The sequence below is a fragment of the Leguminivora glycinivorella genome, chromosome 8, assembly GCF_023078275.1.
Source record: "Leguminivora glycinivorella isolate SPB_JAAS2020 chromosome 8, LegGlyc_1.1, whole genome shotgun sequence".
NCBI lineage: Eukaryota > Metazoa > Arthropoda > Insecta > Lepidoptera > Tortricidae > Leguminivora > Leguminivora glycinivorella.
Window position 1 is genome coordinate 1576204 of NC_062978.1, and position 72089 is coordinate 1648292.

The 72089-nt window shown below is 40.0% G+C and overlaps 4 protein-coding genes across 4 annotated transcripts; 2 read left to right on the forward strand and 2 right to left on the reverse strand.

Moving 5' to 3' along the window:
* The first annotated feature begins 14733 nt into the window (after nt 1-14733).
* LOC125228641 lies at nt 14734-16513 on the forward strand. The gene is made up of 3 exons (XM_048133298.1): nt 14734-14876; nt 16176-16387; nt 16497-16513. The coding sequence occupies exons 1-3, from the start codon at nt 14734-14736 to the stop codon at nt 16511-16513; spliced, it is 372 nt and encodes a 123-aa protein (XP_047989255.1).
* Nucleotides 16514-16585: 72 nt separating this feature from the next.
* On the forward strand, nt 16586-33563 carry LOC125228521. The gene is made up of 9 exons (XM_048133113.1): nt 16586-16697; nt 20203-20394; nt 21392-21459; nt 25257-25437; nt 29505-29682; nt 30430-30624; nt 31608-31734; nt 32591-32771; nt 33507-33563. The coding sequence occupies exons 1-7, from the start codon at nt 16595-16597 to the stop codon at nt 31654-31656; spliced, it is 966 nt and encodes a 321-aa protein (XP_047989070.1). The 5' UTR covers nt 16586-16594; the 3' UTR covers nt 31657-31734; nt 32591-32771; nt 33507-33563.
* An 89-nt stretch (nt 33564-33652) lies between these two features.
* Nucleotides 33653-42840, reverse strand: LOC125228520 (cytochrome P450 4g15-like). The gene is given in 9 exon segments (XM_048133112.1): nt 33653-34154; nt 34571-34756; nt 35078-35315; nt 35513-35800; nt 35978-36174; nt 40365-40544; nt 41296-41499; nt 42631-42780; nt 42783-42840. Coding segments are annotated over 9 exon segments (1680 nt in total). The 3' UTR covers nt 33653-33975.
* Nucleotides 42841-65075: 22235 nt separating this feature from the next.
* Nucleotides 65076-70909, reverse strand: LOC125228642. The gene is made up of 3 exons (XM_048133299.1): nt 70289-70909; nt 68952-69389; nt 65076-67961 (listed from the first exon to the last, which is right to left on the reverse strand). Exons 1-3 carry the CDS (start codon nt 70907-70909, stop codon nt 65076-65078), a joined length of 3945 nt encoding a protein of 1314 aa, XP_047989256.1.
* Between the last annotated feature and the right edge of the window lie 1180 nt (nt 70910-72089).

A 72089-nucleotide genomic window follows, 5' to 3' on the forward strand; every position in this document is an offset into this window, starting at 1 on the left:
CTGTTCTTTTTCATATTTTCGTCTTACTTTTTTTATTAAGTCATTGCAAAAATTACGGTAGCGTTTATAGGTTATTTTAAGTACTTCATTAAAAATCAAAATCAAATCAAAATAATTTATTCAGCAAATAGGCCACAGGGGCACTTTTACACGTCACATGTACATAGGTATTTAAAAAAATATTTAAAATTGAGTTGAAATTACAATTGATACTATTATATACTAATTCTAAGTTCTAACTAAAGTTAACTCTATACAATTAATTAGAGATGTAGAAGGTCTCTAAATGTCGAATTACAACCAAGAACTACACTAAATTTTAATATAAAAAGTACAAATACAAAAAAAAAAGTCTAAAATTACTTTAGAGGTGCAAATGACTCTAAATGTCACAACTAAAAATAAAATGTATATCTACTTAATCTAATTCTCCTTAGAGATGTATATGGTCTCCATGAGTCAAAATCATATATTTAAAATATTCACTAAAAGAAAGGAAACAAACGACAACCGAACAAAGTGTCCTAATTTAATAAAAATTAGAATTAAAGTTACTAAGTTATAACAGCCCCAGTAAGCTTAAACAGACCGGTCTTCACAGACGGCACCCGTTCACGAGTATGACGCGTATCTCAGCCATCGCCTCCCTCAACCTTTATTCGGGAAGGTGGCGACCCGATCAACGACGCCACCGCAGCAAAGACTTTTAAGTGTGCATGACATGTTCAAGCTGCCAGGCTAAATTAAATATTCAAATAATAAAACATAGCTGTAAGACACTATATTCTGTGCTCGTATGTTACAAAGGAAGGAAATATAGATTTATACAATAAAATTAAAGTAAGATAAACATTAAACATTAAACACATAATCTTGGAGATGTATAAGGTCTCCAAGTGTCCACAACTAAACTTAAATAAAAACAATATAATCAGACGAGAATATGTTCTCATACGTCAATTGAACACTAGTATGCTTAATTACACAATGCAGAGAAAATGAAAAAATATATACGACTTCATTCATCTATTGACAAGCAACCACCTTAAAGGCATCCCTATCATCTATAAAATCCTTCACAGTGTAGTACGCCTTACATAACAACAAACGCTTAATGCGTGCCTTAAATTTGTCAAATGGCAAATCCACTATATCGGTTGGTACTTTGTTATAAAAACGTGTACAGTTCCCGACGAAAGACGTACCAACCTTACGGAGACGGTGGGCGGTCACAGCAAGTTTATGTTTGTTCCTTGTGTTATAGTTATGGATGTCACTGTTAAGCTTGAATTCGTGGATATTTTTCCGAACATACATAATATTTTCGTATATGTATTGAGAGGCAACGGTGGTTCCCGTATGTGGTTCCCGTCGTGATTTGAGTTGTAGGCTGTTGCGATTTCTAATGCAACGCAACATGCCCAGGGTCATCCAGGGCTTTATAATTCGTTGGCTACTGGGTATGGGTCTAGTACTTTTACTCTCGTCAATAGATTGTTTTATCTTATTTATTAGTTGATTAGTGACAAGGTATGGATCATTGGATAAGAGAAGAATATCTATGTTTTTATCTTTAAGTTTTTTTAATGCATTATCATAATTAACGGTTATTGTTGTTCGAGGAGTTTGTTCGTGATATTTATTATAAGTTAACGTTAGGTGAAGAGTTAAGTGGTCTGTGACAGATGTGTTAAGAATAGTGGCATATGCGGTGATTTTTTGTAATTCTATTTTTAACATTAAGTGGTCCAGACAGCTAGCTTGTCTAGTGGGTAGGGTGTGCCCAGGCAGAATTCCATGGGATGACAACATGTTTAGGTATTTAGATCTGTTAGCTATCTCATAACTTGATTCATGTTGTCTGGGAATGAGGTTAATATTTATGTCGCCTGTGATGATAATGTTTTTAAATGTGGTCAATTTCTCAAGGTGAGTATTCAATGAGTTGATAAAGTCTATTGCGTTACAATTTGAAGGACTGCGATATATACCTAATATAACAATATCTTTAAGTTTTACCTGAATGCAAGTAGCCTGTTCCATTTTTATTTCTATTGTTTGAGCATTAAGTTGAGTTTTCACATAAGCCACTACTCCATCACATTGGTTAGAATTATGAATTGTTGATATAGAAGAGTAGGACTCGATTTGGGGAGTTGGTTTAGATTTATTTAAGTGACACTCGGAGGGAATAATAATATCAATCGTATGATTAAGTTCAGATAAGTTTAACATGAGGTCATCAAGGTTACTATAAATACTCCTAATATTTTGTGAGCAAATTGTTAAGTTGGAAATTGTATTTGGTACGTGTGCATCTAAGTCCTGGATATCACATTGCATTGAAATCGCAACTTCCACTTCGTCAATTTCATTTAAAATATTTGTGTTACAAATCATTATTTAATAGAATTAGAGATATAGGTCACCATAATAAGTGTAACGAGTCGTACTACATGACTTTTATAGCTTGAATTAGTTGGTTGAGAGAACAGCATGGCTTTATAAAGGAGTATATATGTATATGTTATTTTTATGTGTGTATATATGTATATGTGTATATATGTATATGTCATTTTTAGGTACTTAAGATGTGTGTGAGTGTTTTGTATATAAGTGTTGGTGTGTGATATTATATGTGAGTCGGAACGGATAGTTATTAATGTATAGCAGTGAAAGATAACAATACTTAATCTACTTCTTATAACTATAACACAACAAAAGAAAAACAGTATTTCTCCTGTAATTAAATAATCAAGTGGTAGTCATTTTTAGGGTTCCGTAGTCAACTAGGAACCCTTATAGTTTCGCCATGTCTGTCTGTCCGTCCGTCCGTCCGTCCGTCCGTCCGTCCGTCCGTCCGTCCGTCCGTCCGTCCGTCCGTCCGTCCGTCCGCGGATAATCTCAGTAACCGTTAGCACTAGAAAGCTGAAATTTGGTGCCAATATGTACATCAATCACGCCAACAAAGTGCAAAAATAAAAAATGGAAAAAAATGTTTTATTAGGGTACCCCCCCTACATGTAAAGTGGGGGCTGATATTTTTTTTCATTCCAACCCCAACGTGTGATATATTGTTGGATAGGTATTTAAAAATGAATAAGGGTTTACTAAGATCGTGTTTTGATAATATTAATATTTTCGGAAATAATTGCTCCTAAAGGAAAAAAAAGTGCGTCCTCCCCCCTCTAACTTTTGAACCATATGTTTAAAAAATATGAAAAAAATCACAAAAGTAGAACTTTATAAATACTTTCTAGGAAAATTGTTTTGAACTTGATAGGTTCAGTAGTTTTTGAGAAAAATAGGGAAAACTACGGAACCCTACACTGAGCGTGGCCCGACACGCTCTTGGCCGGTTTTGTTTAGATAAATGGGTGATTTGAGCCTCACTTGTTACATGTACGCTGTTCGAGTTGTCGTCCTTTTTAAGGTAAATGTTGCCATACGCCGTCCAGCAGTATTTGTACTGTTGTTGCCGCTTGAGCTCGCGGGCCAAGAAGTACAGCCGGGCCGCCTTAGGCGTCAGCTGCTCTGCCACGAACACTGGGGTCTCCTCCGAGTTGCGCAGGCCAAGGTGTTTGGCACGAAGTTTGTCTTTATTTTTGGCGTTGAATAATTTACAGGCTTTCAGGACATCGTTTTTCAAAATAGTAGACGAGGTTTCCACTATTATGGCGGTTGCTTGAGGGCCTCCTGGTTTCGCGCGCACCCTGAAGACATCTTTTATGTCTGATTTAGTTAAAGGGCAGTCTATTGTTTGAGATAAATGTATGACAATATTGGTGAGTTCATGTTTGGTCTCGTTGCCCAGTTTTGGTACGTTTTTTATCTCAAAGCTCGTCCGCCGGCTGTGCTTTGATACTTCCTCGACTTTATTCTCCAATAATGCTATTTGCTTTTTATCCTCAGCAGATTGTTTTTCGAGGCACTCAACCTTTTTTTTTGTGATTTCACTCTCCGCGGTTAAAAACTCAATTTTATTTTCAATATTTTTATTTGATTCTTTAATTTCCGAAAGTATTTGTGTATTTTTCTGTATTTCTAGAGTTTGTGGCTGTATTAAACCCGTCATTAGAGCCATCATCTCTTTTTTAAACTGCTCCAGCCGGCGTATCATGCTGCCAATTTTATCACTTATCCACGTGGATAAGACATCTGTCACTCTCACACTGACATACTTGCAAAAGCGTGACGGATGCTTTATCCACGTGGATAAGTGATAAAATTGGAAGCATGATACGCCGGCTGGTCGCCTAAAAAGTCTTCATTATGTTTACGTTTAAAGCGCGTAGTGACATAGTTCAACGGATCATTGCTGTTGTCATGCATTCCTGGTCTCAAATCGGACTCCGATTGTGACTTGTTCAACGCTCCAGAGTCAGACATTGTACTAGGCGATAATAAGCTTGCAGAGGTTTCCGTCTGTTTCTCCATTACTATTGTACCGCGTTATCTTATGTGGTCGGAACTAGTCTTATCGCGCGCCGGTAAGAGTGGTCAGCCGGGCCAATAGGGATCGTGCGCGGGCGCTGATTGGACGGCGCTTACGCGCAGCCAAAGTAACAATACAAAACGTTGTAACTCACGGTCCGGGGTACCAGGCGCGCAGAGAACGCAGGCGGTGTATAGTTGACTTATCTTCTAAGCTCCTTTATATTTATGCACTCCTATTTTTGTAGCGGATTTATAACTTCTTAATTTGATTTATTTATTTTAAATACCAAACGACACGGATTATATTAGATGCGTGCGCCAACGGGGGCGGTCCGAGGGGAAGAGGAAATCTCATCTTTGGAACAAGCTTTTATCGCCGACTGTACCTTTCTTTCAACAACAGTCATCTGCTGCTTTCCAAGGCGTTTCTAATGTAGAAACGCCTTGGAAAGCAGCAGACAAAAACCCCTACTCGATGGGGATACGACGTTTCATAACAGAGTTCCTATGACCACCTTTCTGCTCCATCATCAGATCAGCTCCATGATACCATAATATTGCATTGTCACGTGATTTACATATGTGTGCAAAATTTCAGATCAATCAAAAACCGGGAAGTGGGTCAAATTTAGCTTCTACGTTTTGACCCAAACTAACATACTAACAAGGCAAATAAAACACTGATTTAAACTTTCACGATTATTACACATCATTATTTTTAAAATCGGGACTTAATCGCTTGTAAAAAACATGTAATATATTATGAAATTGGTCATGTTACATATACGATACACTAGCGTGCGTCCATGCGTAAGAGTAAATGAAGATAAAGTGTCTTCTGTGTATCATTATTTATGTATCCTATTGGTTAAGAGCGCTTCGGGCGATTGATTATACCCAATACCACCAACCCATGCGTTCTAATCAATAGCCCAACTATTAAATACTAGCTTTTGCCCGCGGCTTCGCTCGCGTTAGAAAGAGACAAAACGTAGCCTATGTCACTCTCCGTCCCTTCAACTACCTCCACCTAAAAAATCACGTAAATTCGCCGCTCCGCTTTGCCGTGAAAGACGGACAAACAAACAGACACACACACACTTTCGCATTTTATAATACTAGCTTTTGCCCGCGGCTTCTCGCGTTAGAAAGAGACAAGAAGTAGCCTATGTCACTCTCCGTCCCTTCAACTATCTCCACCTAAAAAATCACGTAAATTCGCCGCTCCGTTTTGCCGTGAAAGACGGACAAACAAACAGACACACACACACTTTCGCATTTTATAATACAAGCTTTTGCCCGCGGCTTCTCTCGCGTTAGAAAGAGACAAGAAGTAGCCTATGTCACTCTCCGTCCCTTCAACTATCTCCACCTAAAAATCACGTCGATTCGTCGTTCCGTTTTGCCGTGAAAGACGGACAAACAAACAGACACACACACTTTCCCATTTATAATAATTATTATAATATATCATTTATTTATCTTTTCTCTTAAGCTAGGTTTTTTACAATATGAGTATAAAAGTAAAATAAATAAACACTTACAAAACAATATAAAACATTATATTATTATTAGTATTAGTATATTAGTATGGAAGTATAGATAAAGTCTGACCCAAAATATATGACTACGCGCCACGTAGCGGGATTTTATTGGAACTATTTTCTTCATACAATACTGAACTGTCTACCCATACATCAGAATAACAGCGCCCTCTAGACAATTGTCATACATTTGTGACCAAGCTTTATACTAAGCAACAATAGTTATTTGTTTTACAAGGGGGCAAAGTTGTTGTTTAACCGCACGTGCTAATATTGATACCCGAGCAAACGAAAGATTCCAATATTGAACCGCAAGCGTTGCGAGTGGTTCAAAAAGTGGAATCTTGAGCGTTGCAAGGGTTTCAAGTCACGTAGGTTAAACAAACTTTGCCACCAAGTGAAACGCAATTTTTTTCCCCACACCAACACAACAAAATACTGACTATAAAACACGAAACTGAATCAAATACAGCAATCGTATTCAACATTTATGATACAAAATAATTATTTGTAGGTAAATTCTGCCAGCCAGCTCAAGCCATCAAGTTAAAATTTGTATGAAATTACTTTGCACTCTTGTGGATAAAATGAAATTTTGCTATCCGTTTTCGAATAGCAAAATTGATCTTTACCAGTTGGTGTAGTCAAAATATTGTAACTTGTACAAAATGTAATTTTGATATCGACGATGCCGTTGTTTGATGCCAAGTAAATTGATTAGATAAATTATGTACAAGAAACATGATGATTCTCTTAAGCCCACAAAAGATCATATTTCATGATACCATCTTATTCAGTCACCTGTAATAGACTCGTAGCGCCCACCATACAACATTTTTGCTAGGGAATTTTGATTTTTATTGTATTTGAGATTGAATTCAATTTCATTTATTCAAAAAATTTTAGAAATAAAGGCAATTATATTTTATTTGTTTAGATGAAAGTTAAAATTCCATTGAAACCAAATGTACTTCAGTACATTGGGCGTCAACAGGATAGCGAAATGATTTGCGAGTCACGAATTCCTCAGATAGAGAAATTGTTACTGACTTGTTACTGGGGTGAATTTGATTCGTGGGGTAATATTGGTCATCAATCTCGTTGCGCTCGCGGTTCAATGTTGGAATCTTTCGCTTGCTCGGGTATCAATATTGGCACGAGTTAAATAACAACTTTGCCCTCTTGTAAAATTAATAACTATTGTTAGGTACCCACATTGTAGTATTTATTCGAGCGGCTTATGAAGTTGTTAGCAATATATCGACGACCGGCCTTGCTCAGTCGGTAGTGACCCTGCCTGCTGAGCCGCGGTCCTGGGTTCGAATCCCGGTAAGACATTTATTTGTGTGCAGAACCCAGATATTTGCTCATCACACAAATAAATGCCCTTACCGGGATTTCAACCCAGGACCGCGGCTTAGCAGTCAGGGTCTATTTAAGTATCTACAACGTGTTTCCGGTAACACTCAAAACCTTTTCTCCCCAACTGATTTTTATTTTTTTAAACTCATCTAGAGTATTCATCTTTTAATCTGATGGTTACTTTTTTTAAATTGAATTTTTAATTTTCTGTACACCTCTACTTGACTTTTAGCTCTACACTCAATAAAATAATTGCTAACTTCCACCATAAACCATAAAACTATTTATTTGTGTACGTTACTGCAACGACATAAGGTTTAACGACATACGAGTTCAATTTGTTATGACTTTATGATAAACATTAAGATTAAACTGATAAACAACGTCAAACTCGTAGCGGAAAAAATAATCGTCCAAGTAACCAGCCAGTATTAATACCCCTAAATACTGAAAAAGGTAAACAACCTCTAGCAATGCGATATACACAATTTTGTCTTACGAGTACAATAGAATAGGCACATAAAAAATAACTAATAATACAAATTTAAATAAAAATATTACCCCCATCAAGTTATAGCTCAATCGATTCTACTCTCGATTCTGAACAAACTGTTTTCAGGTTTTTAGTGTTAAGTGAAACACGGTGTATACTTAGCACCCATAGTGCAAGCTTTGCTTAGTTTGGGGCTAGGTTGATCTGTGTAAGGTGTCCCCAATATTTATTTATTTATATCGAATGCTTCGAAGTTCTTTAGCCAAAAACAAGTCTGAACTCAAACTCTGAGCTGGCTTAAGTCGCAGTAAAATTTACGATTTCGTACGTGTCCTTTTTTTTATATTATTACTTTTACAAATGAGCGTCATTTCGTTTTATTACTGAAGTTGGGCGAACATTTTACCTCAAATATATTTCCTTGATAACTTTGCAGTAAAACTTTTAGCACGTCATTATTTTTCGAAAGGGTTACTAACCTAGCAAATTAAACATTTCTATTTCTCATATTATTAAATTAAAACGGGACTTAATCACGTAAAACTTACGTTTTATATTTAACCCGACGTATGAGTGAAGATTGTGTTAGTTTAAATCAATATATTTCTATTTCTAGCTTTTATAATAGTTACTCTCTTTTTAAAGTTGATATGTTGCTACCTTCGGGTTGGAAGGTCAGATGGCAGTCGCTTTCGTAAAAACTAGTCCCTACGCCAAATCTTGAGATTAGTTGTCAAAGCGGACCCCAGGCTCCCATGAGCCGTGGCAAATGCCGGGATAACGTAAGGAGGATGATGATGATGATGTTGCTACCTTACCTGTTGGAACTTTTTTTTATATCTATAAGAGTTCAAAACTGGATTTAATTTGAACTTAGGAGGAGATATGAGGTTAAACGAATATAAATAACCTAACCACAAAATTAAAATTTTGAAAAAAAAAAAACCCGACATAGTGGACCGATTTTCATGAAACATGGCTAAGAACACTCCCGACTAATTCAGCTTTCAAACAAAAAAACTAAATCTAAATCGGATCATCCGGTCGGGAGCTACGATGCCACAGACAAACACACACACAGACAGACAAACAGACAGACACATCAAACTTATAACTAAATAAAATAGGGTTTATGTTGAGAAATGCAGAAAGCGCCTGTAACATTTTTGCCGCAAATCCGCCTGCAATTCTTCGAATATCAGCTTATACTATGGAATTTGCTTTAGTTTTATGCACTTATATACACGTAAGCTTATTATACTTTTTAACCCCCGACGCAAAAACGACGGGGTGTTATAAGTCTGACTGTCTGTTTGTGTGTGTCTGTGGCATCGTAGCTCCTGAACGGATAAACCGATTTAGATATCTGACTAAGGCACTGGTCCCACCGCGAGCTAGTAAGCTATGAGTTATCGGCTATAAAAACGAACAAAAGATAAGCCCTTCCGTGCAAATAAAAGAGACACAGCGATATTGATATGATAGCTCACCGCTGGGCGAGTAGCTATAAACATCGCCGTGTCTCTTTTATTTACGCGGGAGTGATTATCTTTTGTTCGTTTTTATAGCCGATAGCTCATAGTTTACTAGCTCGCGGTGGGACCAGTGCTAAGCTGTCTATCAATACTTTAGACAACTCAACAATACCAAACGCAACAGTCAAATAAATGACCCACTTAATGTAAATAATGACTTCCAATGGTACCTATTATCTTAGCAATCTAATTTGTATACGCGTCTAAATGTAGATTGAAGCCTTCGTCTGGGCCCCGGGAGAATATCGGGATCGCGGCAATTACGACCAACGATTTGGATGTTGTTTCTACTAACTACTGGTGCCGTAGGGCGTAGCCGAATGGCATTTCTGCGACGCGAAACGAAAACTAAACGCCGCGAAAGGTAGTCTTGCTCTGTCCCGCCAATATGCACGAGCGATAGAGATAGATATCTACGAGCGTTCCGTTTCGTGAGCGTTTGTGCCATTCAGCTACGCACCCTGAGCCTTTACCATGATAGCGTAAACTTCGCGGAAAAGGCATGAAAAGGTATTTTCACCACACCAACTGGTAAAGTTGTATTTTAACGAAAACAGATGCAAAATTGAATCCAAAGGGGGCAAAGTAGCATTTTAGAACAAAAGGATTCTATAGTTGAACCACGAGCATTTATAGCCCAAAAATGTGGAACGCTTCACGATTTTCCTGAATCCTTGCGCAGGGGCCATTTTTTAACACCTAATAGTAAATGTACATTTGCACGCGAGTTAACCCGTTTTGTTCAAAACTTTTGAGTGCAAATCGTGTTAGTCTAAATCAATATAAAGTAATTTCATACAAAAACTCGATGTTTATCATGGCTGCTTTTTACCTATAAATGATGATTTTGAATCCACATATTGTAAATTGATGGATTTGATTTATTTTGATGATTCAGTACTTTGGTGTGATGAATTTTGAAGCAGTTTATTTGACTTTATTCAAGGTCAAATTACTTTACCCACTAGTGGATAAAATGCGTTTTTACCCGCTGATATTAAAGGACAAAACACGTGTTTCCGACGTGCGGTTAAACAACTACTTTGCCCCCTTGTAAAACAAATAACTATTGTTTGTTTGTTTTTTTTTATTATAAATGGGCTTACTCTTGACCACAGACTAGCCAAAGGCAAAGACGTGGCTTACGATGGAGTGAGCTCGCCCAGAAGATGCCTGTTCACTCTTGATTTGAAGGTTGCCGGGTTATATGAGCTCGGAAATATAGCCGCCGGCAAGGAATTCCACTCATATTCCACTCTATAAAAATATTTGTTACTGTAAAAACCCGACGAAGTACGATAAAACCTAGGTTTTACTGGTAAATTCTAAGTTTTACCAATACCGATTGGTAAAAGCCCGAGGTGAGAAATATTTGTTGTTACTTCGGGCTTTTACTACATACATAAATAACATAAAACATACATAAGGTGCCAATTTCAATAGGCGGGTATATTCAACTACCCGAGTATTCCAAAACTCGTGGTAATTGCTCAGAACGCCGTCCGACAGAAAGGCCTCGAGAAGATTTATTCCCTCTTAGTCTCTAGTTTTACCAGTTGAACCACTGGGAATTTTCTTCCCAATAGACTTACCGGTAGTAAGGGCTAGGCAATAGGTAGGTTAGGTTTGTTAGGTACGTATAAATGCCCGAAGGGCAAACAATTTAGAAATAAGAGCCCCGCGCAGCGGAGAGGGGCTCCGTCGAAACAGTTGTCACGTCTGGTTTCGTACAAAAAAGCAAAGTTTTACAATCAGTAAGTCTATTGGGAAGAAAATTCCCAATGGTTCAACTGGTAAAACTACGCGGTAAGGCTACAGGGAATAGGTCCGACAGAATACGAATGGCTCGACACGCCCGTCTAATACAGCTAACAATACATTCAGAACCTAGCCAAATCTCCCGTTCGTGTTGGCATCTCTTTATTATGTTAAAGAAACCGATGACCGAAGCGTAACCCCCAAGAATATTTCCACAACTCACAGACTTTTGTAGCGTTGTTAGGTCAAAAGTTCGGTTTGCTTTATATGAGCACACCCGTATAACAGAAATAACAAAATATTAAATAGACTGAAGGTATTAGGCAGGATCTAAATAAACGTATGTGAACTGAAGCATACCATCTTGATGCCATATAAGGTAACGTAGGGTATGATTGACAAGTTTTTGTTAGGAGAAAAGATCTAAAATAAATAAATTCTTACACAGATTGACTGAGGCCCACGGCAAGCTCAAGAAGGCTTGTGTTGTGGGTACTCAGACATGGATGTTTTCTATGTATATAAATACTTATATACATAGAAAACATCCATGACTCAGGAACCAATATCTGTGTCAAAACGGACTCCAGTCCAGGTTCCCATGAGCCGTAGCGAACGCCGGAATAACGCAAGAAGGATGACTGAAAGTGGTGCCATAATGACGTCACATACTAGTACCCGTCATCTACGGGTTTCTACAATCTACGACCACGCCCGTAATACGACAGCTTTGTTACCCGAAACTGGAAACTAAGCCCCTCGGGACATAATTTCCTAACATTCCCGGAGCCAGTAAAATTTAACAAGGCCCATATAAGGGTAATAAGATGTGGTTTTGTCACAATTTTCTTTATGAGGGTTTTCTCGACAGTCGATAGATCTTGGTAATAAGCGCCTGTGAAAAATATGATATTAATGCGGCAGGAGGAAAATATGGTTTAAAATTTTTCCTCTCACTACCTTGGAAACACGTGTTTTATCCTTTAATGTCAGCGGGTTAAAACGCATTTTATCTACTCGTGGATAAAGTAATTTGACCTTGAATATATTCAAATTAACATCTTTAAAATGTATACAAGTAGGTGAATCTATTAATGAAGATGATTTACTACCTGTGGAACTACTGGAAGCAGTGATAAACGCATTTATTGAGTTGTACTAACAGCAACACTCTTAACTAGTCATCTTTAGGCTTTATGCCCTTGTAATAAGGATTACAAATGTACAACTAACACAGTGCTGCCGATGGTAGTTTCCTCGCTAGATAAAAGGGAAAAGTTTTGTGTTACACACGGGTGCAAATGTATTTTCCTTCTCGTGTATTGAAAAAAAAATCCTGCGTATTCTTACTGAAACGTACGAACGTGTCATGTTATTTCAGTCAGTCTCAGTCACAGAACTTAATTTAGATAGAAGAAACAAATTCATATATTTGTATAGGGGCCGAGCGTGTCAAATTTTGTACTAAAGTTGATTCTTGCCTGTAATTTTAAATATGTCCCAGGCTCTTGATTGTTCATAATTTTTGTGTTGTTGCAATTGAATATCACGTAACGAGGCATTTTTTATGTTTTGGTTGACTTCAACTTACAAACTATAAAAAAAACTAAGTAGATACGTTTGCTTGATCTATGGTATATATGACATCTGTGGTCTCAGTACAAGACGTACTGAGACTGTCTGAACTAACATGACAAATACGAACGTTTCCGGAAAAATACGAAGGAAAACTTTTTTGCACCACATCTGTATTGTAGCAAGCTTGACAGCGATCAAGACAGTCTCGCCGGAGCAAAATGAAATGTAAAACTTCTATGAAATTGTGACGTTTGCTTATTAATAACCCCTGCATGCAGGCGTGGCTATCAAAAATGCTGCCAACTTAGCTTGGTCGGACTATGACCTAGACTTTTACGTAACATTTAAACCGCTTTGAATTTTTCACCGAGCCGTGCTCGTGTCGCCGGCGGCGTATGAAGTTATACGATTTTTTTCTTATCAAACCTATAGGCGAAATGACCAGGCAGGCAATTATGGTCGCGCGATAAATGATAAAACATCTTGGTGGGACTATTTTGTTCCAATATCGCACTTACTAATAGTGCGATAGGGACATAAGCCTGATATTTTTCGTCTATCGCGCGACCATAAATACCATAGTACCGTGCAGGATATTGTTTTGATTTTGTGTGTCTTATATTATCGGTTATCGGGTTATAGCGTTTAAAGGGTTAATTGTCAATACTCGTTGTTACATCATTGGAAGATATACTGGTGCAAATCAAACTTTACATTTAAAATTAATTTAGTTAAAAAGATGTTTCTTGTACAAAGATCGATATGGAAGTGAGCGATGACAATTAAAATTGTTCATTCCATGTTCATTCACTGGTTTAGCTAGCGCCTGACTATTGTTGAGGAGCAATTCTTATAGCACTAACACAAATCACTATTCATAGCATAGAGGAAATAAGTAAGGGAAGAGTTGTAACTCCATACATCAGTAAATGCGAGTTATTTGTAGTGACATCTATCGTCATTCACTCGTCAATCACGCGCCAACTAGCGTAAATTATCAGTACTGCTACTTGTCAATAGACGTCACGACGAACAAAAAGTCTATTGCTCAACAATTTTTAGCTAATATTACAATAGTATTAATCAGTACTTTGCTTTCAATTACTTCAGCTTATAATATAAGGTGTAAACTGTTTTAATATTACATTTTTGGCAAACGCAACACTGTCGGCACCTAGTGTCGAGTAGCAGTACTGATAATTTACGCTAGTTGGCGCGTGATTAACGAGTGAATGACGATAGATGTCACTACAAATAACTCGCATTTACTGATGTATGGAGTTACAACTCTTCCCTTCGTATTCCTCTATGATTCATAGTATATCTTTCTCACTTGATGGTCTCATCGGAAGATCAGCGCTGGAACGGAAGTCACCAGCAACACGCTGAGATGAGGCCATTTCGTGGCACTTCATTACTTTCTGTCTTGTTGTTATTATGTGTTCTTTGTCTTGTCTGTGTTCACGAATAAATGTTTATTCTATTCTATTCTATTCTATTCATAGTAGGTATTCACATAGGCATCAAAGCCTGTACAGATGTAGTGCGGAAAGGCTTTCCTTCGGAAACGTTCGTATTTGTCATGCTAGTTCAGTTAATGTCAGTAAGGTGCATTAGGGTAATTCCGAATGACAGAAATGCTCTGGAAATTCCGAAAGGGGAATCTTGCTATGATGGAAGTAATGGTGATTTTGGTGCGACTTTCAAAATTAGACGACTTTCGGAATTACCCTAATGCACCCTACATCTTGTACTGAGACTGACTGAAATAGCATGACACGTTCGTACGTTTCCATAACAATACGAAGGCAAATCCATTCGCAATACATCTGTAAACTCGTACCAAAGAGAATTGATACAATGGTATTATATTATCTAAGCTCGCATGAAAAATCAGGCGAAAAAAAAAACGAAATGCCAAAATTGACAGTTACGTAACAAATGGATCTAATCAATTTCACTTTTATACAGTCTTGTTTATTTAAAATAGGTAAATATTAAATAGAAGATAAATAGTGCAAGAATCATGGCAGCCGTGTCCAGTTCTCAGCTTCCTAAGAAGCGGGAACTGCCGAAGCTGATGGCATGCATGACGAAGAATAGTGTGGAAAATATGAGGAACAGACTTATATTTGCTATGGATGCACTAGACTCTAAGGCAGTGAGGAGGTAAGTAAGAAAGTATTGTGAACTCGATAATAAAATAAATAAAATAAAAATAAAATATTTTTATTGAGCAAATATACCGTACAGCCAGGTGTGTAGGTCCCTGCTAGGTAAAACCTGTGTTACAGAAGTCAGTGTCCTCTCCCAGATTTAGTTTTCATATAAATCTAATATTACACTAATTTTGCTTAACAGCTAACAATTTTTTGCAATATATACAATTTACTTTGTATTAGTGATAGTGATAATATCTTGAATGTACAAATCAAAGCTCGAATCGGTCTGGCCTAGTCGGTAGTGACCCTGCCTGCTCATTCGATGGTTCTGAGTTCGAATCCCGGTAAGTGCATTTATTGTGTGATGAACAGAGATATTTTGTTCCTGCGATATGGATGTTTTCTATGTATTTATCTATCTATACAAGTACCGATCTGGCTCAGTCGGTAGTGACCCTTCCTGCTAAGCCGCGGTCCTGGGTTCGAATCCCGGTAAGGGCATTTATTTGTGTGATGAGCACAGATATTTGTTCCTCATGGATGTTTTCTATATATAAGTATGTTTTATCTATTTAAGTATGTATATCGTCGCTTAGCACCCATAATACAAGCTTTGCTTAGTTTGGGGCTAAGTTGATCTGTGTAAGGTGTCCCCAATATTTATTTATTTATTTACCTATGCATTTATTGTTATGCATATTGTACCAGTACCGATAGTAGAATCCTTGCTTAGTTTGGAGGCTAGGTTGATCTTTGTAAGTTGACCCCCAATATTTATTTATGGACGTTAAACTTGCGGGCGACATATCTAATTATTTAAATATGTGGTTGTAACTACTTATGTTAATATATCGCTAATGGCGATATGTATTGGTCCAGGGAGTGTAGCCGCAGCGAGCACTCATGCCTGATGAAGTCTCCATCTCTCCCATATGACTCGAAACACTTCACCAATAGCGATATACAAGTATTAATGTGAGTACAACCGTATATTTAAATATTCTGTGGCTGTACTCATATATTTAATTAAATAAATATTGGGAGACACCTTACACAGATCAATCTAGTCCCAAACTAAGCAGAGCTTGTATTATGGGTGCTAGGCGACGATATACATACTTATATAGATAAATAAATACTTATATACGTACATATAAAACAAGGAACAAAATATCATCACACAAATAAATAAACAAATAAACAAATAAATGCCCTTACCGGGATTCGAACCCGGGACCGCGGTTTAACAGACAGGATCACTACCAACTTCGCCAGACCGGCCGGCTGACTGAATTACAAATTCCAGGCGTAAGTTACCACTCCACGAATGTCTAATGCTGGAGCTCCGAGAGGCTGGATACCGCGAAGCCGCCGAGTACCTACAAGACCTCCTATATGATAACATGCAGCTGGTCATGGAAGACGATATAGGGATTATAGTGGACCTGACGAAGAGACCTGACTACTTGGAGCATATCGGTGCTGAGCTGCAGAAGGCTGAGAAAGAAAGGGATAAAGGTAAGAAAGTAATCGATACAATCAACCGTTTTTTGACAGAAATTCATGATAGTCAACACATGATGTTAACGACATCATGTACTGACTTAGTTAAAGACATCATGTACAGTCAGCTGCAGAGAATAGTAGACCCTCCTGCAAACAGATTTGTATGGAATAGGGTCTACTTTTCTCTGCAGATGACTGTACAACAACATGCAGCTGGTCATGGAAGACGATATAGGGATTATAGTGGACCTGACGAAGAGACCTGACTACTTGGAGCATATCGGCGCTGAGCTGCAGAAGGCTGAGAAAGAAAGGGATAAAGGTAAGAAAGTAATGGATACAATCAACCGTTTTTTGACAGAAATTCATGACAGTCAACACATGATGTTAACGACATCATGTACTGACTTAGTTAAAGACATCATGTACAGTCAGCTGCAGAGAATAGTAGACCCTCTTGCAAACAGATTTGTATGGAATAGGGTCAACTTTTCTCTGCAGATGACTGTACAACAACATGCAGCTGGTCTTGGAAGACGATATAGGTAGTCAGGCCTCTTCGTCAGGTCCACTATAATAGTGGACCTGACGAAGAGGCCTGACTACTTGGAGCACATCGGCGCTGAGCTCCAGAAGGCTGAGAAAGAACGTGATAAAGGTAGGAATTAATTGATAGAATTTTTTAATAGAAATCCATGATAGTCTAAACACATGATAGTTAAAGACCTCCTGTACCACAAGCTGGCAGGCAAGCACTTACAAATAGTGCGGCCTGGGGCCCGTTTCTCGAAAGGTACAAGCCTTGTATTACAAGTGCGCGAACTGTCAAATCGTAATCTGTGCCATCCTCGTCTTCCAAATTTTATAATCGTTAATTTACTTTCCAAGCTATTCGACTGTGGAACTCTCTCCCTGTTGAGTTAAGACGTTCTCAATCTATTGCCTCTTTTAAATCAAACCTTAAAGAATACTATTTTTCCCTTCCTTAGATTTTATGAATGACACTGTTGTTTGTTTCTCTATGAATATAAACCTTTTTATATATATATTTATGTGTGTATGTTTATGTATGTTTATGGTTATACTTATTTATGTACGTGTATTTGAATGAGTGTTTTGTGTTGTTTGGTTGTATTTAAATTCTACTTCTCATATTTTTTAGAGCCACCTACCATATATTCTGATTATATTAACTCCAGTACCCAAAGGTTGTCTGGAAGAGATCGCTCTTAAGCGATAAGACCGCCTGTTGTGTCCTCTGTTTAATTTGTTTTGTTTCTTGTGTATTACTTGTAAACTATGTGAGGTGTGCAATAAAGAGTATTGTATTGTATTGTATCGTATGGGTTGTCATGGAAACACACTTGTAATACAAGGCTTGTACCTTTCGAGACACGGGCTACTGATGTTTTATCATTTATCGCGCGTCCATGCTTGCCTGCCTGGCCATGGAAGACGACGAAGACATCATAATGAAGACATGCAATTTATTTATTTTTTAAGTAGGACGAGGACAAAATAAATATTGCCTGTCTATTTATAATTATTATTTATAGTTTCACGAACCCTTTTAATTTGCATAACAATAGTTAGCGGAATTCTACGTCATTCATATAATACGGAAACAAGGGAGCAGCTCAAAGCCCTATGATTAAGTAGTCATGTTTCTCATATGGCAAGGAAAAATACCGTTTCAACGTCATAAGCTAACAACCAGGGGCCCATTTCTCGAAAGGTACAAGTCTTGTATTACAAGTGTGTTTCCATGGAAACCCATACGATTTGACAGTTCGCGCACTTGTAATACAAGGCTTGTACCTTCGAAAAACGGGCCCCAGCCGGCCTAGCCGAAATGACAATCGGTGACGCTAGACGCCAATCGAAACGCAGTCTGGCTCTGTCGGAAGTTTAATATGAAAACTTGACTTTTTTGTTGCTCTGCTAAGTAGCTCTCGCTCTCGGTCGGCGCAGTCACACGTTCGTTCTCAATCCAAACCGCTCGCGCTCGCCGATCCTATACTGAACTAAATGAGCAAAGACCGATTCTCAGACCACGGAAAGATTCAGTTCATTTCGGTCATTGATGGGATTTTATTCCTAACAGTTCATAGTTCGTGAACGACACAAGCCTACTCTGTCGCCCTAATAATACGGAAGAGCGACAGAGATAGCTGGCTATGATTACGATGTTATGTTATCGCAAGCGTTTCATTTGGCTACGTACTCTGAGCCTTTAGGCCTTATGTTTTGGTTGTTTTCGAATGCGTTACTCGATAGAGTGAACGTCACGAACAAGTTTTTTGGTTATAACCACAAAATTAAAATTTTGATTAAACCCCCGACCGCGACATAGTAGACCGATTTTCATGAAACATGGCTAAGAACACTTCCAACTAACTCAGCTTTCAGACAAAAAAAAACTTAATCTAAATCGGTTCATCCGTTCGGGAGCTATGATGCCACAGACAGACACAGACAGACAGACAAATTTTTGCGTCGGGGGTTAAAAATGTACCTGCTCGTACCTGTCGGGCAAGCACGGTCGCGTGATATGGCCTACTACTACTACTAGGTACCTTTCATACTAGTTAGTGTGCTAGGCCCGCCGCTGGTCAACGTAACTTTTGTTAAGTATTACCACATTACAAGAGTAATTATTACTTTAGGGCAATTCATTATTAAGTAAGATTTTGGTTTCATTACAATTCTGCATTTGGATATTACCTCGACAGCAATTGTATAACTAAAATCGCATGCGAGTTCGCACGCCGTGTAAATGGGCCCTTAGGAGCGTTTTCCACTTTTGACGTGATAACGTCTAATAACTCGTTACTACGGGCTGCATGCACGAAAAAGATGACGTCATTGTCCCGTTCCTCAAGGCCACCAAGCAAGAGCAAGTGGTTTGTGTATGGATGGTTGGGGTGCAAAAGGGGCCCGATTTTAGGACAGAAAATTTTTGTTAAAAATTTTCATTTATTATTTTTGAGTGTTTGTAATTTAAAAACATGAAAGATTGCATTAAAATAAGCATCTTTTATAGAATGAAGTTGCTTGAAAAACCTACTTATTTAGGAGTTAGAGCAGTACGAAGTTGCGAATTTTCCCATAGTATTTACTAAGGATATATCCTATGTTAATATTGATAAATCATATAGAACACGTTTAAATAAGGATGTTTTGTTAAATAAACTTTTTCTTTTCCATTAATATTTACTGAGATATTAGGGTTCTAAGATTAGTAATGGCAAAATTAACGCGTGTCTCGCAAACGGTCTAGGATACAAAATGACAGGTTCGTTAGGTATCTTCAAACGGCCGAAGGCGGGCGCCGCCGATATCGCTTTCTGTCTCTGGCGCCTTAGTAATGCTACGGGAAAATTTTGCAACTGTGCACCACTCTAACTCCTAAATTAGTAGGTTTTTAAAAAAAAAAACTTTAATTTATAAAAGATGCTTATTTTAATGCATTCTTTCAAATAAGAACAAAAAAACGTGAAAAAAGTCCCAGAATTGGGCCCCTTTTGCTATACTCTGACCGCCCCTGTCTATACTACTGTAATGTTTGACGTTATCACGTTAAACTACCGTCCGTAAAGCGACTTTACAGACAACCAATTTTTTTCTAACAATTTATGTCAATTTCCGTGACGCTGTCGGATGTCGTATACTTCGACGTCAAAACACACCAACGGGCGTATCGCGTCGGTGCGTCTCTTTCGCATTTACCTACTATCGCGACAGGCGATAGGTACCTATCACACGATCGTGCTTCGCTCGCTGGTAGAAATTGTGGTTATTGTCATTTATTCTACTTATTATTCAAGGTAACACCAAAAGCGAAGCCCTGTATCTGTTGGGACTGGCGCTGTACTACGCCGAGAAGGGAAAAGGAATACTTTGGTTGGCTGAGAAATTCTTCATGGCGTCTATCGCTGTGGCCAGCCAATATCTGGTGGATGGTGGGCGGCAGAAAGGGTGCTGCAAGTACCATTATGCGAAGTTTTTGCTTGACAAATGTAAGTGATTCACAACCAGATTATTGATATAGACATACATATCGTCACTACTTTTAAAAAATCTCGTATCTCACGCTGTTCCTCAAAGTTAAAACGCAGTAAGTCCATATGCATTCCATACATACTTACTACAATTTTCTTTTCATTGACAGACGAAGTTTTTTTAAAAGTAGTGACGATATGACGGGACACTGAGTGGATGCTGCCCTTGCCCGTGTCATGGCTGACTATTATGAGACATGCACACACGATGGAAAATAAATTGAGCGGATACTGCCCTTGCCCGTATCATGGGACGCAGGGACGCACGCAGGGACAGCATCCGCTAGACTAACTATTTGACATAGTCACACAAGTTTGAAGATACACTGAGCGGATGCTGCCCTTGCCCGTATCATGGAACGCATACAGAGGCATCACCTGCCAGGCTGACTATTGATATAGGCACAACGAAAATACACTGAGTGAATGCTTCCCTTGGCCGTGTCATGGGACGCACGCAGAGACAGCATCCGCTAGGCTAACTATTTGACATAGTCACACAAGTTTGAAGATACACTGAGCGGATGCTGCCCTTGCCCGTATCATGGAACGCATACAGAGGCATCACCTGCCAGGCTGACTATTGATATAGGCACAATGAAAATACACTGAGTGAATGCTTCCCTTGGCCGTGTCATGAGACGCATATAGAGACAGCATCCGCTAAGCTGACTATTTGAGATTAGGTGCACAAGTTTGAAGATACACTGAGCGGATGTTGCCCTTGCCCGTATCATGAGACGCACGCAAAGTCAGCACCCGTCAAGCTGACTACATAATTGACATAGTCTTACATGTTTCAAGATACACTGTGGTTGTTACTCTAATGACTTGTCCGTGCCAAGTAGCACCCGCCAGGTTTCAAAGATTATTAGATATTTGATATTTTCTGTTACGGTACAAAATTAAATTAGCGTATTTTTATTATTATTGAGACTATCATTTGATATTTTAGTTCCAGGAGTTGATCAAGATGAGCCTTTTCAAATTCTGACTCAAGTTCGAGATTCTGCTATTGGAAAGGTAATTCAAATTTTTTTCTTACAAAAATATTTGATTATTTCGAACCTAGAACTTGAGTAACAGTCTTTACTAATCCTTATACCAAATTCCGAAGAGATACATTATTGGAGAATATGGATTATCCATACCCACCTCAAAATGTAGACATGTTCTAATATGTATGCTAAACAACTTATATGGTATCTTTAAGACGACGGTGTTTGTACAGTCGCCAGCGAATATATCGGAGCACTCAGGTGCTCAAAAATATGTGAACATGCTCTGAACCTTGACAGTAGTAAAAGTAAAAAATAAATTCAAGTAGGAATTTACAACCTCTTTCGAATTGTTTAAATTACATTAAGTAAGTACCAATGATTAAATAAAAATAATAATAACAAATTTATAAATTTATTTAAAAAAAAAATATAAATTTGTCAATCATTTACGCCTTATATACATACATACATACATACATCACGCCTGTATCCCATAAAGGGGTAGGCAGAGCACATGAAACTACTAAAGTCTCAGTGCCACTCTTGGCAATTAAGGGGTTAAAAGAAAACGAAAATTGTGACATTGCAGTGACAGGTTGCCAGCCTCTCGCCTACGCCACAATTTTAACCCAAATCCCACAGTCGACTTCTACGACACCCACGGGAAGACGGGGGTGGTGAAATTCTTAACCCGTCACCACACAGGTCGTTACGCCTTATATAATCTTCGGAAGACAACTGATATCCAAACTGCCCTATCAACCGATAATGCATTTGCGCAGTCCCTGCTAAGTTACCGTATCATGCTTTGGGGCAACAGCATAGATAAAATTTATAGATAAAGTGTACAGATATTTGTGAGAACCTCGGATGCTCCGATATTATAATATATGTGATATCGACTGTATAGGTAATTCCACGGAGGTTGAAGTGAATGATAACACACACAGCTAAATGAAGATTAGTACTGATTGCAAAAATATGAATGAATGAAATGAGTGAGTGAATGTAAAAAAACTATCAATATATTTTTGAAAAATATTATTATTTATTGATAGACTTATCATTAATGGTATTAAAAGCAGTAATGGTATTGGTGAACTTTATAGCTCATATGAAATTTCACTTCCAAATAATTATTCAGCTATCGATATATTTTGTATCGGAAGGATGTCCCTATGTTAATTGACGTATTGCTACTGCAACTTCTATGTCTGCTAATAAGTACCTAATGAAAAAATAGGTAAACACCATATTAACAGCTACGATGATAAAATAAGGCAATCTAATAAAATATCTTTGATTTCTACGATTAATATTACAATCATAATCTGACAATTAATTAATCACATACGAGATATTTTATTTTCTGCTTTGTTTGAAAATTATTCTATAGACGTAATTCTTAACAAAATAATAGAAACTTTTTGGTCTTTCTTGCAATTCACTGTTGAATCTGCAGTCGGTACACGGTAAGAACACTAATTTCAAAATCTCGTTGTCTTTACATGACAGTGTTATAGTGTGCGTGGCCTCAACTGAGTTGAAACTACCTATACAAGCCCAAATATTTATGAAACGACCGCTACGTCAAAGCACCGTACCATAAGGGACGAGGAACCTCATTATAATTCAATGAAGGACCCTTCCAATGTTTCCTACTCTATTTATGAGTCACTCTTACAGAAATATGACAGGGTAAATTGGTTAGATTGAATTAGTTGTTGTCCTTTCCGTACTCAAAAACGTGTATAGGTACTGTATGTGCTTGGTTTTTGGTCCGTAAATTCCGAAAGCATAACATTAGGTTAAGATTGCTAATGTACAGTCAAGTGTAAAAATATGGGTGCGTACAACTTATCAAAAATATGTCCCATAGCACTTTATGTCGGCGGAATAAGGTCTCGGTACATATTTTTGAGCGGATAAAATTGATACGTATTTTTGCACTTGACTGTACCTACGAAATTTTTTACAGTCATACAAAGGGATGTATCCACTTTTTCACCTTATTATAATGCGTCTCGTGAGCGTAGCGTCGCCAACTGTATGGAAAGAGACGCCGCGTCGACGTTGCGTCGACGTCGCGCCGACGCGGCGTCAGACTTTGCCATACAGTTATTGGCTCGACGCTACGCTCTCGAGACGCTAGATGTGGGGGGCTCCTAATGCGGCAGTCGTGATAAACCGCTACATCAACTGGACCGCCAAAAAAAAAATGCGAATAATCCAAAGCTTTAATTTGCTAACACAACAAATCTAAACCAATCAATGATCCTTTGATTATACCAATAAATTACACAAGGCTTGTCTTTCTTTGTTTGTTAACACATTATTCGTGTCTTCTGCCTTACTTATCTTTCAATTAAGACAGAAAAAATCTTATTAGGCTATTGGTAAATCTGAGTAACTTGGAGATCAATAGAAAACTTTAATAATGAAGAAAAATATCTTGTTACGGTTCCAAAAAGGACTCATTGATGTCTGCCTGTCTGAATGCATTTTTTTTAATTTTTTCTATAATAAAAAAAAAGTTGGTTGTCTGTAAAGTCAGTGACAACGTCAAACATTAGGTATAGGAACAGGATGATCGCTTGAGATCGATTTTTGAATTCCGAACGCACTAGTTCGCCGTTCGAAAGTCTGTGGAAAACGACGTAACTGCTACTTATATTTTTTGAAAAAGGACGGCTAGTCATTTTAAAACTACTGGTAATGACCACCTGTTTTTGATTCCGTTTAAGTAAAATTTAAATTGCCCTTAGTGGAGATATTATTGAACGAATTTCATGAAATAGAATGGCCGAGATTCAGAACTCGGCCCCATCTGTCACTTTTTCATGCAAGCAGACCGTAGTAACGAGTTATTAAACGTTGTTGCGTCAAAAGTATGATATCTTTTGCACATGTATCTGAGTGATATAAAAATGTTGATTAAAACATATTTATGCGAGACACGTATTTTGGTTTGGTACGTGCGTTGCATAGCTTGTTTTATATAGGAGTGTCAACCATTTTAGTATGCTAGTTAATCTTCCAATCATGTTTTAACTCTTAATTTGGGAAAAGTCATGGTCGTGAGTTCAAGCCTCTCAGGCGATCAATAACTTTGAATCGGATGAAATACATAAAGAACCGACTTCATTATCAAATTAAGGGTTAATGTTTCTTATACAAACATACATACAATCACGCCTGTGTCCCAGTCGTCCTCGTCGGTTTCAAGTATTAAGTACTTCTTACCAGGGTGGCTAGCCGAATGGCACAATCGCTCACGAAACGCTCACGAAACGAAGCGCTAGTAGATATCTATCTCTATCGTGCTTGCGTATTGGCGCGACAGTGCGGCGTATCGCTTTCGTTTGCCGAATTCGGCTACGGGGCCTTAGCTCGACATTTCTCCGACGCGAAACGAAAACGAAACGCCGCGGAAGGTAGTCTGGCTCTGTCGCGCCAATACGCAAGAGCGATAGAGATAGATATCATCATTCGGCTACGCATCCTGGGGATCGATTTTTGAATTTCGAACGCAGGAATTCACCGTTCGAAAGTCTGTAGAGAACGATGTAATGTTATTTTTGAAAAAGGACGACTAGTAATTTTAAAACTAGTGGTAATGACCACTCGTTTTTGGTTCTGTTAGTAGAATTTAAATCACTAGTAGTGGAGATATTATTGAACGAATTTCACGAAATCGAATGGACGAGATTCAATAATCGGCCTCCTGGCCTTTTTGCAATATTTCCCCGATTTGGTCGAGAAAAGTTCGCCTAATGTTTTTATAGATGCTCTAATATACTATTTTTTGTCGATTTAAAGCCATGGCTCCTGTACGAGCCTGTAGAAGGGGATCAGGGAGAGCAGTCAACTGAGACACTGTTTAAAGCGACGGCACTTCAACTGCACAGAGTTCTTATGAGCCAAGCGAGGACTATTCGCAAGCAAGACCCCAGCAAGGCGGAACGGTTGTCCCGTTTGGCTGAAAGGCGCGCTGTAGATGGTAAGTCCAACTGATTGACTAATCAACTAAGCCACTGTTTAAAGTGACGGCATTTCAACTACACAGAGTTTTAATCAGTCAAGTTCGGACTGTTCGCAAGCAAGACCCGAGAAAGGCAGAACGGTTGTCCCGTTTGGCTGAAAGGCGCGCTGTAGATGGTAAGTCTCTGATCAGTAACACTATTTAAAGCAGCTGCATACATATAGTTCTGATCACCTAATAGGGTATCGTTTGCAAGCAGGACCTTAGCAAGGCGGAACGGCTGTCCCGTTTGGCTGAAAGGCGCGCTGTAGATGGTAAAAGTCTCTGATCAGTATTCTGACACCCAAACACTAACGGTTGTCCCGTTTGGCTGAAAGGCGCGCTGTAATGCAGCTGCTGATCAGTATACCGTATTTAAATCAGCTCTAATCAATCACCAAGAGGGTATCGTTTGCAAGCAGGACCCTAGCAAGGCAGAACGTTGTCTCGCTTAGCTGAAAGGCGCGCTGTAGATGGTAAGTCCAACTGATTCACTAGTCAACTGATACACTAAATATGTAAAAATTATATTCAAAATTTAGAAAATGATAATTGTTTTTATAAAGAATTGAAGAAATGGTTAATCAAACATGCATTCTACGATGTACAGTTGACCAAAAATGTGGTTTACCACCCTACGGTTGAGGTTCGTCATGAGACAACAAGGTCGATTTCCCACTGCAATAATATTATGTCAGTGACAATTGCTCTCTGTCTATATAAGATGCTTACGTTATGAAATGTGTCAAGTCAACCTTAGCGATCGTTAAAGCTCACAAAACTTTTGTCAAAACACGAACCACTTTCTTGGCCCACTACACTAATTTTGTGACATTTAAATATTAATGTAATTATGTATCCAATTGTTATTATTATTTTTATAATTTTATTATTTCTCATGATTTTACCGGTATAGGTAAACATTGACTATAATTATACTAAATTTTAAATTTGTATCTATGACCGTTGATAAATCAGGGTGTAAATGGCACAATCGTTGAAACGAAGCGTGTATCTATCGTATCGCTTTCGTTTGGCGTCGGAGAAATGCCATTTGGCTACGGGGCCTGGGCATTTACGAAATAAATGAATATCAATATGAATAAAGCAACTGCACAAGCCAAGCCCGGACTTGTCGCGAGCAAGACAGAACCACCAGCCAGCCGCCAGCGAGGCAGAACGGCTGTCACGATTGGCTGAAAGACGCGCTATAGATCGTAAGTCATTATCGATATCATGGTATCTAACCTACTTGAAAACTTAAGATTGTTTGCGGTTGTACCTTTTACTAGTATTCTATTACCTACATAGTATGATGCATGTATAGCGCACCCTGCGCACCAATGTGTTTACCTGTGCGTGTAAGTAATTCTTTTTGCACCTTTTCTAGTCTGTAAACCATTTTCTTGTATAACTTCCAATATTTTTATAAGCCAGTGTAAACATTTGGTGAACCAAATAAATAAATAAATAAAAACTTCGTCCTCTGCAGTAAAATAATAAAATAGTAAATGTGTATTATTTTTTTAAAATGTAGTTTCTTCATTGAGGTCTTCTATAACTTAACCGAATTGTGAACTGTATAAGGAAGAACACTACATTGTACTTAAAGCCGCCTGAACTTTAGGCCATAAAGTGGGATTAGGCGTAATTGGTACTGAGTACGCTCGTTACGGCCCGATTCACACTTTAGCATACGACAAATAGTAAATTTGGATATGATATATTATGGATCGTATGTGTTAGTGTCAAAAAATGTATTGTTTTAATCCGTATCGTATGTGGTTATTTTTTGACAACTATGAAAGTTATTACACTATAAACACAAAAAGTGTATAATGTTAGTATGGGTTAGAACCTAATTATATGGTTGGGAAATTATGAATAGACAAATCTCTTTACAGATCTAGTGTGAAAAGATTAGGCTTTCCCAATTATTATTAGTTATTAGTACGGAAACACGTACGAACTTATGAACATGTTTTTACATCTATTTTGGCTTCATTGTCAGTACAAGATGTACTGACACTGTCTAAACTAGCATGACAAATGCGAACGTTTCCGGAAAAATATTAAGGAATTAGGAAACCTTTGTCGCACTACATCACTTCACTACATAGTATAAAACAAAGTCACTTTTTCTGTCCCTATGTCCCTATGTCCCTTTGTATGCTTAAATCTTTGAAACTACGCAACGGATTTTGATGCGGTTTTTTTTAATAGATAGAGTGATTCAAGAGAAAGGTTTATATGTAGATGTAGATGTAGATGTAGTGTAGGGACGCCTGGCCGGATACAGGCGGGCTGTCGATCGCTGGTGCGTTCATTCAGCCCAATTCCCTGGAGTTGGAGCTGCAGGTTACTGTCCCGGCTGCCCTCCCACACTTCTCTCCTCAAATCTTCTTGTTTTCCTGCAGAACAGAAGGACATCTTTAAGTTTGACATCCTTGAGTTCATCTTCTCCCAGATTGTCTCTACCGAATGTGTCATGTCGCGGTGCCGCGTACATGATACACTCTGCTAGTAAGTGCAAGCTAGTCTCCTCCTTACCACAATGTGGACAGGATTCGTCACTACTGATACCTATTATCTTCATATGTCTGTTAAGAGTGTTGTGTCCCGTTATGATACCGGTCAACAAAGGTTTATATGTATAATAACATCCATTAAATAGTGGAGAAGTACTGTTATTTTTGAGGTTTCTAATGTGATGTCGTAAATAATTACATGCGGGTAGATTATATTTATTTGTCTACCCCGAACATTTATATAAATTAATATCGGGTAGTTTTGTGTTGTTTACATCTCCGGTGACATTTCGCTGGGACGTCAGTCTTCGCGACCACGGCCAGTGCAACCTGGCCGAAACGTTGGGAAAAAAGGTAAAAATAATGTTAATTAATCGCATTCGACCTGTATGTGACTTTAAATATGTGTACAAAGCGCGAGAACTTAAGTGTTATCTTGATAAGGGATAGGGATAGCGATAGGGATAGCAATAGGGATAGCGATATCACTACATAGTATAAAACAAAGTCGCTTTCTATGTCCCTATGTCCCTTTGTATGCTTAAATCTTTGAAACTACGCAACGGATTTTGATGCGGTTTTTTTTTAATAGATAGAGTGATTCAAGAGGAAGGTTTATATGTATAATAACATCCATTAAATAGTGGAGAAGTACTGTTATTTTTGAGGTTTCTAATGTGATGTCGTAAATAATTACATGCGGGTAGATTATATTTATTTGTCTACCCCGAACATTTATATAAATTAATATCGGGTAGTTTTGTGTTGTTTACATCTCCGGTGACATTTTGCTGGGACGTCAGTCTTCCGCGACCACGGCCAGTGCAACCTGGCCGAAACGTTGGGAAAAAAGGTAAAAATAATGTTAATTAATCGCTTTCGACCTGTATGTGACTTTAAATATGTGTACAAAGCGCGAGAACTTAGTATTATCTTGATAAGGGATAGGGATAGCGATAGGGATAGCGATAGGGATAGCGATAGCCATAGCGTTAGCGATAGCGATAGCGATAGGGATAGAGATAGGGATACGGATACGGATACGGAAACGGATACGGATACGGATAATATGGGTATCGTTAGAGGGATACGGATAATCGGTCGGCGGTCTCTTACAATCAAAGTGCTCTAAGACGATCGTTGTTTGCTTGCTTGAAGATTACGTTTGCGATAAGTATAAGCAAAATGTAAAAAATTGTAAGGGATAATAGAAAAAAGTACTTTTTACCCACCGATCATATAGTGTCGAAATACGGGCTATGTGGGATGTTTATAAAGGTTTCCCCAGCGTATATAGAATTACCTACGCTGTGGTCGATGTGTAATATTTCTACAATCATTGCAAGCAAAAGTATTATGTGCAATCGAAATAATCGCAGATAAATATACCAGAGAAACCTAGGGATCCAAATGAAAATCTTAATGAATACTTTTATTACGCGGGCGAAGCCGCGGGTAAAAGCTAGTATTCTATAAAACGTTATTAGATAAGTCAAATTAACAGTATTTTATTAACAGCCGAAGAAACCGTCAAAACCGCCGACGCGATCATCGAAATCGGGATCTGTCAGCTGGCGATCAACAACCTGAACAACGCGCAGAAGACCTTCGACCGCGCGTTCAAGATTCACAGCGAGAGCAAGAACATAACGGGCATATGCGACTGCAAAATGCATATGGCGGCTGTCATGCAAAAGTATGTCTTTAGGATCCCGTCCCCATATTATGATAAAACGGGACTATATTAATTACTAGGTCGCCGCTAATCGTCCCCCCTTCCGTCTATCACCAGACGGTCATTGAAATCAGCATCTGTCAGTTGGTGATTAGCAATCTGAACAACGCCCAGAAGACCTTCGAACGTGCCTTTAAGATACTTATACATAACTGGGCCTATGCAGCTGCAAATTGCATATGGCGGCCGTCATGTAAAAGTATGCTTTTGAATAAATTTAGAGATCTTAAAGGGCGTTGGAACAGCGTTAATTTTGCACGTAATGAGGCAGTAGCGAAAGGTAAGACGTGGGTACACATGGTTTTTAAGTTGATAACTCTTATCGAATATTTTACGTTTTCTCGCCGCGCGGCAAGTGACCTCCTCGTGGCAAGTTTTGCATAATTTAAATGGCTGGGATTACTCACGCGGCTGGCTTTGAGCCTTTTAAGGACCAAGATGACTGCTTTGATTGGGAGAGCTGAATCTAAAGAGCGTTAATCCAACGTACATTTTGAAACATCTTCTTTATCCTCTTCTGATCTTAGAGAACGTAAATTTTGAAACAACATGCCAAAAGTTTACCTTCTTTTGTTACCTGATTTAATTATTGTTACCTGGAGCCCATCTCTCGAGTGTCTAACATGACAAGTTGGAAAGAAACTTCCGCTTGTAAATTGTAACTTTTAATTTTGTAAAAATGAGCCCCTAATTTTAAGATTTTTACAGATTAGGGGACCACGAGGCGGCAGCCAAGTTGCTAACAGAGATGGGTGGCATGGCGATGGAGCACGGCCTGCGACTGCAACTGGGCCGCGCGCTGCATCTCATCGGAGAGTTGCATCTCAGACGAGAGCGTCCTGAACTCGGCACCCAGCACTTGAAGGAGGCTTTGCTTGCTTCATGGGGTTTAATTGGCAGTATGTAAGTATATTTGACTAGAAACTAAGAGGTAGGGAAATCCTTGGAAGGAGGCTGCTCCTCATAGAAAGAAACCTAGTGGATGGCAGTCTTGAAAGGAAATTTCGTTGGATTGCAAGGATGTAGCTCAGCCGTAATATATTTTGTTACTTATAAAACATTGTATCTTAGACGAGAATGCTCTGAAATAAAAACCCATCACTTGAGGGAGGCTTTCGCCTACTTCATGAGATTTAATTGGCAATATATATGAGTGTGCATGGGAAAACGTCCCACTTTGTCGATTGCTTTGTAAACAGCAAATACAACACATATAGTCAAATTTGTCCATACATAAGCCACACAGTTTCCACTAATGTATAACACATGTATCTCTGTTGCTCATTGCTAAGGTACAGTTCATAATTTAATTGCTATTTCTACTTTTATTTTTTATTGCGGAAACAAATTGATTTAAGGTTAAATGAAATATATCAATGTCGCCAAATTTTTCGTTATAAATCTTACATGCTCTAGGTAAGAATTTATTTCTTGCATAAGTAGTTCGCCCACATTGAATTGCAAATAAATTTGTGGAACGAGTTCGCCGATCGGGACATCTAATAAATATTTTTGAAAGTAGATCGGGATTATTCATATAAATATACAAGTATTATCTCGCCTTGATGGTAACTGACAAAGTGGGACGTTTTACTAAACACACTCACATATGTGTAAGACTATTTATGACTAGAAACTCAGAGGACGGGAAATGCTTGCAAGGAAATGACATTGGATCAGATGGGTGTGGTTTGGTAGCACGCTGCAATTCATAGGAGCTCTGTTGCATGTCAGTCGGGAACGGCCTGAGTCGGGAACCCAACACTTGAAGAATGCTTTTGCGTTAAAGATGGACAAACAAACAGACAAACATACTTTCCCATTTCTAATATTAGAATGGAAGGCGAATAATGTTCCCAGCATCATATACAGATTCTTTTTTTTAGCCCGGTGCACAGCCCTCCCTGGATATGGCCACGCTTGGAAGTGAATTAGGTATCGTTTTTGAGAACAAAACGGAGATTTATGAAGAGGAAGCGGAACAGTCTCGGCTAATGATGGCGATATCTTCAGGTACACATAAGAACCTAATATGTTCTTCGTTACATATTATAGGTACAAGATATAAGAGTGTTGCACGCTGGTAGCATAGCTGTAAGAGCGTGCGACTTTAAGTAAAACAATGTTGGGTCAAACCAAACCTCTGCTCGTTTTAATAAACTTTTCGGAACTTGCTCTCTTGTAATGTGAAGAAATTTTGAGATTATTAGTCCTAATCCCATCTAGTCCCACTATAGCATAGTTTGGAAGCTCAGTTCGCATTAGCTAAAAACCAGTTCCTAAGCAATTTCCGTTAAGTTTGTACATTTGGATCACGTCTCCGATTTTGATAAAAATTGGTAGGCTGATAGAGTCTATGATGCTGAGCAAGATCCACTAGGTTTCCCAAAATGTCCTATGTAGTTTGTATGAAACCTTCCTTGTTTGTTACCAGACTTCTATACATTTCCGGTAACAAAAAAAGGAAAGTTTCATACTATCAACCTAGGACATTTTGGGAAACCTAGTGGATCTTACTCAGCATCATGGACTCTATCAGCCTACCAATTTTTATCAAAATCGGAGACGTGATCCAAATGTACAAACTTAACGGGAATTGCAGGCCTACGTGTACAGTCAACCAATTGGAACCACTAGGCCACTGTAGAACTATGTCATAGTGATGACTATACATCAGATTGTAAGAAATCTCTTACTGCATGTTATTTTGACATGGTCATAGAGTAGTTCTAATTGGGTTACTGACTGTACATTAGTGTTAGTTTAAAAACGGGCTTCAGGCTTCCATAAGCCATGGCTAAAATCCGAGAAGTAGCCATTGATATTTTTTGACATTTAGAGTTTGGCAATTGATCATTACGTTTTGAAGGACAAGAGAAGATGGCGTCATTCTTCGGCATGCTAAAAGAGGCCAAGGACTGTACGATAGCTAAGATGAAAATCATTGAATGGAAGCTGTCTCTCTCTCCCTGGTGGATGAAGAGGACGCACCACAACTTCTTGCCCTGCCCGTGCCCGCAGCATCACCGGACGCCATTGGATGTCTTAAAGTACCTAAATACCAAACTATTTTCTTATCTAGCTGAAATATCTGCGATCGTACTAGACATTCCTAAGTTATAGGATTTGATTTCCCGTTTTTTCACACATACTCGTAATGTTTTGAAAAAGACGACATGTACCACTTTTTAATTTCTGCTTTAATGATTTTGATTAATAATTATGGGTAATAATCGTGAAAGTTTAAATCCCACGGTTGTACTCACGTTATTATATCGCTAAGGTACAGCGGGGCAATCTCGACTGGAAGCAAATGTAACTGGTCCCTTTTATTCCATGCTTTACAATGTTTGCATTATTAAATAGAGTGTCCACCGGTTATATATTGTAGGCGTGTTCAGTGGATACATGTAGAACTCAACATCATAGTGTAATAATGGAAAAAAAATGGATCAGTTACAATTGCCCCCTAGTCGAGATTTGCCCCTCTGTACCTTACTCTATAGGTTCATAGACTATGTAGTTGTCCGCTCTGTAGGTACTGCCAATGCCAATACAGTTTTAAGATTAAAGCAACATAATTTTATCTTTATATTAAACTAGCTTTTGCCCGCGGCTTCGCTCGCGTTAGAAAGAGACAAAAAGTAGCCTATGTCACTCTCCATCCCTTCAAGTATACTTCAAAAATCACGTCAATTCGTCGATCAATTTTTCCGTGAAAGACGGACAAACAAACAGACACAAGATTAATTCCATCATTTATATCTATTAGTATGGATTTTTAGAACCAAACTGGAGTTTGAGAAAAACAAATGGAGATCCAGTCAAGAGAGGACAATCTACAGCGACATAAAAGTAATCAGCAGTTGTCAAGTGAACATGCTTTATAGAACAAACGTCAGGATGTACCAAGGTAAAGAATACGACCACATTTATCTATGCCAATTTTTATTGGGTCATCACAAAAAGATAATATTAGCTATTTACAAACGTTTTATTATCAAGTAGTTTGAGCAAACGTCATTCAGACACAATTGAGCTAATTATGCCATCCATGCACCGAGATTTTCTTCTATTAATATTCTGTGAAGAATGCTACCACCATTTTGTCAACGTCCTTAAAAATATAATTAACAATAATTTAGTCAGTACTGGTATCACAAGCTCTGTTTAATTCTAAGAACTGTAAAAGTGCGAACACTTTCACAAATAAGGTACCTACCAACAATTGATTAATTCGTTTTAGTTGTCGAGTTAGCAAGCCTTTGCGAATCTCTTGCGGGGCTGAAGTTTGACCTTGAAGCCTTCTGCGCGTTTTAAGATGATGTCGGCTTGTAGTTTGAAGTCGGATTCCTTGAGGTCGGACTGGACGCGGAAGTTCCTCAGGATGGTGGAGAGGATAATCTTGAGCTTCAGCATAGCGTATTTACGTCCTGTTGGTAATAAATTTAATTAATATCATAACGGACGTCACAATTTTATTTCTAGAGATAAAAAGTAAGACGAATTCAAGGAACTAATTATTTAGTTCGAGAGATAAGATTACGAATGAGGTGGTGTTACGAAGAGAGAATGAAAGACGAGCCTTCTTGAAATGTATCAAAAATAGACGCGGAAATGTGCCACGACAAATTTTTTACACCTATTTGGAGGAGCGGATAGGACTCAATAGAGGTTGAGGAGAGCCCAGACGCAGCTGACAAAGTAAAAGAAAATGTAGGGACTATGTCGTATCAAAGAGTCAAAGACCTGGCACAGGATATAAAAAGCTGAAAAATACTCCACCGACAAGAGATGACGACGAAGGATAAAAATTGTAGGTATTTTATAAGTGAGGGTGATAACGTACCGACGCAACTCCTAGGTCCGGCGGAGAATGGCACGAACGCGTAGTAGTGACGGTTAGCAGAGCGCTCAGGCAGGAAGTTGTCGGGGTCGAATTTGTCGGGGTTGGGGTATACGTCGGGGCGGCGGTGCAGCTTGTATGTCGTGACGATCACGGTGGTGCCCGCGGGGATCTTCTTGCCGTTGGATGCTGCATGAAAAAAACAAGGATGTTAGGCATTAACGATACAATTTTAGACAAATGTTTTGTTACTGTGTGGTGACGGGCTAAGAATTTTACCACTTCCCTACCGTGGAGTCTATGCGTATCGTAGAACTCAACCATGCAATATATTATGGATTCTATAATTCTATTGTAGTATGGGCACCATTTCACCATTTTTTTCTTTGAGCCCTTTATTTCTTAAGAGTGCCATTGAAACTAACATTTTCAAGGGTTTTCCTATCCCATTTCGAAATACAGGCTTGAGTTTATGTAAACGCAGTTCTAGTCATATATTTTAATACTTACGCATAGTAATATCTTGCTTGATGTGACGAGCGATGATGGGTACTGGCGGGTACATCCTAAGGGTCTCCATAAGGCACCTTTCGAGGTATTTCATCTCAAGGGTGTCTTGGAAGGTGGCGGGGCGGTCTGAGTCTCCGAAGATCTGGTCGAGCTCCTCGATAACTTTGTCCTGGATGTCTTGGTGGACTCCCATCATGGACAGGAAGAAACTGCTGCCGGCAGCGGTAGTGTCGTGACCCTGAAATAAAAAGAAATCATGACTTTTGATTTCAATAGCCACAGACAGAACTCATGTTTCGCAGATATGAGATTCTGTATAATAATTTCAATTATAATTCAATGGTAATGATGATTCTATGGCGGATTTGCTTTCTGTCTGAAGTTTTCACTGAGTCAACATTTTAAGTTTTAAACCCAAGAATAGGTAATACTGACCTCAAACATGATAGTGTCGACCTGCTCCTTGATTTCCTCATCGGAAATGACGACTCCGCTTTGCGAGCTCTCCAAGAGCAAGTCAAGGAAGGCCAGACGCTTCTTCTGTCCGACATCATTGTCCTCAACGTCAAGATCGTCCTTGAGACCAGCGGCCTGACCGAACGACAGACCCTCAACTGAGGTCTCCTTGGCGGGCTCGGCCGAAGATGTGTTGGACTCGGTATACTCATCCAAGATGGTTGCCTTCTTGCCAGATTTGAACTCTTCCTTCTTCCTTGAGATGACCTAGAAGTTCGAATTTAATAATAAAACAAAACTGTTATTTAATAAGCTACGTTCTTCCCGCGGCTTCGCTCGCGTGAAACTTCCACCCCTCTCCCTGTTTTAGGGTATTGGGGGGTTAGAAAGAGACAAAAATTAGCCTAACAACACACACTTTCCCAATAATATTAGTATGTATACCTTCTTGGTAAGTCCATGGATAGTGCTCAGAAGCTTGGTCTGGTTCTTGGCGTACTGGGTGAGGCCGAACAACATGTCGGGTCTCAGCCAGATCTTGGTGTGTCTCAGATGCAGGATATCGCACATCTTCATGACAGCCATAGCGTATTCGAAGCCGCTCTGGTCCTGTGTGCTCTTGCTGACTCCCATAGCGGTTTCTGTGAACATTCGTTGCTGGTGTGAAAATAGCAATAAAAAAAAACGCTGGTGGCCTAGCGGTAAGAGCATGCAGTCAATCCGGAGGTCGCAGGTTCGATTCCAACCGGGTTACCAATTAGTTTTTCGGAACTAAACTTATGTGCGAAATGTCATTGGATATTTGCTACTCGCTTTTCAGTGAAAGAAGACATCGGAAGTAAACCGGACTAATCCCAGTAAGGCCTTGTCGTCCTTCGGGTTGGAAGGTCAAATGGCAATAACTTTCGTAAAATTAGTGCTTAAGCCAAATCTTGGGATTAGTTGTCAAAGCGGACCCATGAGCCGTGGCGAATGCACGGGATAACGCAAGGAGAATGATGTGAAATGAGCTATTAACCTTCAAGGGCTTATACGTCGCTTACGAATGTCATAATGGGGGATCGCAAAAGTAGCAGTCAACGCCGCCGATGGCAAGAACTGCCCATTACGCGTGGTTACGTGAGCCCGTGGGGGGTCGCATTTGGTACGGCGCTTAGGCACTGCTCCCACCAAAACGAGTAAGCCATGAGCCAGTATATTTGTGTGTTGGAAATTAGAATAATTATGATTTTTTATTTCGAAGCACCTAGGTACTCTTTTTGATTATGTTCTTTATTTCCGCTACCCAAAGGTTGTCTGGTAGAGATCGCTCTTTAGCGATAAGACCGCCTGTTGTCTGCCTCTATTTATAATCATTTGTTTTGTCTCCACTGTATCTTTTGCTGAGGTGTGCCAATAAAGAGTATTCTATCTATCTATCTATCGGCGATAGAAACATACATAAGGTTTTTTGCAAAAAAAAAAAAAACATTTTTAGCACAAGCTTTTATCGCTGACTGTACCTTTTTTTCAACAGCCAGCTACTGTTCTCAAAGATTTTTCTAAAAGCCCCTTACTAGATAGGGATACGACGTTTCATAACAGAGTTCCTATGACCACCTTTCTGCTCCAACATCAGATCAGCTCCATGATACCATAATATTGCATTGTCACGTGATTTACATATTACAGCTCAATCGAAAACCGGGAAGTGGGCTAAATTTAGCTTCTACGGTTTGGCCCAAACTAACATACTAACAAGGCAAGTTGAATAAAAGCTTGTAAAAAGATCCTCCCCTGTAAATAAAAGAGAGAGCGAGCGAATTACAGTTGATCGCTCGGCTAATTATAACGCTCGCTTAAATTATATCGCTCGCGCTATCATCGCGTCTTTTGTTTTTACACGGGAGCGACTGTCTTTTGTTCGTTTCTATACCCGATATCTCAGCGCTTACGCGCTTTTGGTGTGACCAGTGCCTTACCATCTACGCGTATTTCCTCTTAGTCCGTCACACAATAATAAATACAAGTAATTTTGTCTTGCACGTATCATTATAAGGAAGTCATTCCGTGCAATCTGCGTAATTGTCGTTAACAATCTACGAAGGTAAGTTACTGGACGGTATGATCTATTAATCTAGGTGATTTTATAGTTCTAGGTAAGTAGAATTAACATTCAATTTTGTATCGGATTTAGATAAACACTCGATAATGTTTTTGCAAATCATTCAGCAAAACCAGTCATAATTCTATTCATCTGATATACGTTTGATATACGAGTAAACAAGTTGATTATTTAAATTGGTCTGGGCTAGTCACAAACCGGATTCTTCAGCATCATGTATCGATAATTATTGCAGATTCTATAATATTGCCAATGTACTGACATTTAGCAACTTTGTTAAGTTTATTTATCCCTTAAAGGTGGAGGCAAGGATATAATCATAAGATAGATGAATCGCAAATCATTAACAATTTATAAACCTAAGTCCCCGCACCGTCGGTCTGTGTGTATTTTTCTATATTCGCGATAAACTCAAAAATTACTGAACGGATTGTCAATCGGTTTTCACATATGATTAGATTAATTCGTACACTGAGAGAAAATACAACCAGTTTTCATGTTCGTTCAACAAGTTTTTTGGTTAAAATAGCGCCTACGTGCTCTTTGGTTCAAACAACAAGCTACTTGTCATTTGAATCGGCAATATATTTGAATCAACAAGTCGATTTTATAAAAACAACCTGACACATATTGTTTTAAACATACGTTTGGCTGATTCAAACGGATAAACCGCAACAAGTCGAACTTGTTAAATTCACAATGCAAATTTCTCTCAGTGTAGGGATGGTTTATCAATATATTTGTAAATTGGTTGAAATATGACGATATTACGACGACTTTAATCGAAAACGCTGCCCTTCCGTTTATAAGAAAGTAAAGTTTATAAGAACACAGTAAGGTGACATTTTCTTTCTATAATAGGTCTACAAAAAACTCCGCGACGGCATACCTATATTGTACGGAATACCTACCTATCTTCCCACAGATCTAGATTTACATAAAAGTAACAAGTTCATCTTTTTGTATAGGGGCCGAGCGTCTCAGATTTTGTACCGATGTATTTACTTGTCTGTAATTTTAAATATGTCTCAAGCCCCTGAGTGTTCATAATTTTTGTGTTGTTGCAATGAAATATCACGTAACGAGGCATTTTTTATGTTTTTGTTGACTGCGAAAAACGAAAAGACGGACAACTCAGTGGAGTTTACCGTGTTCATTTGACACGCTAAGTAGATACGTCTGTTTGATATGTACCTTCCTATACACATTTTCATATATTATTTACTCCCCGTGCGAAGCCGGGGTATTATCATATAAACATTGGGCTCACAGGTTTCGCAAACGTGATCATTTGCGTCAAAAGCACGCGTAGCGATGGCGGTGCCGGTGGCCTATGTTGTCACTACTCACCTACGTGACGAGACATCGAAATGACATCATTTTTATAGACCAACCTTTTTGAATCACGGAATTTTAGGATGTCATTTTCTTGATACATTTTAGGGATTTATGCAAGGTTTGAATAATGTACTATGGTCGAATCCTGTGGCTTATTTCGCAATAGTGACAGTTGTCGCCCGCCCGACAGTGACACTTTGCCGTTCATTGCTTGTTCAACAAGGAAATATCAACCCAGAAATAGGCATTGTCAATGTCGCTACGGTAAAATAGCCTACTGAAAGTTCGTATAAAGTTATGTGTAAGTCGTAATTAAAGTTTTCCTTGTCATGTATTCAAATGATTAAAGTCGTTGGTCATTTACAATTTAAATACTGAGATTAAATTTGTAAAACAGGCAACCAACGCGTGCGTATTTAGCGTGACATGAGAAGAATATATATGAGATACGTTACTATTTAAACCCTTTAACGATAATGCGTAATGCTATTAAAAGTCTATTATATAAATGCAGTAATTAAGTTCTTATCGAGACAGGATTTAAATTTGTAACAAATCAATTTCGTAATAGGTTTACGCGTTATTTTCTGATTTTTTAAAAACCACATTGATATGGTCAAAATTTTCCATCGATCGTCGGTTTTAGTTAGGAAATGAATTGACTTCTTTTTGTTAGTGAATTTGATATGACTGTCTTTGCTGGACCTAAACTTAACCATCTAAATATATAAAAGAAGAAACTGATTGACTGACTGACTGACTGGCATATCAACGCACAGCAGAAACCGCTGGTCTTAGAGATTCCAAATTAGGCACGTGGGGTCCTTAGAAGGTGTAGAGGAGCACTAAGAAAGGGTTTTTCAAAATTCACCTCCTAATAGGGTGAAATGGCTATCCACAGTTTGTGTGGGAAAACAAGATTAGTTTTTAATGCGCGGGCGACGCCGCGGAAATAGCTAGTATTGCTAAATTATGTTATTTACGGGTAGCCGTTCTTTTTTGGGCAAATTGTATGTCATAGGTACTTAGTGCAGGTCGATCTACATAATTAATCAGTGCCTATAAATGACGCATTGACGCATGAATAACTAAGTATAACATTAAATACATTTTTTTAAACTACGATAAACGTTTTTTTAAGCCTGACCAAAATCGACTGTGGGATATGAGTTAAATTGTGGTGTCGGCGATGGGGTAATCTGTCACTGCATTATCACGATTTCGTATTCTTTCAACCCTTTGTTGTGCCCTGAATTGCTAAAAGTTCCCACTTTCACCTAGTTTCTGTCCGTCTGTGTGCCCGTTTGTGTGTTCTGTGTACTCTGAGACCTAGTTGTATGTCCTTCGCCTAACTTTTTGCAATACCTACGAGAGTTTATGTGTACTTACCAAGCAGGATTTCGACGGTGCACTCGCTCATGTAATCGTGGCAGTCGAAGTCGGCTGTCTCCTTCTTGAGCTTGTCGACGACGGCGCGGGAGTTGGCGTTGAAGAGATCGATGAAGCTCTTCAGAACGTTCAGGTGGAAGGTGGGAGCGATCAGCTTGCGGTGGGAACGCCATTTTTGACCTTGAAGAAAAAAATATTTGAGAAAAGTTAAAGACTACTCTGTGGCCGTATCGTGGTCGTGTTTTTGTCACTTGTCATATCATGACCGTGACAGACATGTTAACAAATGATAGACGGCTGTCCATCATTCCCCAGTCCATCTCATCCCTGCTGAATTGCAAAGCTTAATGACATAAATTCACCTGTCACCTCTGTTAATCTTGTACCAACATGGAAGCAATTAAGAATTGATTGATTGATTCACTTTTGATACAAAATACAGGCTCTAGAGGTTAGAACTGTCTCAATGATTCAATGTCTCATTAGGGATAGCGCTTGTCAGGCTTTCATAAAACTGTTTTTTTTTTTTGGTCGGAGGCTTGGGAATTTAGAGATATATCCTCTATTTTATCCACAAGAATTGGACGCCGAGATGTCCCGGAGGGACATCCCGGGGAGACATAAAACTGTCTCAATTTGTTAATTATTCAATGAGAAGGTGAGCTTCGGTTACCTACCTATTCAATACTATGCTATATTTTGAATATAAAATGTTTATTTGTATGCAGTGAATGCGTTAAAAACTACACTAAACCGACTAAACTGTAAAAAACTCGTGGTGAGGAATATAGACTGTAAAAGTTTGTGGTGAAGAATAAAGGAAAAGTTTGCATTAAAAAATATAGATCTATAAACTTGTGATGAAATATTTTAAATGTAAAAATTTGTGGTGAAAGATAAAAAGTTAAAAAAAAATATGCGGAATAATTACCAGTGCTGATGAGAAGACCGTTTCCAAGCCAGGGCTTGAAGAACCTGTACTCGTCAGCCTTGTCGATGAGCACGTGGCTGCTGAGGATCAGCTCAACGTCCCGGGGGTCGTACAGGAACACGAGGAGCCTGGGCCCGATCCAGAGCTTCACCATGCCCTCCTTGTCGTACTGCGTGCTCTTTGAGACGAGGTTCTTGAAGATCTCTACAATAAAGGTAACAAAAAAATGTAAAAAATATGTTACAAAAGATTTATTGTTGGAAGGTCAGATAGCAGTTTTTCGAGACTCTAAAGTACCTACGCCAAATCTTGGGCCGTGACAAATGTTGGAATAACGCAAGGAGGATGATGAAAAGAATGAATTTAGGTACATTTTTTGGAAAGAATTTGAATTTAAAAACTTAAAATTGATCATTCTCAAAAAGCGTGTCTGATATCTCCTATGAGGTCACTGCATGGCAATTAGGCTTTCCATCACAGAAGGGTCTTTAATGCTTTAATTGCAATTCGGAGTTTTGCATCTCATATAAGGTCTTTATATCACAAGAACAGTGTTGGGAAATTCCTACTTATTCTCAGAGAATGACAAAATTTTGTAACTACTTACAGTACTTACTATGAAGAACAGAAAACCGAACTGGCACGATTGCCTGGTGCCTGGTATTTCAAAGATATCTTTTTAATGTTCGAAATTCGAATGAGTTACTGTTTTGCAATGGATATTAGTCTTCTTCTTCCTACCCTTAACCACAGTATAATAAAGAGTACTATCGTACAGTATGGCCACTCCCGCTCCCCGCTGAAAGTGCCACCCACCCCCTCTCAGTTACCTCACAGTTACCGCCTGTCAAAAACGTGAACAGTCGACCTGTCATATTTTACTCATACAAGCATAGTAGCGTTCACCTACACGAGTTTAGACTGTGTGCTAGGAACGCGCCTCTTTCATATATTTGATCGCCAGTGTCCGAGGTGTGCCTTAACCCACGTCATGTGGGGTTGGTACAACTTGTCTTGTTTTTTCTATTTTTCATTTTCTGTTTTTCTTTTAATACCACGTCGGTGGAAAATATGTATACGGTCCGCCACATGTTCGTTGCCGACCCATTAGAAACTTGTACACTCTTTTTTTACAGAACCCCATACTGTAGTTCATCGGAAATACCTCGGCAGGGAGCTCATTCCACAGCCGGAGCGGAGCGTCCGCGGGAGGAAATTCATCTGAAACCGCACAATGCACGACCATTTAGGTTGCAAGGTGTGGATGAGCGCCCTGTCGATGGCGAGCAGTGCAATGATAAAATGTTTTGCTATGGAAATAATGTCACCACTCACGATCAGAACCGCCAGTAAATTCGAGGGCGTTTCCAAGGAGGGGTAGTCCAGTGGGTCCGCTGATCTTTTCGGCGAGCTCGTACATGTGTCTCCTGGACATTCTCCAGTAGGCGTACCAGAGGATGAGGGCTGGCACGAGCAGCATGTAAACATGCTAGTGGCCGCCCAGGTGCTGCTGGCAGCAACGCTCTCTGCTGCTGTGTAACTCATGTTGGTGGAATTTGCTCTGGAAGAAAAGGGTAAATTTTAGTTATGTTGCCGGACTCAATGGTCGCACGAATGCAAAATGCACTTCAATATATTGAAGCCCTATAGCTCCTGTTGTATTAAGTCCAATATTGCAACTATGGTCCACAAGTTCGAAAAGAATTTAGTAAACTTATCAATACGAGTACAAATCGTACTTTAGGTTTAGTCCAAATAAGTATATTCCATCATCATCATCATCCTTCTTGCGTTATCCCGGCATTTGCCGCGGCTCATTTGGCATAGGCACTAGTTTTACGAAAGCGACTGCCATCTGACCTTCCAACCCAAAGGGTAACTAGGCCTTATTGGAATTAGTCCGGTTTCCTCATGATGTTTTCCTTCACCGAAAAGCGACTGGCAAATATCAAATGACATTTCGCACATAAGTTCCGAAAAACTCATTGGTACGGGGTTCGAACCCGCGACCTCCGGATTGAAAGTCCGGCGCTTCAGTCCGAATAAGTATATTCTTCCAGTTATTATTCTATTGTCTTAGAATTACAAAAAATATAGTACGTAAATGGCACACCTGCCCTCTAGCACAACTTGCCTTGTCGCGCGCGAGTTATACTTGAAGTCGCGCTTGATGTATGGACTCGCGCGCGATAATGCAAAAGGATTCTGCTAAAGGGTCAAACCGAATTATTTATAGTTAATTTTGTACCATAGTTGGGAGCTTTGGTCTATAGCAAAGAGGATCGAGTATTATAGAGAGTTACTGTCAAAGTAAAATGTACATAGACTGCCATCTCTCGACACAAGCTTAAAACTTTTGAACCTCAGTATTGACAAATTGGCCCATGTTGTTCGTTTGATATGTGTTAAAATGTCAAATATTAATATTAGCGCCATCTAGCCGAGCGTTCCCCAAAGGTGTAACGCTATCTAGGCCACCGTACCTTTTTCTCTAGGGCTTCGAGGTACGTTTTTTTCTTAGACTTTATCCGTCTATACGGAGATACATATCGTCACTACTTTTAAAAATCTCGTATCTCGCGCTGCTTCTCAAAGTTAAAACGCAGTAAGTCTATATTCATTCCATGCATACTTACTACAATTTTCTTTTCATTGACAGACGAAGATACAAGTTTTTTTTAAAGAAGTGACGATATGTCATTGTCTATAGTTAGGGAGTTTTATTATTTGCCAGTTTGGTACTTTCGTGGTAAAAGTATAAAACATTTATTCACATATTTAAGTATTATTTCTTGTTTCTAAATATGCATGCCTTTGGTCACGTAGGACACGGGCGTTTGAACTCATATACCGGTTATGTTATGAGGTCATAAATTAAATCCTGGTTTTATTCGTTTATCTATGATTTTTGCTTATAAACTTTTACACCAAAGTTTATAGGAACGGGTTAGGTTAAATTCTGACGTCAATAGTTGCGAACTTGTTTAAAATATGTAAATGTGATAGTTTAATTTGTTATTATTATTGAAAAATTGCGAGATTTGCGTCATACTGATGTTAATGCTTTATAAAACCTCCGTCCGTTGCCGTAGGTTACCCGCGCCTTTTGCTTTTGTTTATCCAAATTTCTTCTACAAGTCGCAATTGTCAACCCATTTTATAGGTACTGGTCCCACCACGAGCTAGTAAACTAACATGGGCTATCCGATGGGCTATCGGCTATAAAAGTGAACAAAAGATATAATCACTCCCTCGTAAATAAAAGAGATACGGCGATGTTTATAGTTACTCGCCCAGCGGTGAGCTATCAATATCGCTGTGTCTCTTTTATTTGCACGGGAGTGATTATCTTTTGTTCGTTTTTATAGCCGATAGCTCATAGTTTACTAGCTCGCGGTGGGACTAGTGCCTCATGAAACGTTTTAACTAGTTACCTAACTAGAATCTATTAATTAGATTCGTTGATAAAGTTTGTGCAATTTTTTCAAAACGTTTAACGCTTTAGCTATAAGTTTACTGTGAAATTGACTCAATTTACATTAATTTAATTTGTTTGTGATTTTTCATTGTTACATTTTCTAAGTAAGCATGAAAAGTAAGATTTTGTTGTTTCAAAAATCAATGTACAGTGAAAATTCAACTGTATTCAGTTCATGGAAGATCCAAATTAGATTGCAAAATGTACATTGGGCCTTACGAGGATAAGGTATAAATCTCGGGGCAAATCTCGACTGGGGGGCAAATGTAACTGGTCCATGTTTTACGATGTTTCCATTATTAAATAGAGTGTCCACCGTAACACTTTAAGTTCTCGCGCTTTGTACACATATTTAAAGTCACACAGGTCGAACGCGATTAATTAACATTATTAATTATAATGTTAATTAATCGCGTTCGACCTGTGTGACTTTAAATAGAGTATCCACCGGTTATAAATACATAATTATGGTAGGCGTGTTCAGTGGATACATCAGATACATGTAGAACTCAACATCATAGTGTAATAATGGAAAAAATGGGTTAGTTACAATTGCCCCCAGTCGAGATTTGCCCCGCTGTACCTTACAGTGATATCTAAAGTATCCATTTCATTCTTTATAGTTGTAAACATCCAAGATTACGAGTATAGGTAGATATTAAACCACTTGTTAGCCACAACGGGGTTAACTGGTTATGCAGCTAAGGTTATGCGTATATATGCAGATAATTTTAATTCCTATTCCTATATTAGTCAGTGGACATAAAATGTAGGTCTTAGAGGAAATATACTAAGATTAAGCAGCAAGGACGATGTAATACCGGAACAGACAGACAAAGGTCATACAAAAAAGCGTACCCCTGAAATGTATGGGCCTTTTAGGCTTAAAACTAGATGGCGCTGTTTCGCAGCCTGTAAGTGGCCGAAATCATATTTTCCCCAAATATTTTTGCGTGTTTTAATTTTTTAATACTCAAGAAAAAATGACATGCTTTTTTATTTCAATATCATGATATCACGTCAATACACAGTTAGAAAAAAAAATGTAGGCATCATCAGTGTAGTTATGATAGTATTTAATAGGTAAGGCGTAAGTATTTAATAAATAAGGTACGAATCTTAGTATGAAGATTGTAAATCCATACTAATATTATAAATGGGAAAGTGTGTGTGTCTGTTTGTTTGTCCGTCTTTCACGGCAAAACGGAGCGACGAATTGACGTGATATTTTAAGTGGAGATAGTTGAAGGGATGGAGAGTGACGCTACTTTTTGTCTCTAACGCGAGCGAAGCCGCTGGAAAAATCTAGTCCTATATAAAATCATCCTTGATTATATCAAACTTCAAACTTCAATTTTTTTTTTTATTATAAATGGGCTTACTCTTGACCACAGACTAGCCAAAGGCAAAGACGTGGCCTACGATCGATGGAGTGAGCTCGCCCAGAAGATGCCTGTTCACTCTTGATTTGAAGGTTGTCAATGTGGTTTTATATGAAACTAGGATGATATTTTCGATCAGGAACCTGTACTATTTGTACTATTAAAGGTGTTTAAGTATTGTATGTTTATGTGCAAGGTTTGGATCACCTTGAGGCGGGCATCAAGCTACTTGAAATTGATGTGAGGTTTTACGTCTAGTTTTCCTCAATTTTTCGTGTAGTAGGCATTCTAAGGCTAGATAAGTCTTAACGACGACCCCGATTGGATTACAATCGGCTTCTAATGGTTAAGCATATTAATTTGAGACAAATCTTAACTGTTTTGTTTACAGTTGCGTAACAATAAAGTTTGGGATAGCCCAACTTTGCTTTGGGACGGGCGCCGAAAATGGCCCATAGTTATTTGTTTCGTTTGTCTTTTTTTTAGCCCTCGATGCAAAAATGGCGGGGTGTTATAAGTTTGACGTGTCTGTCTATCTGTGTGTTTGTCTGTCTGGTAGCTCCTGGTACGGATGGACCGATTTTGATTAAGTTTTTTTTTGTTTGAAAGCTGAATTAGTCGGGAGTGTCCTAAGCCATATGTTTCATGAAAATTGGTAAACCAGGTCGGGGGATTATTCAAAATTTTAATTTTGTGATTAGGTTATTTTATAAATTTTTGTATATACCTATATTTGCAGTGTTTTTATAGTGCTAATGAACAATGGCATACATACATATAATTTGACACATTTCACGCGCCAGGCACATATTGTGGTCGATTTTGTATGCAATATTTCGAGCGCGGCGTGCAATATGTTACGCTTATCTCACGCACTCAAGAGTATGAAAAATTTAAAAGTAGGAAAGCTTGGACCCGGGCCACTTAGGCACCAGTACCTTAGTTGTTCGCAATAAGTTAACATAATTGACCTTTGGGAACACTTGTAAAAGTGACGTATGTTATTAATGTTATTATCTATTGACGGAATGTGGGTTAGTTATTGATTTTGTCTTTGTAGATTTTTTGCTTAATAAAAACTAGATGGACGCTCTTAGTAATAATTATTGAAAACCTGATTCTCACAGATCCTAGTGTTTTGGCACATACAACTAAAAATGGACATTACCTAAATGCTACTTAATTATAACATAAGACATATTATAACAAAAAACAGAAATAATTAATTGTCAGGGCAAAGTAAGACAAAGCATAGTTGTCAGGGAATACTAACCCTTAGTTAATTGTCATTTTGTTATGTACTTACAAAATATGTGTCTCTGTTACACGAAATAAATAAATAAATAATAATAATAGCTGCGTTGTATGAACGTCCTTTATAATTTTTAATTTATTAGACAACATTTAACAAAATAGTTACAAAAGTGTTGATACATAAGAATAAAAATGCAGACTATGATTCTAAATTGTTGGTAATTTCAAGTATGTCAACCTTATCAGTTTTATCACAGAAAACTTTTAATAGGTGGATAAAGAATTATTTTCATTGTGTTAACATTTATTACCTAAAACGTACTTTGCCCATGTCTACATTATCCACCCTTTTTCTTTCGGTTGTTATTGTTAATTAATAATATTTAACAGAGTTGGAAGTCAAGTGGCACAAATCTTGTTCAATGTTATGGTTCTAACTAGAAATAATTATATCTACTTAGAGTTATTAATTGATTTCTGCATGAAATTACAAAGTTTCCATAAGAAAATTTCGCTGTAGGATGCAAAACCATATGTAAAACGTTGTTATAATTGAAATAAGTCCTTTACCTGTGTTACTTGTTTCTTATTTTTTTATTGAATTTTAAGTTATATTGCCTTAAAATGATGATATTTAATTATTTAGACCTATGTAAGACCTTTATTGTACTGATGAACATGATAACAATGGATTAAATGAATATGAATATGAATATTTTGGTTTTAATAATTCTTTTGTTAACTTTCTTAACGTTAAGTGGTACTTACTATTTAGAAAATTGAATTAAGAAATGACATAAGTAATAATAACGCAATTGGATATGCCTAAGAAATCCTTTTTACGTTTACAAGAACAAAGGCATAAAAACTCAAAAAAACTTTTAACATTTACCCCTATCATTCATGAAAAAATGTAACTGAAACTATGAAACTTTCACTCATCCACTCAAACCTACCTTACTGTTCCGTAAAACGTCTAAGACAACCACTACAACACTAGCACGATATCCCCAAAGGACGCCTTCGATGTCTCAAGAGAGACTATTTCCGAAACTCACGCGCACCGATCTATATACACATCCGTGACGTCACGAGCGGCGCTGATCATCGCACATAATCAATTATGTTAATCATTTTGATTTTGCGTAAATCATTAGTGATTCGATTGTTTCAGGCAATGACAATATTCAAACTACAGAACGGTTAAAAGAATAATTTAGTCTAATTATTCTGCTAACTCAATGTTGGCCTTCCGGATATTTCATCTATTTGTATTTAGTAAATTAAATCCATACCAGTAGGCCTAGCACATGATGGCCGCGGGAGTATGTCGCCGCGAGATAGATGCCACGTCTTCTTCTAACTGTATTAATGACATAAGGACGGGTAGTCTATCTCGCGGCGACATCTCCCGCGGCCATCATGTGCTAGGCCTACAGCGATTTCCATCGCCGCGCTACAAGTACATGCGGGCGGCCGCGAGTTCGCGGCCTAATCAGGGGTGGCTCGCATTCTCACGGAACGTTTATTCGCACTTTCTATTGTTGCTATACGTCGCGAGTTTTTTCTAAAGGTTCATAATGTTCATATCATATAATATCCGCGTGTGGAATAGCTAATAACGCTTAGTTAAACAAACATTATGAATAAAATAAAAAAATAAATAAAAAAAAAAACATTCAGTCGAATTGAGAACCTCCTCCTTTTTTGAAGTCGGTTAAAAATAGGACAATTTTACACAGATCTACTAATTGATTATGTCATTTATGGCCCACGGAAACGTTCAATCAGGATTGTGACGTTGGGATTTAAACAAAAATATATAAATACTGTATATACCTAGAAAATACCCAAGACTTGAATATAATAGCATAACATTTTATCTGAGTATTAATTTTTTTTAATACATAGGCAACCCTAGCGTCCGACGCTGCGCACGTGCGGCTCGTTTCTTTGTAATCATTTTGTAGGCATTTAAAAAGGCGGCATTTCGTGAACTTCAAAGCAGTGGGCCTTCCTGTACATGTACTATTATATATTCTGTGTCCATACTATCCATACTAATATTATAAATGGGAAAGTGTGTGTGTCTAACGGAGCGATGAATTGACGTGATTTTTTAAGTGGAGATAGTTGAACGGATGGAGAGTGATATAGGCTACTTTTTGTCTCTTTCTAACGCGAGCGAAGCCGCGGGCAAAAACTAGTAAAATATAAATGTTGAGCTATTGACATGCCGTGTCCACGTGCTTCAAAATCTGTTTTATTTACCTTTGGTTAGTTCCATTGAGGTAATGGGTAAACTAATTAAATACCTATACAGCTCTATATCATTAATGGTCAGGTGTTTATATCACATGCGTTCATCCCACAAAACACTGGGGCCTAGCGGCAAGAGCGTGCGACTTTCAATCCGGAGGTCGCGGGTTCAAACCCCGTACCTACGTGTTTTTAGAAACTTATGTGCGAAATGTCATTTGATATTTGCCAGCCGCTTTTCGGTGAAGGAAAACATCGTGAGGAAACCGGACTAATACCAATAAGGCCTAGTTACCCGTTGGGTTTGGCAGTCGCTTTTGTAAAACTAGTGCCTTACGCCTCTTGGGATTAGCTGTCACAGGTCACAGCGGACCCCAGTCTACCAAGAGCCGTGGCGAGTGCCGAGATACCACAAGGAGGTTGATGCGGTAATCCCACAATATAAATGGAAGTTACAATACAGTTGCCACAGTGGCCCGTTTCTCGAAAGGTACAAGCCTTGTATTACAAGTTGTGTTTCCATGACAACCCATACGATTTGACAGTTCGCGCACTTGTAATACAAGGCTTGTACCTTTCGAGAAACGGGCCACTGGGAGCCCATTTCTCGAAGCTACAAGTTACAATTTACAAGCGGTTGTCAATGTGGAATATGACAAGTTGGAAAAAGACTTCCGCTTGTAACTCGTAGCTTTCATAATATTGTCTTCGGTTACCGCGATTTCTCAGTTTATGGAAACGATTAAATCGATAATGAATTTAAAATACATCCCGACCCCGAACTCTTTAGGCGTTCGTGGTCAACGGGTGACTGAGGAAAAATTAAAATGTGCAAAAGCTACCCACTTACAAGAAATATTAACGAACCATGACCACAAATAATATAGATTTCTAAAAGTATCCATTACTCTGCCTTGCAGTAATTTTGTGTAGATTAATTGGTTAATTATTTTTTAACAGAGTAATGGTAAATTTTTTGAATATTGTATAACAAGTGTGTGAACTAGTCTATATTATTTGTGGTCAAATATTTCTTGTATGGGTTGTCATTTTAATTTTTCGTCACCCGTTGACACGAAACGAAACGTCGGGATGTATTTTAAATTCATTATACGCGATTTAATCCGTTTCCATAGTTTTATTTCGTAGCTTTCAGTTTTGAGAAATGGGCCCCTGATATTATCGGAGGGTACGTAGTCGAATGGCACAAACGCTCACGAAACGAAACGCTCGCAGATATCTATCTCTATCGCTCTTGCGTATTGGCGCGACAGAGCCAAACTACATTTCGCCTGGTGCCGTAGCCGAATGGCATTTCTGCGACGCGAAACGAAAACGAAACGCCGCGAAATGTAGTTTAGTTCTGTCGCGCCAATACGCAAGAGCGATAGTGCCATACGGAAAAATGTCGAAGGACGCACTTTAAGTGCGTTTTTTGATTATCCGATTCGATATCGATTGTTGCACCGATCCTTTATTGTATTAAGGGCGGCCATCTCTGATTTTTAGACATCTACAAAACTGCAAAGTAATTTCATACCTTGAATTTTCTGTAGGTACTAAGCTGAATGATAGACATATTGTATTATGCTTTTTCAATTGCAGATATAAATATTCATCGGTTAAGTTATATTAAAATTTATTACTATTAACAAGAACGATTTAATAGGGGATCGATTTTTGAATTTCGAACGCACGAATTCGCCGTTCGAAAGTCTGTGGAAAACGACGTACTTAATGCTATTTTTGAAAAAGGACGACTATAATTTTAAAACTAGAGGTAATGATCACTCGTTTTTGATTCTGTTAAATAGTAGAATTTAAATCGCTAGTAGTGGAGATATTATTGAACGAATATTACGAAATCGTATAGCGTCGATTCAAAAATCGGCCCCCTGGGCTGAAAAAGCCCATAAAAAACATCGCACCCCTGATGTGCCTTTTAGGCTTAAAACTAGACGGCGCTGTTTCGCAGCCTGAAAGTGGCCAAAATCATATTTTCCCCAAATATTTTTGTGTGTTTTTAAGTTTTAAAAGAACAAAATGATATATTTATTTATTTTAAAATCATGATATCACAATACAAATTTTAAAAATAAATAATTTTGTAGGCATCATTAGCGTAGTAACGAGTATGATAGTATTTAATATGCGTTAATAAATCGAGGTGCGATTCTTAGTATGAAGTATGTAAGTCCTAAATATCTGTCCTAAGTATCTGTTATTTTTGGGTGTCTTTAATATATAGTTTTAAGTGTTTAGAAAGTAAGTAATTTTGTTTTTAAGGCGCTGTATGTAGGTTTTTACAATAAATGATTTCATTATTATTTTATTCTCAGTATTTATTTTCTTTCTTAGGCTAGGTATAGGTTAGGGTAGGTATTTTTATAATATGATTATAAAAGTAAAATACAAAACCACATACAAAACAATACAAAATATATAAACACATTATAAAAAACCTAACCTAGGGTGCCGCCAGCAGCGGGGCAGGGCCCAAGCTGCCGGTGGTTAGGGCCTTTATTTATCTTTTCTCTTAGATTAGAGAAATAATATGTTATTATTAAAATATTATTATATAAATATATAAATAATCCTTGCTATTAAATAGGTAGAGAGAGAAACCGGTTATTATTATTATTATTATATAAATATATAAATAATCCTTGCTATTAAATAGGTAGGTACGTTTGTGGTCGGTAAACATTGTCCTATATAATTTCCAGCTATCTCTCGTCATCTCCTATCTACCTAATATCTCCATAAAATTGATTACCTTAAGACGCAATATTATATGAAGACGGCAGCTGTCACCATAAGCAATTGTTATTAATAATACATTCATTGATATCACACCTGTATTTCAATAAGGGATAGGCAGAACACACGAAAATTCAAGTTTTAGTACCGCTCTTGGCATGAACGGGATTGAATGAAAACAAAATTGTGACATTGCAGTTAACATGCATACGAGTAGTACCTTACCTACTTTTTTTATATATAAATGGGAAAGTGTGTGTGTCTGTTTGTTTGTCCGTCTTTCACGGCAAAACGGAGCGATGTAATGATGACGTGATTTTTTAAGTAGAGATAGTTGAAGGGATGACGTGACATTTTTTTGTCTCTTTTAAGTGAGAGATAGTTGAAGGGATGGAAGAGTAATACATATGAATCATAATCATACTCAATTTATTAATAATAAAATTACAGGCAAATACTTACAAAGTTATTCCCTATATCTAATAGTCTAACAATTAATTTATTTATTTATATTCGCAATCTCCAGACCTTAACCCGATCGAACTTTTATGGGATGAACTCGACCGTAGAGTCCGAAGACAATGTCCGACATCTGCAACAGCTCTATGGGAGATACTGCAATACGAGTGGAAATCCATTAGCCAAGAAACGCTACACAAACTTAATGTAGCAAGAATGCCAAGAATCTGCTCGGAAGTGAAGAAGCGTCGAGGAGGATTTTTCGATGAGAAAAACGTTTAGCTTTTATTTCTTATATGATCCCTTTTTAAAAATTGTTATACGCTTTGTTTTGTCGGTTGTAGGTACTGAAAAGTAATATTCTCATAGGAACTTCATGAAATGTTGATTATTTGCATATTTATTTATTTATTTTATTTATTATTCAAATAAGTTACACAGCATAACAGTAAAACCAAAGCACTGTGAAACTAAAAAATAAAAACAATAGGTATAAATATAGCACAACAGTAAAAATCAGACAAAAATAATTTTTAAGAAAAAAAAACCGTCGCCTTTTGGGTTCTGGTGAAAGCTACTTGCGAATGTTGGATTATGTAGAAATGAGTAAGTATTTTTTAAAACTGCTTTTACCTAATGCTTTAATTATTAGATGGCAACACAAATGAATATACGTATAACGTTAAGGTTTGAGGAGTTTCCTCAATTCCTCATGAATCCGATTATATTATAAGAAATCGAAGCTTGACAAACATTGACTTCAAAACATATGCTTAACAAACATAACTAAATAAATGTCACTGTTCTGAACTTAAATGCATGTTTTTCTTACAAAAATACCAAAGTCACTATGAGTGTGCCGTTCAGGTTTGAGGAGTTTGGTTCTGGCCATCATCAGCAGTTCCACTGCACCAAATGTCACTGTTCTGGACGAAAGTGCATGCTGTTCTTATAAAAATACCAAAGTCACTATAAGCGTGCCGTTCAGATTTGAGGAGTTCGGTTCTGACCATCATCAGAAATTCCACTGCACCAAATGTCACTGTTCTGGACGAAAGTGCATGCTGTTCTTATAAAAATGGCAAAGTCACTATAAGCGTGCCGTTCAGATTTGAGGAGTTTGGTTCTGTCCATCATCAGCAGTTCCACTGCACCAAATGTCAGTGTTCTGGACCAAAGTGCATGCTGTTCTTATAAAAATACCAAAGTCACTATAAGCGTGCCGTTCAGATTTGAGGAGTTCGGTTCTGACCATCATCAGAAATTCCACTGCACCAAATGTCACTGTTCTGGACGAAAGTGCATGCTGTTCGTATAAAAATACCAAAGTCACTATAAGCGTGCCGTTCAGATTTGAAGAGTTCCGTTCTGGCCATCATCAGCAGTTCCACTGCACCAAATGTCACTGTTCCGTACCTAAATGCATGCTGTTCCTTTAAAAACACAAAAATCACCATATGTATGCCTTTCAGATTTGAGGAGTTCCCTCGATTTCTCCAGGATCCCATCATCAGAACTGGGTTCTGAGAAAAATGGGACCAATCTGTATGCATATACATTCAATCAAAAAAAAATTTTCAAAATCGGTCCAGTAACGACGGAGATATCGAGGAACAAACATAAAAAATAAAAAAAATAAAAAAAATAAAAACATACAGACGACTTGATAACCGTCCTTCTTGAGATATGAGGCGACGGTTAAAAAAACAATATTCTATTTAGGCGACGACGCAACAGCGTGGCTCCGTTGCGTCGTCTGACACGGCGTAGGGTTCGGCAGGTTGCCCCGGAACCGCCGAAACACCACGCCCTTCGGCCAGAAGTCTGCACTCGCGATGGTGTCCTGCAGCGGCCGCGGCACTCGCAACACAAACGAACTGAAGTGCACGTAGTGGCGCGACTGTAGCTGGAACACTCTCAGCATATATCGTGTTTGGTCTTAAACTTTTTGACGGTAGTGTACTTATATCGTTGTCTGAGTACTCACAATACATGACTTTTTGAGCTGACCGTGGGACTCAGTCAGTCTGCAGGGTTAGCACATGATTGGCGCCAGAAGATTACCCTACATTATTTATTTATTTGATAATATGTTGTATATATTATCATTATCATGTGGAAAACCGCAGTCTACTGCGTCATACATATTTAACGATATCTGGTAAGTTCTTAACTGCTACAATTATTACCTCATCTACGAATTGTTCCATTGACATCTTTTTCAGGGTTCCGTAATAATTAGATACAGGATTCTTGTGGCAATGACGACACAAAAGGGTAGTTTGGGGAGTAAATGGAACGGTGGAACTAAATGATACAGAAATACTTAATAAGAAAATATAATAAAAAATTGTTGTAATACGGGTAGTATTCATTTTAATCACAATAAAAAATTCTCAGTGACGAAAAAAAGTGAGCTTTTTATAACTTAAATTTATATTATAAACCATAATTTTTCTTGCAAAAGAAAAGGTTTTGCAGTAACCAAAAAAATATAGTACTCAATCAAGCAATCATTTATTCGTGATAACTACAATAAAATACACAAGTAAAAAACAGAAACAGCAAATAAAAGAAATTAAAACATATAAGTTACCACGGCTCACTCCGCAATTCAATCACCGCGGCACAAGTACATGTCGGCGGCCGCGAGTTCGCGGCCCGTTAACTGGTGACGTCCTTCGCGCGGCGCAATAGAATTAAATGTCGGCTGCTCGCATGCGGTCCGTTTGTTGATATAGGTAAGATTTTAGAACGGCGGCATTTTGTAAACATCAAAAGAGTGAGCGTTCTGTACTTGTACTATTATATATTCTGTGATATAGGTTAAATTGTAGCGTAGGCGAGAGGCTGGCAACCTGTCACTTCAATGTCGCAGTTTCGTTTTCTTTCAACCCCTTATTTGCCAAGAGTGGCACTGAAACTTGAGTAGTTTCATGTGCTCTGCCTACCCCTTCATGGGATACAGGCGTGATTGTATGTATGTATGTAAGTTACCACGAAATGGTACCGACTCAGCACAAATGCTAACCCGAGGGTCAACGCTGGTCTTCCGTCGGGACCATTTTGTTGGTCACGAACGAAAGACCATATAATTATCATAACTTTGACGTATTCATCTTAAACTATGTAGTGTATGTAGTGTATAACTACATATTATACAGGTACTCTGCAAAGTTAAGACGCTACAGGAGGGGTCAATTCTCCATACAAACGCTCTCTACTATTTCCTCCCTGGTTTTTGAAGATAGAGCAATGATTTTTTTCAACACAGATTGTTATTAATTTTATCTGTGTCGGACTGTTTTGATTTTTTTGATATTATTATTTTTAAAGACGCTGGAGCCAATCCAAAAGTTTCCCAAAACGGCCTTTCTAATTATGGCGGAAAAAAAGGTGTGATACTCAAGATTGGTAACAATTAGCCAAAAAAACTAAACGGTCCGACACATATTATTTCATTGTTATTCGGATTTTCAAATTTCGTTCCGATTGATTAAGTTTTGGAGGAGGAAACAGTCGAGAGCGGAACCTCGATTTTAAAGATTTTTTTGCAATATCTTTTAACTGAGATATCTTTTATCTTATTTTTTATTGAATGTAATCAAATGAATTATTATATTTATTATGTAACATCTTAATTTGATTGTATATGACTACAACAAATAAATGAAATGAAATGAGTTGTTCTTAATGGACAATTTTTTTAGATAAATCTGGTTAATAACACTAGTATATTTAACTAAAATTCCCAAATTGAAAGGGGGGCTTCTTTCCATTTTAGCATTTTCGCTCCTGAATCGTCTTAAAGACACCCAGATAATACTAATACCCACTCATTAACCCAAATCTATTGTAATAAACACTAATAAGTCATAACAACGGATATTATTCTCTAGACGATGTTATTAATGCTATTATGCTATCAAGTTAAATTACGTTTTTCTACTCCCGAACTCTTATTCGTCATTTACAGGGTCGTGCATAGATCGTTAAAACCCTACATAAAAGATGCCGCCCCCGCCCGGCGTCCCGCGCACCCACGCATACGATATAGCTCTTAAAGTATTGTTATACTAGCCTTTAAGGGATATAGAGTGTGTGCGCGGGATAGAGTGCGAGCGACAGAGTGAGTGCAGGATCATTACAGAGGACAAGTCAAAATACAGGGAACAGTGCGAATTTCACGAAAGTTATTCTAGAAAACTATTAAAAAGTAAGTGCATGGTCGTAGAAAAAGTATTGTATGTAACGGTGTTTAACTGAGTCAAAAAATACTCGTGGCGTCTTAATAACAATTTTCGGCTTCGCCTCAAATTGTTACCCACGCCACTCGTCCTTTTTGACCTCCTTTAAACGCCTGTTGCAGAAAATACTAATTTAAGTACACTACCCGCACTGAAAGCGAGGACCGTAAATTTAAAAATAGACGTAAAAAAAAGTACAATACCCTCTTCTATTCAGCATAGGTAATGAATAGAAATAAAATGTTACTGCTAGGATATTGCATTTTCCGGTGCACCTAACGAGAGGCATCGGAAATTAGCCGCAGTACACGTAAAGATAATGGATTTCAGAGGAATTTGGACATGGACAAAGTAAAATTTGTGATCCACAGGGTGAACTAGAATCGCATCTCATTTTTTTACGCCACCTATCAAATACTATCATAACTACATTGATGATACCTACAATTTTTTTTTTTCAAAATGTGTATAAAAAATAAAACACGCAAAAATTTGGGGAAAATATTATTTTTGCCAGTTCCAGGCTGCGAAACAGCGCCATCTAGTTTTATCCCTAAAAGGCTCATACATTTAAGGGATACACTTTTTTGTTTAGGCTTTGCCAGTCCTTGGTTGTCAGCAGAAATCGGGACAGCGATAGGTAGCGTTTTTTCTAAGATTTGTCTTGTATGGAACTGTACGCGGCTGTACTGTCTGTGGTTGCCGGAACTGTCTGCGTTGCCAGTATGCCAATCGTTTACGCCCCGTAACGAACGAAACGCATCACTGCCGTAACAAAGCGTTTCGTTGTATAGCGGAATCGATTTTAGCTACTCTAGCCAATAGTCCAATAGGTGACGCTTGGCATGGTATCGTAGTTATCTTTCCCTACTGCTCTTCCTTATTAGAGAAGAGGATCGTGTATAGATAATTACTCTCAAAGTAAAATCCGTAGACTGTCATCTATCGACACAGGATTAAACCTTTTGAACCTCCGTTCTGTCAATTTCACCCATACTGTTAACTTGTGTTAAAATTGACAATTATTAATATTAGCGAAATTTGGTCTACAGTACTTTTTTTGACGACTCCGAGGTACGTTTTTTTGTACTTTATCTGTCTATACGGAGTTATAAATAAATAAAATAAATATTGGGGGCACCTTACACAGATCAACTAAGGCCCAAACTAAGCAAAGCTTGTACTGTGGGAGCTAAGCGACGATATACATACTTAAATAGATAAAAACATACTTATATACATAGAAACCATCCACGACTCAGGAACAAATATCTGTGCTCATCACACAAATAAATGCCCTTACCGGGATTCGAACCCAGGACCGCGGCTTAGCAGGCAGGGTCACTACCGGCTGAGCCAGACCGGTCGTCAAAGTTACATAATGTCAATGTCTTTGTTATTAGCACTACCAAAGACATATGTAACTCCGTATAGACGGATAAAGTCTAAGAAAAAAAACCGGCCAAGAGCGTGTCGGGCCACGCTCAGTGTAGGGTTCCGTAGTTTTCCGTATTTTTCTCAAAAACTACTAAACCTATCAAGTTCAAAACAATTTTCCTAGAAAGTCTTTATAAAGTTCTACTTTTGTGATTTTTTTCATATTTTTTAAACTTATGGTTCAAAAGTTAGAGGGGGGGGGACGCACTTTTTTTTCTTTTAGGAGCGATTATTTCCGAAAATATTAATATTATCAAAAAACGATCTTAGTAAGCCCTTATTCATTTTTAAATACCTATCCAACAATATATCAGACGTTGGGGTTGGAATGAAAAAAAATATCAGCCCCCACTTTACATGTAGGGGGGGTACCCTAATAAAAGATTTTTTTCCATTTTTTATTTTTGCACTTTGTTGGCGTGATTAATATACACATTGGTATTAAATTTCAGATTTCTAGTGCTTACGGTTACTGAGATTATCCGCGGACGGACGGACGGACGGACGGACGGACGGACGGACGGACGGACGGATGGACGGACAGACAGACATGGCGAAACTATAAGGGTTCCTAGTTAACTACGGAACCCTAAAAAATATCAGCCCCCACTTTACATGTAGGGGGGTACCCTAATAAAACATTTTTTTCCATTTTTTATTTTTGCACTTTGTTGGCGTGATTGATATACATATTGGTACCAAATTTCAGCTTTCTAGTGCTAACGGTTACTGAGATTATCCGCGGACGGACGGACGGACGGACGGACGGACGGACAGACGGACAGACAGACAGACATGGCGAAACTATAAGGGTTCCTAGTTGACTACGGAACCCTAAAAACGTACCTCAAAGCCCCAGAGAAAAAGGCGCGGTGGCCTAGATAGCGATACACCTTTGGGGGACGCTCAGCTAGATGGCGCTAATATTAACATTTAACATTTTAACATATTATATCAAGCTAACAATATGGGCCAAATTGTCAAAACTGAGGTCCAAAAGTTTTAAGCCTGTGTCGAGAGATGGCAGTCTATGCACTGTGATTACACATTTTACTTTGACAGTAACTCTCTATAATACTCGATCCTCTTTGGCGCTACAGAACCAGTTGCGTAATCGTTCGCGTCAAACGTACGTTTGGCTAGAGGATCTGTGTATAACCGTGTGGTACAGAGTGTATTTTGTTTTTTTGGGTCAGTTAGGGCGAGCAACTATCAAATCCACCTGAAATCAGTCGTAGAAGTCTTTCCCTTGATTTGAGAAAAAATGGCGTTTACATTGTGGTTAAATATACCTATACATATTGGCGTTTTGAACCATAAATGTTAAAAAAATTGTAATTTGATTTGGTTTGACTTTTTACAGTTTTTAAAATCTTCTCAATTTTCTCAACATTCTTTTCTACATTCTGAACCACTTGCTAATACGCTCGCTATTTTTGGAATATTCCGCTTGCTCTGATGTAAATATTGGCATGTAAGGTTAGTCAAAACTTTGCCCCCTTCTAAGGCCCACTTGCACTGACAGCTTAACTCAGGGTTAGTTGGCTGTCAACTGTCAAATTCGATATAAAATGTCGGGTTAACCCTTGGGTTAACTCTCCATTACCCCCGTATTCTTTTTTTGCTTTTTTTGAGTGTATTTTCACATAGAAAGTATATGTTAGTCGTAAAACTGGCACACAGAAGACCGCAACAAATTTACATTTTTTGTGTTCTAAAAAAATACTTTTGCGGTGTGCAACCAGTCACTAAATTGAAATAGATATCATACAGTCGTCGGCAAAAACCCTCCTTGGCAAGTGCACTCACTTTTTGCTGTGCCGAGCAAAAGGAATCGTACAAGGTTCTAATGGGGTCTGTGACACTGCTTACGCGGCTAACGTCTTTACCACGGGACCACACGCCCGCCGCTAGTGGTAAAGACGTTAATTCTGCCTTTAACATGAAGACATCACTGGCAGTCATGTCCCAGATGCTCGATGAAAACAAGTTATAACATACACGGTGTAACACAAGGAAACCGAAAAATTTTAACTAAGCATTTCTGAGTGTATGTTATATCTATTTCAATTTATAATTTATATATAGTAGTGTGACTACTATGGAAAAATAACAAATCAAAAAATATTCAATAAAATAATTTGATTTGTTCCCTAGTTGAACGAGTCACTAGTTAGTTTTTGATATCTATCAACGATAGAAAAGGATAGATCCGATAACGGCATCATCGCCGTCAAACATAGTTTTGTTCTGTAAAATAATAAGTAGGTAATTGTTATGTTTTTATGTGATTATAACTCTGAAAGTACTAAAAATTCAGAAAAAAATATATGAAATTTTACTCTTTTAACCCACTAACCCTACCATGTGTTACAACGATTTTTTTTTCTAGTAGGTGAAATAGGCTGAGAGCCTGGGAGTTGGTTGATGGAAACACTGTAGTCAGTTCTGGTCCATAGGTATAGTATATTCAACCTATCTTCTTTAGACTACGCTGTACCACTATTTATTTGTCTAAATATGTAGGTATATTCAACCTATCTTCTTTAGACTACGCTGTACCACTATTTATTTGTCTAAATATGTAGGTATGTAACCTTGAATTTATAAAAATGAATTGTAAACTTTTTTGACGTGTAAAACATTGACTTTTATCAATAAATGTCTTGTATCTTGTACCCTCCTCCAATACTCAAGTACACTTCCTTATATATACTTAATCTACGTGACAGAGGCAATCCCTTATCGTATGGAGAGGTGGTTTATCTGTATTCAATCACTACTACGTTGTCTACGTGATCAACGTTTAGGAATGTCTACTAGCCTATCACATAGGTACTTAGGGTCCCCCCACATCTAGCGTCTCGCGAGCGTCGCGTCGGGCCAACTGTATGGGCAAAGCCTGACGCCGCGTCGACGCAACGTCTTTTTCCATACAGTTGGCCCGACGCGACGCTCGCGAGACGCTAGATGTGGGGGGACCCTAAAGTGACAATATACCAAAATATCCCGAAAAATCCGGGGGTAAGATTTTTTACATTTAGGCTTATCTGGGCTAATATGATGAGGAATACATACATACAATCACGCCTGTATCCCATAAAGGGTTAAGCAGAGCACATGAAACTACTAAAGCGTCAGTGCCACTCTTGGCAAATAAGGGGTTGAAAGAAAACGAAACTGTGACACTGCAGTGACAGGTTGCCAGCCTCTCGCTTACGCCACAATTTAACCCATATCCCACAGTCGCCTTCTACGACACCCACGGGAAGAAAGGGGGTGGTGAAATTCTTAACCCGTCACCACACAGGCATGAGGAATTAAAATTATTCGGTTTCCTCATTTTACACCGTGTAACAAAACTATTACACGGTTTTGTTACACGGTGTAAAATGAGGAAACCGAATAATTTTAATTCCTCATGTGTGGTGACGGGTTAAGAATTTCACCACCCCCTTTCTTCCCGTGGGTGTCGTAGAAGGCATAACAAAACCTACAACAATAAGTTTGGTGTCCATCAGTAGGTAAAACCGACTTTTGAATAGACACGTGAAATCAATTCCGTAACCCGGCACCTTGACCTCACAGCGCCGAATGCGACAGTTCGAATCAGATTAACTTCACACAAATATTTACAACGTCAAATGAATGACTTTGTAGAAATAGATTGTTAATAGTAATTTGTTTTACAAGGGGGCAAAGTTGTTTAACCGCACGTGCCAATATTGATACCCGAGCAAGCGAAAGATTCCAATATTGAATCTTTCGATTAGTGGAATCTTGAGCGTTGCGAGGGTTTCAAGGCACGCAGTTTAAACAAACTTTGCCACCGAGTGAAACACAAAATTGTTCACCACACCAACATGAACAAAATTCTGACTATAAAACATCAAACAAAAGCAAATCCATCAATTTATTCAATATATTTATAATTCAAAATCATCATTTACAGGTAAATTCTACAAGCCAGCTCAAGACATCAAGATAAAATTTGTATGAAATTACTTTGCACTCTTGTGGATAAAATGCAATTTTGCTATCTGTTTTCGAATAGCAAAGTAAGTCTTTACCAGTTGGTGTGGTGAAAAAGCAATTAATATTTTCCTTTATTAATTTAAATCTTAGGTGAGTTAGTTAGCTCAATCCATACTAATATTATAAATGGGAAAGTGTGTGTGTCTGTTTGTTTGTCCGTCTTTCACGGCAAAACGGAGCGACGATTTGACGTGATTTTATAAGTGGAGATAGTTGAAGGGATGGAGAGTGACATAGGCTACTTTTTGTCTCTTTCTAACGCGAGTGAAGCCGCGGGAAAAAGCTAGTATGAATGTAAAACTAAAATACAAAACCACTTACAAAACAATATTATATGTATTATAAAAAAACCTAACGTACGGTACAGCCAGCAGCGGGGCAGGGCCCAAGCTGCCGGCGGCGGTTAGGGCTTCAGAGTGAGGAACCGTCGGACTATCCGCGCCATGTCCCATATCATCGCCTTCTGCATCTGACCCTTGATCCAACCACCTAGCGAGAGTCTCTCAAGATGTTGGTCGAGACTCTTCGCTCTGAGACCGTTCGCTGTAACGAATATCGGGACAATGATCGTCGAATCAACATCCCACATGGTGGTAATTTGGTAAGCCAAGTTTAGGTAATTACTAGACTTGTCATTCTTGGCTTTCACGAGATTTTCATCATGGGGGATGGTGATGTCAATGAGCACGGCCCGGCAATCAATATAATTGTTATTTGGAGCCAGTCATGTTCCACTGCTGCGCAATGGTCTCCTCCCAATTCCTTCACTAATCTCTATACAGTGCTATGTCTGACCATTCCTCCAAGAAGGAGTCCAATTCATCCCGCCATTGCCGCAGTTTTCGGCCCCCACGCTGCATTACTTCTAATCGAAATTAAGAAACAATTGATTTGGGCGATGACGTCACAGCGTGGCTCCTTGCGTCGCGTCGTTTGCCCTGGTCGGTGTAGGGTTTGGCAGGTTGCCCTGGAACTGCCGAAAACCCACACGTTTCGACCAGAAGTTTCGGCTTCGGCGTTCGGTTTTTGATACAATGTATACCTACGCTACCTTACCTTCTCACCGTGGGATCCAGTAAATCTGTGAAACAGTATCCTATAATATTTATTTATTTAAGTCATTATTTGCGGAAGATTCCATTTCTCGGCCACAACATGCGATGTTATAACAAGTTATTCAACAGGGTTGCGTCAGTCAATATATCATGTTAGACAAAAACCTATGATAAGTATAATGATCTTCTGATTGCTTTAACTTAGGTATTGAACGAGGCAGTAACGTTCCTATGGTCATTAGAACTCTTGTAGTTCAAATAGTTATTAGCAGGTACAGTCAGCAACGAAGATATGTATGAATACAGTCAAACAGCAAAATATGACAACAACTTTGAGACAACTTTACCCTCTTGTAAAACAAGGCTGGCTGCTGGCTGTAGGCTGCTGGCTGCTGGCTGTAGGCTGCTGGCTGTAGGCTGCTTGTAGTAGGCTGCTGGTTTTCCTTGGAGGCTGCTGGTTCTTCTTGTTCCGGTCGAATTCGAATGTCCCATACCGAGCGATCGTTCCTTTTATACCCCTTTTCAGAATGCGCCTACGCTTCACGGAAAGAAACATTTCAATTTATTCGCCCAATCACGACTCGGCTGAGCGCGAGGCTCCGTGCGATAGAGAGGTAAATAATTGCGCCCGATAGGCGACGGATGGCGCGTCGTGATTGGTCGAACGCGTTACGGCGCTCGATTACGTGAATTTAACGCTATCATTTTTCGTTCAAATCCTAATTACTTATAAACTAATTAGGCTATCGCTTCGAAATTACGTAACAATGCACCTGACACTAGGGTCATTCACCTCGAGTGGAATGCACCTGCGTTTGTTTACGTTTTTACACAATAGAAGAGGTGATTAGCCGTCCGGGCCATACAATAGACTGGTTTCTCAGCTTGCCTTGAGCTCCATTGTTATCGATAACGGCATATTACTATGGAAATGTAGGTTATCGTGTTACGTAAGTTCCCAGCTACGTTTTAAAACTATTTACATCTTCATATGTCTTATAGTTATCGAGTTATTGGCTTGGATTCGAGTAATCCTAAGGCAATTTTCGGGTGAAAGGAAAATGATTTCGGAACTTTAAGGAAATATTTTTAGCCAATCAGAGGAGAGTTCGGTTTTCTCGCTCTAAGCCTCTCACGTTAGTGCTTATTGGCTATTAATCGTAGTCCAATGGACAGTCTGAGTTTAGATTGAACTTTGGACTCGGTTTCCGCGACTTGGGAAGGAAGGAATATGGGAATTGCCTGCTATCGAATACATCACATATGAGTCTTATTATCATACTTAATAATCGGAATTGACAAAATTAACTTAACTAACGCAGTTCTACCCGTTTCCTACCTACGAAATAATCTTTATTGCGAATACAGTCTTAATCGAATTCTTATGCTATTTTACATATATTTCGACGCGTCGCTAACATTTTGTCCCCGCAGTCGAAGACTCCTGGTGCATGGGTTGCGACGCGATGACCGCCAGCCTGCAGCTGGGCCTGCGTAGCGTCCCGTGTCTCGTTCTGATGTCAGCGGAGCGGACCCGTCCATCGGGTCCCGGGTAGGTAGTCTCGACGACGCCTCGGGGCCACACGCTGCGTGGACCATTGGGTTCAGCGACGATGACCACATCGCCTGGTTGAAGTTGCCGCCCTCCGTCGTGGGACGACTTCCTCGGTGCCAGTAGAGGAAAGTACTCTTTGGTCCAGCGCCGCCAAAAGTGGTCGGCAAGCGCTTGGGCCATCTTCCATTGCTTCTTCTCGTTCTCGTCGTAAACGCCAATCATCGGTAGGTTAGCGTTATGAAGAAGTAGAAAGTGTGCTGGAGTCAAACTTTCTTCGGAGTCTGGATCGACGTTGACATGCGTAAGTGGTCGTCGGTTGACGATATTCTCTATCTCGGCGAGTAGAGTTTCGAAAACTTCGGGTTTCGGTGCTCGTTCGTTGAAAGTGTAGGACATCGCTATCTTAACTGTCCTTATCATTCGCTCCCACGCGCCCCCGGCCGAAGGATTGCCAGGTGGGATGAATTTCCACTCCATTCGGTTCTGAGTGGCGTAAGTTTGCAGTACAGGCAGCCATTGCCGGTACGCCTCACGTAGTTCCGTCGCCGCCGCCCTGAAGCACGTCGCGTTATCGCTGTACATCGTCCTGGGCCATCCTCTTCTCGCGGCGAATCTTCGTAGTGATAGTAGCGCGCTGTCGGTTGAAAGACTGTGCACGCTTTCAAGGTGAATAGCGCGCGTCACTAGGCACGTGTATAGACACACCCAGCGTTTTTCTCTGCGCCGTCCGATCGTGACGAACATCGGTCCCATGTAGTCTTGTGCGGTGTGAGTGAAGGGACGTTGATACGCCTGTAGTCGCTCGGGCGGGAGATCGCCTAAGGGCTGCGCTCTCGGTGTTGCTCGTCGTAGTGTGCATAGCGCGCAGTTTCGAGCTACAGACTTCACGGTCGGCCGCAGATGTAGTATCCAATATTCTTGTCGCAGTTCGTTGATTACTGCTTCGTTGTGAATGTGCGCTGATCGTCGGTGAGCTCGCAGGATGAGTAGACGGGTGAACGGCTCGCGGCCATCCAGTATTATCGGTTGTAGCGCGGTGTACAATACTGGAGCGCTGCCCAGCCTCGTCTTCATGCGTAACACGCCGTCATCGCCTAGCTCGGGTGCCAGGTCGTATAATCGCGACTTGCGATCGATGAGCCTATTCTGGCTTAAGGCTCGAAGCTCTTCGGGAAAGCTTCGTCGTTGACTGTATTGCAACCACATGTGTTCTGCCTTTCTCAAATGTCTGACTTGTAGCTGCAAGGCTTTATTCTTCGTTCTCATTTTCTCGATGAATAGCAAGACGTTCGCTGTCGCGTTCAACAGTCTGTCGTAACTGCTAAACCGTCTCACGTCTGGCAGTACGCTCGAAGGGTCTGGCTTCGCTGAGATGATCGCCAGTGATGTCGCGGTTGACGGCCTCGCCTTCCTCTCAGGCAGGTCGTCTGTTCGATTCGATGTGTGACTAGGCCATGATGTCTCGGGTCCATAGAGAAAGCGCGGTCCTTCGTACCACTCGTCCTCGATGCGCACGCTCTGCGCTGGTTGACATCTCGTCGCTCGATCTGCGGGGTTCTGAGCGGTTGGTACATACCTCCACGCGTCTCTATCTGTTTTCTCGGCGATCTCCGCAAGTCGGTGTGACACGTACGGACGATAGTTTCGCGCGTCATCGCGAACCCATCCGAGAACAACCATGGAATCTGTCCAATACGTCACCTTTGTCACAGGATAACGCTGCTCGCGTAAAATTGTCTCCGCCAGCCGCACGCCGACGACTGCTGCGGTTAATTCGAGCCTGGGAACTGTCATTACCTTTAGCGGGCAAACTCGGCTTTTCGCTATAGCTAAGCTCACTTGCGTTTCCTCCTCGTCGTTCGATACTCGCCAATAGGCCGCCGCGCTGTAGGCCTCGGTCGATGCATCACTGAAAATATGCAGTTCTCTTCTAACTGCACCGGTGGGCGTGGCGTATCGTCGGGGTATTCGCAGCGCGGACACGTCGCTCAGTGCCCTCAGCCACCGGAAAAAGTCCTCCGCTTCCTCCGCCGGCAGCCGCTCGTCCCAGTCCGTGCCCTTTGTCCACACACGTTGGAATACGATCTTAGCGCTTATCATATACTGCGCTATGAGGCCTAATGGGTCGTAAACTGACATTACGGCACTCAAAAGTTCCCTTTTAGTGGGCGATCGCTCGTACCTTTTCACGTCGTCTGGCACTCGTAGCATTTTCGTGTTGTACCCCAGCGTATCCGTCTCTGGGTCCCACGTCATTCCGAGGACGGTCTGTTGCTTTTCTCCGAGATGAGAAGGTCCCGTCGCTCGCTCCTCCGGATCGATGTTTCGCATTAACAACTCGCTGTTGCTAGCGTAGCTGCGCAGCCGAAAGCTAGCCTCCGCGTGTGCTAGTCTCACCTGTGTCGCTGTTGATATGAGTTCCCGTTCTGTCTCATATGATGCCACATAATCGTCCATGTAGTGATTATTATGGATATCGTAGACCGCGTCCGGATAGCGATCCTTGTTGTCCGTCGCATTCCTATTCCGCACCGAGTGTGCGAGAAAAGGAGAAGAGATGTTACCGAAACATACCCGGTTTAGCTGGTACGTCCACGGTGTCACGTCACGCCGCGATCCCCTCCAGATGAAGAGCTGACTATGCCGATCCTCTCTTCGCAGCTGTATTTGAAGGAACATTTCCTGTATGTCCGCGGTGACGGCGAATTCCCACTCACGGAATCGAAGTAGTATCCCCAGCAGGCTCTGTAGTAAATCCGGTCCCGCGAGGATGAAATCGTTCAATGCACATCCCTGACTTTTCGCGGCGCAATCGAATACAGCGCGATACTTTCCTTTATTTAAATTGTAGACGCTGAAATGGGGCAGAAACCACATCCGATCTGACTGCGGTGGTTCCATGATGCGCTCTGCGTACCCCTTTTCCAGAAGCTTGTGTATCTGTGCTTGATACTCGTTGGCGAAGTCAGGATCTCTCGACATGCGGGCTTCTAGATTGCGTAATCTCGCCTTCGCCATGTTGAAACTCGGTGGCAGCTTTATGTCGTCGGCAGCCCATAGTTGGCCGACTTCGTATCTCTGTCCTACCTTTTTTACTGTTCGTTCGAATGTATCGATCGCTCGCTGGTCGTCGGGTCGAATGTTGTCCTTTGCCGTTATGCCAAGCGCCTCGACTGCCCAGTGTTTCTTGACCTGCTCCACGAGATCACTGTCGTCACTGTGGCAGTGCATCACGACCTGCTCGTTATTTGGTACATACCTCGGCATTCGCCCGAAGAAAACCCATCCTAACGAGGTTTTAACTGCGCACGGCTCGTCCTCGCCGCCCTGCCTCACCTCCGTCGGGTTTATAAGATGACTGAAGTCTCCGCCTATTAACATCTGCGGCACGCCCATGCCCGTGTAGCACTCGTCGCCCAAGTCCGCCAGATGTTCGTATTCCAATAGACGCTTCTTATTTAATGACTGCGAGCGTATCCCTAGTCCGTCTACCGTTTTTAGGGATATATCGTATGTCAAGCCGCCACGAGCGGGGCTTACTTTAGCCTTGACCGTCTGTGTCACTGAGCTAAGTTTCAACCGCTGAATACCTCTTATGCATAGCGGCTCGTCTTGACCGACCGCGCCGATCTCGTCCGCGACGTCCTGGTCGATCATTGACAAGGTGGATCCATCGTCAAGGAAAGCGAAGATATGCGCCGTTCCCTTTGGACCTGATACGGTTACGGGTAGTACCTTTAGCAGCACGCTGTAGTCCGGTGTTGACGACACGTACACGCGGGCGTCGTTCTCGTCGTCCGCAGCTCGCGGCTCCGTCGTGTCCGCTGGCTCGGCCGATGACGTCACTGCTGACGATGTAGGTACTGACCTGATTTCTTGTGTTAGCACCATAGCCGTATCCTCACGCACTTCCTGCGGCGAGTCCGCATGAAGCAGTCGATGGTGTACGTGAGGACAACCTGCAACGCCGCACGCTTTGGCCTTGCATTGTGTTTTCATATGCTTCGCGTCGATACAGCGATAGCATATACGATTTAATTTCGCCCACTCCCATCTAGCGCCCACGGATTGGGCGGCTAACTTGCGGCAGTCCGGCGTCAGGTGACCGCCACCGCAGAACAGGCACGTCGTCGAACGGGATGTTGTGGCTTGACGTGTCGCGTACGTCACTTTCTGCACCTCGTGTTGACGTCCTGTGGGAGCTCTCGGCGGGTTGTGCGTTGCGGATATTTTCACGCGAGCGCGGCTGCGCGCGCGTGCGGCACTGATAACGGCGCCTGCGCTCGCCTCGGGGCGGCGCGGGCGTGACAGAAGGACATCTCCTGTTCGCTCTCCTCCATGAGGAAATCCGCCAACTGCAGAATCTCCGGGTCCTTGCTGTCTCGATGTTTCTTCGCGTAGTCGCACCATCTGCTTCGAAGATGCGGCGACAACCTGTCCGTAACCTCTCTGATGAGCATGGGGTTATCGGCATAGTGCCTTCGATCGATATCCATAACTGTAGATACCACGTTCATTATTTTTATCGCGAAAGTGTTGAGGTCGTTCGCGGTAGGCCCCAACTGCGGCAACTTTCGCAGGTCGTCAATCGCCTTGTCTAACAATACCTCGCTGCGTCCAAACTGCTTTTTCAGTATTCTCACGATCATATCGGGTCTGGTGGCTGTCGATAACACGTGAGACACACACGTCTTTGCGTCCCCGCGTAAAGCCATCCTGAGCCGCGCCACGTTCTCGTAGTCAGTAAACTTATACCGCTTCGATGTCTCTGCGTAGGTATTGTAGAAACTTCTCCACTCGCTGACGTCTCCGTAGAAATGCGGCAGCTCGAATATATCCTTCGGGGCTGGACGGGCCGCCATCTGCATCCTCTCGAACAGGTGCAGCATGGACTCTGCTACAGTACCTTCGGTGGCGCGCGTGTGCGCCGTGTGCGGAGTACGCGCGTCCAGCTGTGGCGACGTCGATCGCTCGCGACGCGCCGGCGGCGTCGTCGATCGCCTGCGTCGCTCCGGTGGCGATATCGATCGCCTACGCGACTCCGACGGTGGCGATATCGATCGCCGATATACCTGGCGGTCCGGTGAGAGGCCTCGAATATGCCGCTCCGCCTGCGCAGGTCGTCTCGGAGTCTCGTACTTGGGTAGAGGTTCGTCGGTTAACCTCTTACAAATGGGTTTTGACGTCGCGTCTCGCGAGTTCTCTAGCCATTCGTCTAATCGATCTTGATTCGAATTCCGCACGCTACCAGCAGATTCGTGCTCGTCTGCGCTATCCGCATTAGCGCGGATCTGCAGTTTTCTGGCGTCTAGCCGTTTACGTACCATGTCCGCTTCTAGCTGCAACTCCCTCCGGGATATCTCCGCTAGCCGTTCGCTGGCCTCGAGCTCCGCCTGAGACAGCTGCGCTTCTATCACAGTGCGACTGCTCGCATGTGATCTGACGGACTGAGCTTTAATAATTGGTTTATTTACCTCCTTGGTAGTTTCCTGCAGCGACTTTCGTTTCTCGGTAGTTCTGTCTATGACGGCAGCCTTGGGATGTCTAGCTGGGATCGGCGTGGGTCTGGAACGACGCCGTAACCGCTTGGCTAAATCCCTTCGCCATAGCAATGTCGTGTCGTAGGACGGTGACCTCGGTGTCTCTACGGTTAATCCATACCTGAGCGTGCTGTTAGCTGTCGCCGCGCCCATCGGTTGCGCGCCGGCGACGCTAAGCCCTTCCGTTACGCCAGCGGGTCCGGAGGGAGGTGAGGAGGGCGCGCCGCGTCGGCGCCCATCGCCCTCTCAGCGCTTGCGCGTGCGGCCTCTCGTTCGCGGGCCGCCGACGCGCCTTCGTCGAGTAGTTGCTGCCTCTCCTCTTCGCTCGTCACTGACGCAGCTCGGTTGGACCTGGACCTCGTCCTTACCATCCTGTCGTCGCTCATGACAGGTACGTCGCTGTAGACCCGTAGTCCGCACGAAGATCCGGCTCGAAGGACCAGAAACTGTTGCAGACCGCGTCCGCAAAGCTTCCTATCGACGGCTCGAAGTGGAGAGAATGTGCTGGAGCTCGTGCGACTCACTCTTTCGTCCCGGGCCTGTACCTTGAGCTTCGATGTCGTCCTCAGCAATCAACCGTACCGATTATGATTTTGGATTAAACTAACTAAAAAACGAATCAAATCAAATGGTTTATATTTACAAAAATCAACGACTCTAATTTTAACGCGGTTATAAAAATACTCCTAAGCTAATATCCTAACTTGATCCTAACGAAACGCTCGGTACGGACGATACGTCGCGATGCTGTCTGTTGCAGACCGCGTCCGCAAAGCTTCCTATCGACGGCTCGAAGTGGAGAGAATGTGCTGGAGCTCGTGCGACTCACTCTTTCGTCCCGGGCCTGTACCTTGAGCTTCGATGTCGTCCTCAGCAATCAACCGTACCGATTATGATTTTGGATTAAACTAACTAAAAAACGAATCAAATCAAATGGTTTATATTTACAAAAATCAACGACTCTAATTTTAACGCGGTTATAAAAATACTCCTAAGCTAATATCCTAACTTGATCCTAACGAAACGCTCGGTACGGACGATACGTCGCGATGCTGTCGTTTTCTGCTGCTGCCGCTACCCGTCGTGGAGGGTGGCTGGCTGCTGGCTGTAGGCTGCTAGCTGCTGGCTGTAGGCTGCTGGCTGCTGGCTGTAGGCTGCTTGTAGTAGGCTGCTGGCTGCTGGTTTTCCTTGGAGGCTGCTGGTTCTTCTTGTTCCGGTCGAATTCGAATGTCCCATACCGAGCGATCGTTCCTTTTATACCCCTTTTCAGAATGCGCCTACGCTTCACGGAAAGAAACATTTCAATTTATTCGCCCAATCACGACTCGGCTGA

Excerpts from the sequence above, each read along its gene's own strand:
- LOC125228641 (XM_048133298.1), top strand. The coding sequence starts at position 14,734 with ATGGCAGCCGTGTCCAGTTCTCAGCTTCCTAAGAAGCGGGAACTGCCG. Across the intron at positions 14,877-16,175 it reads GACTCTAAGGCAGTGAGGAG|GCGTAAGTTACCACTCCACG; the intron begins GTAAGTAAGAAA and ends TACAAATTCCAG.
- LOC125228521 (XM_048133113.1), top strand. The coding sequence starts at position 16,595 with ATGGAAGACGATATAGGGATTATAGTGGACCTGACGAAGAGACCTGAC. Across the intron at positions 20,395-21,391 it reads GAAGTTTTTGCTTGACAAAT|TTCCAGGAGTTGATCAAGAT; the intron begins GTAAGTGATTCA and ends TTGATATTTTAG. Across the intron at positions 30,625-31,607 it reads TGGGGTTTAATTGGCAGTAT|CCCGGTGCACAGCCCTCCCT; the intron begins GTAAGTATATTT and ends TCTTTTTTTTAG.
- LOC125228642 (XM_048133299.1), bottom strand. The coding sequence starts at position 70,909 with ATGGGCGCGGCGACAGCTAACAGCACGCTCAGGTATGGATTAACCGTA. Across the intron at positions 69,390-70,288 it reads GCCTCTCACCGGACCGCCAG|AAAGTGACGTACGCGACACG; the intron begins GTATATCGGCGA and ends CACGAGGTGCAG. Across the intron at positions 67,962-68,951 it reads ACTACAGCGTGCTGCTAAAG|AGCCTGCTGGGGATACTACT; the intron begins GTACTACCCGTA and ends GATTTACTACAG.